The 63734-nt window shown below is 34.8% G+C and overlaps 3 protein-coding genes across 3 annotated transcripts; 1 reads left to right on the top strand and 2 right to left on the bottom strand.

Annotated features, from left to right (window-relative positions):
* Positions 1 to 35907: 35907 nt before the first annotated feature.
* LOC107629672 (protein BPS1, chloroplastic) lies at positions 35908 to 37450 on the top strand. Its single transcript, XM_016332511.2, has one exon. The coding sequence runs from the start codon at positions 36310 to 36312 to the stop codon at positions 37315 to 37317; it is 1008 nt and encodes a 335-aa protein (XP_016187997.2). The 5' UTR covers positions 35908 to 36309; the 3' UTR covers positions 37318 to 37450.
* Positions 37451 to 40181: 2731 nt separating this feature from the next.
* Positions 40182 to 43523, bottom strand: AGL15 (AGAMOUS-like 15). Its single transcript, XM_016332510.3, has 8 exons — positions 42927 to 43523; positions 42082 to 42157; positions 41785 to 41849; positions 41589 to 41688; positions 41422 to 41463; positions 41005 to 41046; positions 40747 to 40922; positions 40182 to 40591 (listed from the first exon to the last, which is right to left on the bottom strand). The coding sequence occupies exons 1-8, from the start codon at positions 43106 to 43108 to the stop codon at positions 40504 to 40506; spliced, it is 771 nt and encodes a 256-aa protein (XP_016187996.1). The 5' UTR covers positions 43109 to 43523; the 3' UTR covers positions 40182 to 40503.
* Positions 43524 to 50028: 6505 nt separating this feature from the next.
* On the bottom strand, positions 50029 to 55207 carry LOC148569873 (uncharacterized). Its single transcript, XM_088508381.1, has 3 exons — positions 55142 to 55207; positions 54312 to 54594; positions 50029 to 50276 (listed from the first exon to the last, which is right to left on the bottom strand). The coding sequence occupies exons 1-3, from the start codon at positions 55205 to 55207 to the stop codon at positions 50029 to 50031; spliced, it is 597 nt and encodes a 198-aa protein (XP_088364507.1).
* Between the last annotated feature and the right edge of the window lie 8527 nt (positions 55208 to 63734).

Genomic DNA, 63734 nt, shown 5'->3' with positions numbered 1-63734 from the left:
GTTACTTCATGATAAAATGTGTAAATTATTGCTAATTTATTTTCATTCTACTTTAGTAAAATCAAAATTGCAATTATAAGTGCATATGACTTAAATTAGTAGCCTATATTAGAGATATCTTCACATTTCATAATAAGCAAGCATTATTCATTTGAACATTAAAAGTTAAAACAGCAATTACTTTAGCAAGGTTTTGCATCAGATCTCATCAGCTCACCATCGAAAAAAATAATGACATCTTATTATTTTAACTGACACAATTTATTAGCGTCCTATTAGAAGAATGAATAATTATTCAACCTAGCTACTGATTCACTGAATCAAAAGTTTAACTGTAGTTCAATCACAATAACCGAATTATAATAAAATAATATATAAAATATAAATAAACACACAAAACATAATTATATTCTAATATAAACCTTAACCTCATTCAAAGTAAAATTTCTACATTAGCCAAAGTGTTACATAATCTCATCCAAATCCGCACAAGTCAAATAACAAAAGAAATATCCAAACAAGATTAATAAGTAGTAGGGGTGGTAAAGCGGGCCGGCCCGTCCCAACCCACCCGCCCCGCCAACTAAAATGGGTTCAAAATGCTAGCCCGCTCCGCTTTATGACGGATTGGCGGGTTGGTGGACTAACCCGCTTCTTTTTTTTTTTTAAATAAAATTCATTAAAATTAACCAAAAAATAATAATTAAAAAATTAAATACAAATAAAAAATAGTCAAATTATAATATAATTTTTTTTTTAATTTTTAACTTCAATAAAATTGTTCAAAATAATATTTGTCAATAGAATCATCTTTATTTTAAAAAATAAGTCACATAATTTGAGCATATATATGAAATTGTAAAATAAAATAAATAAAGTTAATAACTAAAAGAAGAATAAAAACAAAAAATAAAAAAATATTTAAAAATTCTATAATTATTAATTTTATAATAGTAATAACTCTTTTATTTAATAAAAAATAAAAAATAAAAATCTTCAGCCCGACGGACCGGCCCGCCCCGCCCCGCCAAAATCTGCCAATTTGGCGGTGCGGGTTTGGCGGATTTTTTTAATTTGGCGAGTTCCAAATCCTAATCCGATCCGCCTTTTTTAGCGGGTTTAGCGAATCGGCCCGACGGGCTCGACCCGTTTTGCCACCCCTAATAAGTAGGCACTAATTAGTAAGCAAATAAATAACAGTTAGAACAATAAGTAGGCAGTGGTAGGCAAATAAATTCAATAACTACATAGCAAAAAATTTAATAACACCTAACAAAAAATTAGCAAAAGAATTATTAGCAAAAACTGAACAATTATTAGCAAAAAATTTAACAAATCAACAAGAACAATGACAACAACAACAACAATTACTAACAAATCAACAAGAACCATAACAGCAATAACTACGAGAATTGAACAATTATTAGCAAAAAATTAAAGTAATAAAAAACAATAATAACAAATAAATTCAATAACTACAAGAACTGAACATCTATGCAACAATAACATAACAATTAATAAGAAGAATCAACAACAAGAAGAACAATTAACAGAGGCTGAAAGCGATGGCAGATGAGAGGCAGAAGATGATGATATGGCAACGACAGAGCTCGCAGAATGACAGACAAAGGAACTCGTAGCTTCAAGCTCTGAGAGAAGAAGGGGACACACCATTGGAGAGGGCAAAAAGGGCTTAGGGCAAATAGGAGTTAGGATTTTTTATTAAAAAAAAAATAAAAACAAGATGGAATAGGGAGAGGGATGATGGCAACCTACCTGAATGACGGAGGAGAGACACAACTCCGCGGCAGCGGCAGCTCTTCCAACGGTGGCGGAGACAAAGGGAGAAACTCCGTTTGAGGCAACGAAACGCGATACAGGCGACTTGACGCAGACTTTGAAGAAGAATAGAGGTGGGCACCGCTGGTGAAGGGTGGGCAGAGGGGCTGCCGGAGGTAGTTGTAGGGGAGAGAGAAGAGAGAGGGGAGAATGGGAGAGAGAGAGAGAAGAGTGTTCTCGAAAGTGAGAGGAGAAGGCCGCACATTTTTTAATTTAGATCAGGTTTACCGGCGGATAAATTCGACGGTAATGCATTGCGTATGACCAAAACATAGCATTCCATTAATTGAGTTTTACCGGCAGATAAATCCGACATAGCATTCTCAAGTTTTATCTTTCTTCGTTTCATTCAATGAAAAAAGGCATAAATATGAGGATTTAGAAAAAGTGATTGACAGAAAATACAAAGAGAATTAGATTGGAGAAAAACAAAAAATTATGTCAATCTCTTTTGTAATCATTTTCTATTTTGTTTCTTGAACCTAAGAATTTTTGTTGCTAAATTGTGTGAATACTTAGTATTGAGAGTCTAGGCATCTAGGGAGTGAATCTAGCCACATCAAATTTCATTAAAAATTTGGTTTGTCCTGGAAAGGATTAGGAAGAATTCTAGAGAATTGGTGTATGTAAATATTTGTTAAGATAGCGAAAATTCTACCATAATTATTGTGGAGATTGGATATAGGTCACATTACACAAAGTGGTTGAACTAGAATATATGACTCCGTATTTTTTTCTTCTCAGTTATGTTTCTAGTTTGTTCATTATGAGACAAATAAATTATCTCCTGCATAATTACTTTCGCAAACACAACAGAATCTAATTTTGGTTATAAAATTTAAAAAGAATTAAAAACGATTGTAAATTCAACTTCCTTCTCTAGACAATAAAAAATTTTCAAGAGAATCATTGTCCTTTTTTTTTTTTTTTTGTTGCATGAGACTCTATGATTTCTTTCTAAAAAATACTCAATTATCAAAGCTAATTTATAAAAAAAATATATATTATAGACCAATTTTTTTATCAATATTAATAAATTTTTTTTACCAACACTTTATTTTTATATTACTTGAATTAATAATTTAGAGTTTAAGATGAAGAATTTAATTTTTAGTGTTTAGATTAGTCAATATTAATTAAAAATAATAAATTTAATCACTCATGTATCATTAATCATTTATAAATAATTTATCCATTAATTAGAAGCATGTGATATAGGTTTCTTTGACTAAAATGGTGGGGGAAATTAGCAGAAAGCAAATGACAAGAATCATATTAAAAGGTGCAATCACAGCATGAATTGAAACACTTTTGGAAGGTTCCCTTCTTAGCTTTACCTACCGAGCATAATTAACGAAGATTTATTTATGAGAAAGAAGAATATCAACAAAGTATGATTGGTAATTTTGTACATGTTTGCATATCATAAAAAGTACTATAGTATAGTTAATAATTGATAATGATGTTGAAGTATTGTGAGCAGAAATTAATCACAACAGTAGCTAGCTGTAGATACCAAATAATTTAATTAAGGGCATAAATTATAAATTTCCTTGTTCTATTATTTGCGTGTGGGTTCCACTTCTTTTTTGCTTTTTTCTAAGTTTACTAAATTCCCAGAAACACGATTACATTCATTTAAAGTTCTGATTTCTGAATTCTGATACGAAAGGCTTAGGCATTTCAATAAAAATGTAGAAATGAAAAATATTGTAATTCTTTTGTTTTAAATTTTTGGTACACTATACCAAAATTTATAAATTAAAAAAAAAATATTTTTGATTGGATGGAGTAGTTAAATTTATAATTTAACGGCTTATATGCTATTGCAATTTCACGGGTTGTTTCCCTTTTTTTTTTTAATGAGATAGTGCATTATTAAGAACTCTATGTATATCAGAATTTCAAGTTTACCTTGTATATAAAGTAATTAAGTAATTAATAAGAGATAGTATGAGAAACAAAAAGAGAAATTTTATATCATTTTTATATCCACAAATTAGAATATCTATCTACTAAGTTACAGCGGTGAATGATATCTTAGGTAGGGATTATATTCCGTGAGTCACGGGTCTCACAAAGTAGAGTCGTGGTTTGATTAACAAACACTCTATGTATTAAGTATTAACTATTAAGTAAGAGAAAGTATGCCAAAGCAATCTAATGGGTCCCTAATTGGAAAAATTTTAGCACGACAAAAGTTTGACTGCAAAAGTTGAGTTGGAAAAACTTATCGCATTTCATATTCATAACATATCACACAGTCCTTAAAAATGACGTTAGTAAAATGTTAACAAATATCTGACTTCACTTCACTCATGATAGTTTCTTTAAGGAAATAAATTTAAAGGGTGATCTAAATCTAACCAATTTGAATATCAACTATATTACATGTGCATACAAAAATTAATTATTCATATAAAAATATATTAAAATATAAAATATATATTTGTTCATACCCTGACCCAACACTAAGGCTCAGGTCCAAATGAAAGGCTCAACCCAAAGATTGGCCCTCATTCGACACCGACCTTCTCTCGAGAAGTCGAATCTAACAACGACTTGCTCTAAGAAGGTCGGAGGTGAAGATTAGCTGGCAGATAACACTTATTCAAATAAGTAATTGCCTCTAAAATCTCCCAACCCACTTCCAAGAGCCATATCTCAACTTCCCTAAGATAAAGGGACGGTTATCCTCCTTAAAAGGTGGAACTACTCCAACGGTGGTTATTGGTTTACCACTATAAATACACTGACACCCCTCAGGTATCTTTAAGTTCTAATACTCTCTAAACTTGCTTAGACCGTTGCTGACTTAAGCGTCAGAGTGTCTTTGCAGGTACCACCCCCCAATTCTTTCACAAAACACAAGTCGGACAGAGGCTCCCTCCATCAGACGATTGGACCAACCCAACGAGTCTAGTCCATTAATCTCCGGTTACCCATCGTAACATTGGCACCGTTGTCGGGGACCGAGAGATCAACCAGTAATGGTGGACAATTCACCCGAAGATGGCCACACTGCGTCTGATTCTGAGCAAGAGAATATGGACCTCAGGAACAACGACGCGGATATAGCCACCCACCAAGGGGTGACCAACCAGCATAGAGAGGGTACCTCTGGGTTGAAAGACCCAAAGGCAAACTCTTCTGAAGGGCGCGAGTCAGGAAAGGAAGGACAACCCCATGCAGCAGATTTCATGGGATTGTTCCACGGCCACCAAGGGCGCCTGGAGCAGTTGGAGCAAGAACTGGAACGACAAAGAGAGACGGAGAGAAGCCTGAGGAACGAGATAGAGCGACGAAAAGAGATAGAAGAAAAGCTCTTAAGGCTGGAGTATACTCTCAAAGGTCGAAGCTCCCGTAGCGACCGAGAAGATTCTCCCTTGGGAGAAGAAGACCCATTCAGCGAGGACATAATGAGGACAAAAGTCCCAAGAAACTTTAAAAGCCCCGATATGGACCTATATGATGGAACCACTGATCCAAAGCATCATTTAAGCAACTTTAAAAGTTGGATGTACCTGGCCGACGCTTCTGATGCTACTCGCTGCAAGGCTTTCTCGACCACCTTGACGAAAGCAGTGATGAAGTGGTTCGACAGCCTTCCCCCAAGGTCGGTCACTAGCTTCGATGACCTCTCACGAAAGTTCCTGATGCGATTCTCCATCCAAAAGGACAAAGTCAAACACGCACCGAACCTCTTGGGAGTAAAACAGGAGGTCGGAGAACCTTTAAGAGACTACATGGAAAGGTTCAACAAAGCGTGCCTGGAGATTCAAGACCTGCCCACGGAGGCAGTGATTATAGGCCTAGTAAATGGACTTCGAGAAAGTCCCTTCTCCCAGTCCATATCAAAAAGGCACCCGACCTCCCTAAGTGATGTACAAGAGAGAGCTGAAAAGTACATCAACATGGAGGAAAACGCCAGACTGCGAGAACCGAGTTGGCGACCTGGACATTCTCACTCATCAAAAGAGAAAGAAAGAGAGCCCAAGAAAAAAGAGGAAGTCGGCCCCGAAAGGCCTAGGAGATATAACTCCTATACTCCACTAAGAGTTTCCTTAGTTGATGTATACAGGGAAATCTGCCATACTGAAAGGCTACCGCCCCCTAGGCCCATCAAAAATAAAAAGGGGGGAGTCGTGGTGACTACTGTGAGTACCATAAGATATATGGTCACTCGACAAATGACTGTTACGACCTTAAAAATGTGATAGAAAAGCTGGCCAAAGAAGGTCGGCTTGATATATATCTCACGAAAAGGTCGGACCATTAGGGAAAAAGGAAGCGAGATGACGAGGACCGAAGAGATCCACCACCACAGACCCCGGAAAGACATATACATATGATCTCGGGGGGATTCGGTGGAGGCGGCCTCACAAAGTCATCTCGCAAGAGGCACTTGAAGGAAGTCTACCAGGTCGTGGGCGAGGCTCCCGACCTCCCAACCATCTCATTTACCAAAGAAGATGGGCAAGAAATCATTCCTGGACATGATGATCCAGTTGTGATAACTATGATCCTTGTCAACGCCCATCTTTATAGAACCCTAGTAGATCAGGGGAGCTCAGCCGACTTACTTTTCAAATCGGTATTCGATAAGTTGGGGTTAGATGAAAAGGAATTAAGAGCTTACCCTGACACCCTATAAGAGCTCGGGGATACACCAGTAAAACCACTGGGATTCATACCCCTTCACACAACTTTTGGAAAAGGGGGAAAATCCAAAACTCTGAGCATCGACTTCATAGCCGTTGATGTGGGATCAGCCTACAATGCCCTAATCGACAGAACCACTCTAAATTGGCTCGGAGCGGTGGTGTCTACCCCTCACCTTTGCATGAAATTCCCAACACCAGAGGGAATAGCAACCATTAGGAGAGACCAGAAATTAGCAAGAAAATGCTACAATGAAAGCTTGAATCTGAGAAGAAAAGGCAAGGAGGTGCACACAATTGAGCTCGGAGGGGTCAGAGCCAAGGAAAAGTTACGACCACAACCCGGGAAAAAGACTGAGGAGGTACTAATCAAAGAAGAGGAAGGAAAAAACACTAATATAGGAACCAACCTGAAAGAAGAATTGAAGAAGAAGCTTATAAAGCTCCTACAAGAAAATTCCGACCTCTTCGCCTGGAAAGCCTCCGACATGCCAGGGATAGATCCCGAACTCATGTTGTACAAACTGTCAGTTTATCCTGGTTCGCGACCTGTTCAGCAAAGAAGATGGAAGCTCGGACCTGAATGAGCCCAAGTAGTAGAAGAACAAGTCAAAGCCCTCCTAGAAGCTGGGTTCATTAAAGAGGTCAAATATCCGGCGTGGCTGGCCAATGTAGTGCTAGTCAAAAAACAAAACGGCAAGTGGAGGATGTGTGTCGATTACACCGATCTGAACAAAGCGTGTCCCAAAGATGCATATCCACTTCCAAGCATTGATATCCTAGTAGACTCCAGCTCAGGGTATCAGTACTTGTCATTTATGGATGCATACTCGGGATACAATCAAATCCCGATGTACGAGCCGGATCAAGAAAAAACATCATTCATCACGCCTAGGGCAAACTATTGCTATGTGGTAATGCCCTTTGGGCTGAAAAATGCTGGAGCTACATACCAAAGGCTGATGAACAAGGTGTTCGCACCTCACCTTGGGGAATTAATGGAAGTCTACGTAGACGACATGTTAGTAAAAACCAAGGATGAGGCCGACCTCTTGCCTAATCTTTCGCGAGTTTTCAACACCATAAGGATGCATGGGATGAGACTAAATCCTGCAAAATGCACCTTTGCGGTGGAGGCAGAAAAATTTCTAGGATTCATGCTTACACAAAGGGGGATCGAAGCCAACCCCGACAAGTGTAAAGCAGTCCTAGAAATGAAAAGCCCAACTTGTTTAAAAGAAGTTCAACAGCTGAACGGCCGACTCGTTGCCCTCTCCAGGTTTTTGGCAGGATCAGCATTAAGATCCCTGCCACTCTTCTCTCTACTAAGAAAAGGATGCCAGTTCAAATGGACTCCTGAGTGCGAAGAAGCATTCCAGGAATTCAAAAGGCTTTTAAGCCAACCTCCCATTCTTACCCGACCTAAAGTCGGGGAAGAACTCGTCCTGTATTTATCCGTAGCAGACAAAGTTGTAGCATCAGCTCTAATACAAGAAGACGAGGTCGGGCAGCATCCTATATATTTCACCAGCAAAGCCCTACAAGGCCCTGAATTAAGGTATCAAAAACTTGAGAAGTTTGCGTATGCTTTAATAGTAGCCTCTCGGAGGCTACGGCCTTATTTTCAAGCTCATACGATAAAGGTTCAAACGAACCAACCCATGAAGCAAATCCTCCAGAAGACGGATATTGCGGGTAGAATGGTTCAATGAGCAATAGAGCTATCCGAGTTCGACTTAAAGTACGAAACTCAGACGGCAATAAAAGTCCAATGCCTCACCGACTTTGTGGACGAATATGCAAGAGACCAAGAGGAAGCATCCACTACATGGGAGCTATATGTAGATGGATCCTCAAACAAAGTCAAAAGCGGTGCAGGCATAATACTAGTCAATCAAGAGGGAACGCAAATAAAAGTTTCCCTCAAATTTGACTTTCGATCCTCTAACAATCAGGCAAAATATGAAGCCTTGATTGCAGGATTAAATCTGGCAGAAGAAGTCGGTGCAACCAAGGTAGTCGTGTTCAGCGACTCTCAAGTGGTAACCTCCCAAATAAATGGAGAGTATCAGGCTAAAGACCCCAATATGAGGAGGTACTTGGACAAAACCTTGGAGTATCTTAAGTGCTTTGCAGAAACCGAGGTCAAGCATATAACTCGGGATCTCAACAGCAGAGCAGACGCCCTCTCCAAGCTAGCAAGTACCAAACCAGGGGGGAATAATAGAAGTATGATCCAAGAAACTCTCCAAGAACCCTCTGTGACAAAAATAGAAGCCAAGCAAGACGTCCTTGAAGTCTCCGGATTAGACCTCGGATGGATGAACCCTTTAATCGAATACCTAAAATTCGACATCCTGCCCAAAGAGGAAAAATAAGCCAAGAAAATCCGGAGGGAAGCACAAAACTACACTTTGGTGAAAAATATCCTCTATAAAAAGGGGATATCAACACCTTTATTAAAATGCGTCCCAACCTCAAGGACGACAGAAGTCTTAGAAGAGGTCCACAATGGTATCTGCAGAAACCATCTCGGAGCAAGGTCCTTGGCTAGGAAAGTCATTCGGGCTGGATTCTACTGGCCGACCTTGCAGAAAGATGCCACCGAGTTCGTGAAGAAGTGTCAGCCATGCCAAATGCATGCAAAGTTCCATGTCGCTCCCCCTGAGGAGCTCATAAGTATAACCTCTCCATGGCCTTTTGCTAAATGGGGATTGGACCTACTGGGACCCTTTCCCCAAGCGCCTGGATAAGTAAAGTACTTAATAATGGGAGTAGACTACATGAAGTTGATCGAAGTAGAACCATTGGCCACCATTACCGCCCAGAGAAGTCGAAAATTCCTCTACAAGAACATCATTACAAGGTATGGGATACCCCACTCCATCACCACTGATAATGGCACCCAGTTCACCGACTCTACCTTTAAAAACCTGGTAGCCAGCATGAAGATCAAGCATCAGTTCACCTAGGTAGAACATCCACAAGTGAATGAACAAGTCAAGGCAGCCAACAAAGTCATACTGGCAAGGTTGAAGAAAAGATTGCAAGAGGCAAAGGGAGCTTGGGCTGAAGAACTCCCTAAAGTACTATGGGCCTATCGGACTACACCTCAATCTGCCACAGGGAAAACACCCTTCCGACTTGCTTATGGCATAGAAGCCATGATACCAGTTGAAATCAACGAGCAAAGTCCAAGGGTGAGCTTCTACGACAAGGTTGGAAACATACAGGGGCACAAAGAAGAACTTGAGCTACTCCCTGAAGTCCGAGAACAGGCCCAGATAAAGGAGGCAGAATTGAAACAAAGGATGACAAATAGATATAATAAAAAGTCATTCGAAGAAGTTTCACCTCAGACGACTTGGTTTTGATTAGAAATGACATTGGAGTCAACAAATTCGGGGATGGAAAACTTACTGCTAATTGGAAAGGACTATACAAAATTAGTGAGGTCTTAGGAAAGGACTACTATAATATTTTTTACTTAAACGGTACCTAGCTACCTAGGTCGTGGCATGCTTGTAATATGAAAAGGTACTATAGTTAAAAGCAAACTCCGTTTCCTGATGTACTCTTTTTCCGACTTCATGGTTTTGTCCCAAAGAAAGGGTTTTCCTGAAGAGGGTTTTTAACGAGGCATCAAAATGGAGACTAAGGGGCAACACTTTGTCAAATCCCTCAGTAGCAAAAAGTACCTTTGTGAATAAATAAAGATCTTCTTCTCTACATCTCTTTATAAATTCCTTTTACGTTATTACCATCATTTCTACGAAATGCGCCGACTTAAGCTCGACAAAACGTGAAAATTTCATGAATCGACCTAGAAGGTCGTCAGGATAAAACGACGAGGTACAAGTCGGTGTAAAGAGGTTATAAAAGTAGATCATGATAAACTCAGAAATTTATCAACTTACAAGTCGGTAAAATCGAGAAGAATGGAAATGCATCACGAAAATAGCCTAAGTTACAGAAGCTCAATAAAAAACAAAAATTGAGCACAAGAAATACAAAAAGATATAAGAAAATCCATCAAAAATCAAAGGTAGAGGATGTCCCAAGTCTTTGGAAAAATCTAAATAACTTAGACAAAAGACAACCAGCCAAGATAAAAGATTTTCCAAAATAAAAAGATCAAAATGGTTTTTTATGAAAAACCTAGCAAACAAAAAAAAATCATGCAAATGACAATGAAGCTCAACCCCTCATCCAAAAAAGAAAAAATAAATTAAAAGACATTTTTTTGTTTACGGCCATAAAAGGCCAAGAAAATGTCAGCAGCCAACCATCAGTAAACAAAATATAAAATTGTTTCAAAAAACAAGGGGCCCACAAGCTGGGCCCTGAAATAGCTCAATCCAAATAAAAGAAAAATTAAGAGTCACCAGAGGTCGGATCAGCGACAGTCGGATCAGCAGCAAGGAAAGACGGAGTAGATTTTTCAGGAGCTTGAGCAGGATCCTCTGAAGAACTAGGCAGGTAGCCATCTTGGCGCTCCTCACGAGGAGGAGATTCTGTTATCCTCTGCCCATGAGTCTTCAAGTCGGAGTCAGTCTCAGGTCGGAGAGGGTAGACAATGGCCCCATCAACTACAATCTTGTCAGGGTCAAGAGGAGAAAAATCCAAGTCAGGGGCAATGACCCCGACTTGCTCCTTGAAATCCTCCAGGCCTCCTCTGCACCCTCAGCCACTGAATCTTCTAAGTCCTGGAAAGCCTCCCAACATCCTGACAGCTCCTTCTTCAAGTCAAGATTCTCCCCATAAAGCCTGATATAGTTCTACTCCGCCTTCTCCTTAAGGCCATCCGCCATAGCGTACTTCCCCATCAACCTCTTCTCCCTCTCCTAGAGATGGTCCCTTTCCTCCTTCAGCTCGGCGACCTCATCTTTAAGCCTCTTCTCTTCCTCATGATAAAGAAAAATCCTCCCCTCCAATTCCTCAACCTTCTAGGTTGAGCCCAAAGAGCTAAGGGGAGTTTTTTCCAAAATATCAAGGAGTTTCGTGCATACCCCAGCCGCCCGAACACTCCCCTGAACTAAAGTATTAAGATGGTTTCGAACAGAACCATCATCCATATTAATTCGGGTATGAGGATAAATGTGGTTCCGAATGAACTTGGGACCATCAAAATTAGCTTCCCCAGAAAAAGAAGAGCCAGACTCTAAAGTCTTGCGCTTCTTCTTCTCGGGTTCAGGAGGGGGTTGGACGGGGGGAGAAAGAGAAGAGGCAGAAGATACCAATATAGGGCGAGAAGAGGTCCCCAAATTTTGAGGAGGAGGGGGAGGAGGAGGAGGAAGAGTGCCAGCAGCCCTAGCGGCATCAACTCGGGTCCGAGACCTCTTTTTGGCATCTTGTACTTTCTGGTAGGAGGAACTAGAATTCTTCTTCACCATTTCTATCAAAAGAAAAATAAAAAAATCAACCTACAAGTCGGGAATAACAGCTCGAAAGGAGATCAAAGACGGAAGTAGCAAAATCAAGTCGGAAAATAATAGAAAAGCAACAAACAATAAAGCTACCTAACTGAGTCTGTACGAAAGTCGGAAACCCCTGAAGAAACTTTTTTGTATCAAGATAAGGGTCTCTTCCCCAAACTTCTCGGAAGAACCCCACTACAGCTTCCTCCACCTCGTCCAAGTCATCCATGCCATATTTCTCTACAGGAGAGGCCTCTGACCAGTAAAAGGGAAAACGGGGAGAAGAATTTTGATCCAAGAAAAAGGGGTGGTGACCCTCTACGGCTTGAACTTTAAAAAAGAAGTTTTTGAAGTCATGAAAGGATACATCAAAAAGGTTAAAAATTCTCCGACCTTGAATAGCTCGAAAAGACACTCATTGCTGCTTATTGTTTTGCCCACTAAAGGGCTTGGTCATATGAAAAAGATAAAAGAAGTTTTTCAAAGAGGTCGGAAAATTCAGTGCCTGACTGACAAGTTGGTAAATTTTCATGAAGCCCCAAGAATTGGGGTGAAGTTGGGTGGGAGCAATGCAACAGTGAGACAAAACAGCTATCTCAAAATCAAAAAAAGGTAAAAGAACTCCCAGACGAGTAAAAAGGCTTTCATACATAAAAAAGAAATGAGGGTCTGCATCAGAAGCCCTCCCAAAATAAACCCAGTCTTCTGGACCCGGGGCAGTCAATTCATATTTTGGCTCATCCTCATCAAGAACACAGATTCTATGGTGGGTACGAAGATCAGTGATATAATCAGTATCTACAAAGGGTTCCTCCCTAAGGACTGTAACATCCACCCACTGGGAAAGAGACTCTAGAGAAGACATCTTTTTCTAGTAAAAGGGTGACGAAACCTACAAAGAAAAAGGGAAAGGATCAAAAATAGGGTCTCTAAAAGGCCTAAAGCAAGTACTACAATAAACAAAGTCACTAGGCCTACAGTCAGACGCATCGTAAACACTCCCCTAAAACAAAACATGCAAAATAAAAGCATTTCATAAAAGAAGAGAAGGAAAAGAACTGACCTTTACTTCCAGAGAGGATCAGGCGCGACAGCAAGCACTCGAAGAAGGAAGAAGCTTTCTTTTGAACAAAGAGTGTAAGCAAAAAAAGTTTTCAGAAACAAAACAAAGAAAGAGAGGAAAATTATTTATAAACACGCCAAGGGTATAATGGTAAATCCACGCGATCATTAAAGAGATGCGCCGTTACCAATGTTACTGCTCCCCACGTGTAAATACGAAAACCCAAACGGACGCGACTGTTGAGAAATTTTGAATCACGTCGGTTTTGGAAAATCACGTCGGTTCCTCACCATGTCGGCTACAAACTCGAGTCAAAATACTCGAACCCAACTCTTAAAGAAAAGAGATTGTACTCGAGTAGGGGCACTGTTCATACCTTGACCCAACACTAAGGCCCAGGTCCAAATGAAAGGCCCAATCCAAAGATTGGCCCTCATTCGACACCGACCTTCTCTCAAGAAGTCGGATCTAACCACGACTTGCTCTAAGAAGGTCGGAGGTGAAGATTAGCTGGCAGATAACACTTATTCAAATAAGTAATTGCCTCTAAAATCTCTCAACCTACTTCCAAGAGGTATATCTCAACTTCCCTAAGATAAAGGGACGGTTATCCTCTTTAAAAGGTGGAACTACTCCAACAGTGGTTATTGGTTCACCATTATAAATACACTGACACCCCTCAGGTATCTTTAAGTTCCAATACTCTCTAAACTTGCTTAGACCTTTGCTGACTTAAACATCGGAGTGTCTTTGCAGGTACCACCCCCCCTATTCTTTCACAACACACAAGTCGGACAGAGGCTCCCTCCATCAGACGATTGGACTAACCCAACGAATCTAGTCCATTAATCTCCGGTTACTCATCGTAACAATATTTAATATGAATTAAATAACACATGTTTATATAAAAATATATAATGCAATAAATTTTTAATATCCACGTATATTATTTTTTTAATCAACTCAAAAAGTCTTTTTAATGGTTTAGGATTTAGGAACTTTGTTTATGTTCCTCAAGGGCTTATATTTTTGGGCTAACACTCAGCAAAACTGGATGAAGGGAAATAAAGGCCGTTCAAGTATTGGGCTCAACATAAGACCAAAAATATGTCTTGGGCTCACCCCATAAAAGGATTAGGCTTCTTTCCCTGATCCATTGTGAAATCTTCTCTTTGGGTTGCCCTAAATATTAGGCTCTCAAACAAAAACCAAAAAGCGATCTTAGAGAAAACTATAAATTGGAGGTAGCCCCAAATGTTTCAGATTATCCTCGCAATCTCAGTTAAACACTTAATCCTATGTTAATCGCCATCAAATTTTGCAATGATCATTTTTATATTTTGCAATGATCGAATTAGAAAAGATGTTAACATAGTAGTTAAGCAAAATGTAAAAAATCATACACAATTACATACGTTACTTTATTTTTCTATGGAAGAGAATTACGTTACTTTGAAGTTTTAAAAAGAAACTACGTAAACGATGAATAGATTTGTGGTGTTGACTTTTTTACTGTTTTTTAGATTTTTAACTTTGGGTTGTGTTATGTGTGTATATATATAGTGTTGATTCACACAATTTATTTATTATTCTGTGAGCTATAAATTCAAAGTTGAATTCAATTCTAATTTTTTTGTCACACATAACTCGATTTTTATTTTCTTTTTAAAATGCCGTGTTTGAGTCCATGTTGTTAGTAGTTGACTTCATCAACAAGTAACCGCGTATGTCTCAATATAGGAGCTATCGATTTCACAGTTGCACTGCACGTAATGAATAGGTATATAATTGTTATATTGAACTGAACTATACCATTTCTCTTAATTCTCATTATATTCATTATTCCTAAAACTTATTCATCTCTGTTATTTGTATTATTGTATACTCTCTCCGTTTTACAATATCTTATCTATTTGTATCTGTTAAGGTTTAAAATTTCGTATATAATATTTGGTAACATTTTTATACGAAGTTAATAGTTAAAAATTATAAAATGAAAATTTAGTTGAACTTATTAAATTATTTAACTATTCTTAAGTATTAATTTTATGTGAAGATAGTTTCATAAGAATTTCCTTCATAATATTTAGATTTTTTATTTTTAAAATTTATCTAAAGAAAAATAATAAATGTACTATTAATTACATTAGTTGAAATCTGTCTTTTGAAATTATGACAATATCTCTATTAGAAATTATTTTTAATATTCGAAAATGTTTAGTAACCAAAGAAAATCAGTCAAAAACAACTATAACTTACCTTATTTAGCATTCATTAATTGTTGCGATAATTAATTAATGCTAAATAAGGCTGGCTGATTTTTTTTTGTCTACCTAACATTACCCTTAATATTAAGGTAGAGATAGTGTTTTATTTGAATATTGACATTTAAAGTGTATTATATTATTGTGGAAATATTCAACACGTCTCCTACATATTTTACTATTTTAGCACAGTCTCTGTGTGTTGGCTGGAATGTTGCCACATGTTCAATACGTTCCTACGTGTTGCAACATGCCCCCACTTATTGTAATACGCCTCTAAGTGTTGACTTTTCACCTACAAAATCCACATATTTTTAATTACACCCAATAATTTCATTTTAAACAAAAATACCAATATTTTTTTCATTTAAAAAAAATTAGTCTAATTCTGTCTGTTGACATATTTTTATAGGGTTTATTTAATATGTGCTCTAAAGACCCATAATAAACTAATCATTAATAAAAAATTTTAAATATTTTTATTTAATAAATATAAAATAAATATATTAAAAATTTAAATTTTTTATATTTTTTAATTAAAACTTTTTTAATTTGTAACATGTACCTTAAAGGCACATATTTTTTATAAATAATTAGTACATGTATTTGTGTCTTGCACAAAATAATATATAAAATATGTAAAATATTTTTTTTAAAAAAATCAAATAAAAATATACATACTAATTTTTGTTATAAAAATTTTGAAAAAGACAAATCAGTCCTGATATTTTTTTCGCAAACATTTTTGTCTTTGACCATTAAAAAATATTTTTAAGTCACTGACGTCCTTAAAAAGTTGGACGTATCAGTCCCTCGTCTAAATGCCTCTATTAGACCCAACGGAAAAGTCTGACATGCCGTAATGCTTGTCTCTCGTACGCGTGGGTTACAGGTACGCGTCGCCTGCCAGACTTCCCTCCCACTCGTTCGCGTGACACACGCACGCGTCGCCATGAATTCTCTCATTCACCAAAAATTCTCCACTTTGCATACTTTTTTTTTTCCATTTTTTCAAGTCATTCTTGCCTTCAAAACTTTAAATCACTCAAACAAATATATCAAGACATCGAATGAGAGAAAAGTAAATTAAATTTTGCAATTTAGAGTGTGTTTGGCTTAGCATTTGAAGCATCAAACGTAAGTTTAGTTTTTTTTTTAAGTTTCACTTTTTAGTTTGACTATTTTTCTTCTTCTTCTGGACGTAAACGTGATTCTAGTCGTCAACCCAAGTTTAGCCAAATCTAAAAATGATAGCTTTTGCGTTTACATTTTCACGTTAGATTGAAATTTACTTTCTATCTCCCAATTTTGTCCTTCATTGTTCATATGATTAATTTTGTTACTTTTTTTTATAATATTTTTTTCTAGTAGTCTCTCTTGGATATTATTATTCTTTATAGAATTTTTTTATATAATTTTTTACCTATTATTTTTTTATATAAAATAATTATAGTAAAATTATAGCATACTAAAAAAGAGTACTAAGAGTACTAAAAATATCTATATAAAAATATCATAAAAAACTTTTAGATTTATTTCCATCGCTATCAAGATAAATATTTAATTTTTATTATTTTTAGTACTCTCTTTTATAATTGTAATTCTCGTGTACTATAATCATAAACATTGGATTCCAAAATAATATTAAGAATAAGATTATTGAGAGTATTGGAATAAGAGTACGATGTAAAAGAATACTAAATTAATATTTTGATGTCAAAACTTGCAATGCAAGGCTATGGTGATGTAAAAAATAAAAAAGAAAAAAAAAAGCCTACAAAAAATGTTACTAACAATGATTTTAACTTTGAGAGCAGTTTCATCGTTGTAACTTTATTTAATCATGTAGAGGCGGTGTCATTTTTACTTTTGATTTAAAGTTTTAAAGGCAAGAATGACTTGAAAGAAATGAAAAAAAAAGCATGCAAAGTGAAGATTTAATAAAGTGACGAGATTTTGCTGAATTCATGGCGACGCGTACGCGTGACAAGTATTACGGGAGCCATGTCAGATTTTTCTGTGTGACAGAGGCATTTGGACGGAGGGACTGATCCGTCCAACTTTTAAGGACGTCAGGGACTTCAAAGTATTTTTCAATGATCAGGGACAAAAATGTCCGCAGAAATGTATTTGTCTTTTTCTCTAAAAATTTTATAAAATTAATTAAATTTAAAAATTACTAATTTTTTATTCTTATCATTATTAATAATCTAAATAAAATAGCATCCTAAAATTTATTTTATTATCTATTTTAAAATAATTATAAATATTTTATTTTTTAATTATTCTTTATTTTTATTTATTATTTTTTTAATCAATTATATTAATGTACAAATAACTTAAATTAAATACGATCATACTTTTAGTCATATTCTAAATTAATAAATAAGAGAGAATAACTTAGTAAAATTAGCTATATATAAGAGTAATAAATAGTGTGAATTTGATCATGTTGTAATTTTTCAATTTTTATAATAACTTGAATACATTTTAATAAGTTTTTAATCCAAATCTATTATCTATTATCTACTTAATATACTAAAACTGGGTTTTCCCCTAGCTAATAAGAGTGACGTGTCACTTTTTCGTGAGTCCGTTTTCCCTCCAAAACGAATAAAATTTTTCATCTATTCTAAATTATTTATTATAATTATATTATTATATTATATTTAATATTTAATGAATAATATATAATTATACTAATTTAAGAACATATCTTCATTATAATTATATCAAATCAATATTTAATGCACTATTAAACTACTTATCAATTATAATGCCTAATTACTGTACATAATAACAAATTGCCTTAATAGTAATTAATTTACATATTTATTTTTGTTTTACTAAGGTCTATAAATAGTGTTTTTCTATCATACATACATCTAAATTTGAGAGTCAGCTCATAATTTTATATTTAGTATTTTTTTTACTACTTCATAGAATAAGAATGTATTCTTCATTTTTTATTGAAGTTGATCCTTTTAAGGTACAATTTATAATTTTTTATAATATTTTTCATATACTCATTCTATTATATTATTCTTTTAATAATTTATTAATTGTTGTTACTCTAAGTTGTTCTTATCGTCTAATGTTCCAGTTCAATTGTCTTTTACCACAATCGTTTACAATGCATCACATCTATAAAATACCTCATCAAGTTGTCTTCACTAATTCGGATTCCAACTACATAGATGTAAGCGTTCAAAGAAGGGGCAATAATCTCTACTTTACCGAATAATTGTTGGATCTACTCACCTATTATGACCAACCTAATGGAATGTGGTTAAAGGAGGATGAGTAAATTATTATAATTTTAATTATTCGATTAAAATTGTAATATCAGTTGTGATATTTTAATTATTAATGCATTATTAAACTACTTATCAATAATTTTAATTATCTAACATTTGTAATTTATTTTTATAATTAAAATAATTAAAATTAAGTAGATCGTTATTAAACTACTTATCAATAATTTTAATTATCTAACATTTATAATTTACTCATCCTCCTTTTTTATCAAATTATTATAATTGTTTGGTTGCATAATTTCTCATTAGATTCACCATCCTAAATTGGTCAATTTGGTTCAAATTCAGATTTTATTTTTCTTTTTGTTTTTTTTTTAATTGCTCTTACTGCAGCAAGTGTCCTCAGATTTTTATTGTGAGCTGCAAGATGAATGTCCAAACTCTCAATACTTTTGTCATCCTTTTCGTTGTGTTTTTAACTCTATTGAGGTACTATTAATTTTAAATTTGTACAAATTTTAAATGTTGATACTTACGATATTATTTCAGTTGGTTGTCGTTACGAGAATAACTTTATACTATACATGACTAAAGACTAGAATAGATTCAATATTGTTTAAGTAATTTTGGTTTTAATATTAGTATTTGATTAAATTATAATTAAAGAATTTTAAATTATTGCCTCAATTTATATATTATGATTATTTTTCGTGGATGTACTATTTTTAAATAATTTAATAATTAATAAAATAAAGTAGTGTCAAGTATATTATTTAAGTTTATTTTTATTCTTTATTTCTTTATTGGTATTTTCATTATATTTGACAAAAAAAACTCTACCTAAATATATAGTTTTCGTTGTCCTAAGCACAATTTAGTTGCCAATAAAAACCGATTTTATCTATAAAAAATAATGAAACATGTATCTTTTGATATTATATTAATATAGTAAGTAGACATTATGATATAATAATATCTTTAATTGCATTATAATTGTCTCATAAATAATATATGATTATATTATTTTAGAAAAAAATTTTCATTATAATTATATCAAATCAATATTTAATTATGATAAAATATGTTAATTATAATTATATCATAAAATTATAATAATTACGATAGTTATGTTATATATTTTAATCATTTATGTAAGTAAATAAACTAGAAAACAATCAAATCAAATCATGACGGTAAATAAATAATATAGAATATTATTATATATTTAATTGCATTATAATTAGCTCATGAATAATATATGATTATATTATTTTAGAAAAATATTATTATTATAATTATATCAAATCAATATTTAATATATTATTTAAATCTAACTTTTATATAATAATAATATTATATATATTTATATATCACTTTTTTAAACTCATTCTTACAAATATATATTGACATATAATTAATATAGATAACATATATACTTAATAAATATCTTTATTAAATTAATTATAATGATTAATACAAGATAATCTCATAAGTATAACCTAATTATAGCAAGAATTTTTAAAAAAATAATTGACTACTAATTTGAATATAATTGATATAGTTAAATTGATACAACTTATAAGATTGAGAATATGTAGTAATTATAGCAATTATTATATCAATTATAATAATCATTCACGTGACTTCATATACAGTAATTTTTGAATTATAATTGTCACATAATTACTGTTGAATATTATTTAATTTTAGATGTTTTATAGGTAATATTCATTATCACATGAATTATCATCATTATTCAATAATAATAATAATAATTTCGAATTTATATAATTGATAAAATTTTAATTCTCATTCGTATGTAATAATTTTATTAGTATGTATTCACAGTTTTAGTCAATATATAATAATAATATTATTATTATATGGACATCAAATTAATTAGTTAACAAATTGAATTTAGCTTATGGAGTTTTATTTTCTACTCAAATTTTTAATCATTAGTGATTTTATTTTTTATATTTACAGTAAATTTTGACTATAAAAAAAATTAGTATTGATTGTTTCCTATTTTATTTATTTACAGTCATAATTAAATTTGATATAATTATAGTAAGTCTCTATAATTATAATAATATAAAACTGCTTCATATATAACAATAATATTATACATATTTATATATCTCCACTTTTATCTCTTTTTTCGAAATTTTGACATATTATTAATATAGATAAAATATAATATTAAACTGCTTTGTTATACATATATATATAAAGTTATAAAATAACCCGTATAATTTATACGTATGGCATAATACGTATGTAAAAAAAAAATTCCATACTTTTTGTTAACCACTGTTTTGTTATACGAAATTGATTGAAATTATATAATTTCTATTTATATAATTTTTTTCTATTAGTAACAATTAGTATCTGCATTAAAAATTCATACAGTTTGTAATTAGTTTATATATATATATATATATATATATATATATATATATATATATATATATATATACTAAAATTGGGTTTTCTTTCAACTAATGAAAATGAGGTGTCGATTCCTCGTGAATCTATTTTCCTGCCAAAAATAATACACTATTTTCTCTTCTAAGTTTATTTTATAAAAATATCTTTATTATAATTATATTATAATTAGCATTTAAGCAATAATACATAATTATACTAATTTAAGAAAATATCTTTATTATAGTTATATGAAATCAATATTTAATACATTATTAAACTACTTATTATCAATCGAAAATATTTTTGATCATTTTAATTATATTGATAATAATAATGATAATAATAATATAATATGATAATTATATGATAATGGCATCGGCCATTAATAACCAATTTATATTTCTCTAAATAAATTTATTTTATAAAAATATTTTTATTATAATTATATTACAATATTATAATAAATATTTAATAAATAATGTATAATTACACTAATTTAAGAAAATATCTTTATTATCTATCTATTCTATTCTATTCTATTATATAAAAATAGAATTTTTACATTTAATGATGGAACTGATGTGGCATGCTCTTGAGGTGTTTTCAAATCTATTTCATTTAATTCGTCAAAGCAAATCAATTATAATTAATTAATTATATCAATTAATTAATTTGATTAGCCATTCAAATCTCACCATTTATTATAATTTATATAAATTAATTAATTATAATCAATATTCAATGCGTTATTAAACTACGTATCAATTATCGATATTTTTAATCATTCTAATTATATCAATTGATATAGTTCTAATCCGCATTTAAGTATAATAATTTTATTAGAAGATAGTTGATGCACATATTAATAGTGACCTATTTAATTTGATATCAATTAGTGGATAATAATAATAATAATAATAATAAGATCTACATAGTACATGCATTATATTTTAAAAAAGGTAAAATATATTTAAAAAAAGAATAGGATATCAATAATTAATTGTGATTAATATCAACATCAATAATTAATTCTTATAATTATTTTTGTACGACTAAAAGTTACGTATAGTGTTTTTTTTATGTAGAATAAAAAAAGTTTGTGATTCATAATATTTTCATAAAGTTTTATTGTATGGATACAAGATTAATTAGATAGCAAATTGAATTTTAATTAATATATTTTATTTTTTGTTCATATTTTTTCATTAATTATCTTACTTTTTATATTTACAGTAAATATTGAATGCAAAAAGAAAAAAATAATATTGAATGTTATCTATTTTATTTATCTAGAGTCATAATTAAATTTGATATAATTATAGCAAGTATCTAGAATTAATAATAACATGATACTACAATTTTAAGTTGTATAATATAATAAAAAAAATGTATCAATTTATGTATGCTTCCTATTAGAACCGTCAAAATGGGTTAAACTCATCGGACCAACCCGTTTACCCATTTAAATTGGCGGACTTTGCCTCTAAAATTAAACCCGTTTAAATTTCGGGCTAGCCTGTGTGCTAAATGGGTGGCCCGTTTATTTTTTTTTTACATTTTTTTCAAAAAAATTAGTACTTTTAGTTGATATTTCTCTCGATTCGACCTGAAAATCAGACCTATCAACTAAAAAAAATATTATTTTTAAAGATTTTTGACCTAAAAGTGGTATTTTTTGTCAAAATATTTTTCAAAAAATAAAATTAAATGATAAACGGGCTGGCCCATTTAATCCATTGGACTGACCATAAACGGTCCGGGCTAGAAATTAAAATTCTGGCCTGCGAATAAAGTGGGCTTAAACGGGTTAGCCCATTTAACCCATTGGCTTAATGGGCTGGGCCTAAATGGACCGGACTAGCCCGTTTGACAGCCCTACTTCCTATATAGCAATGATATTATATATATTTATATATCTCCTCTTTTAGCTCTTTCTAAAAATATTGGCATATAATTAATGTAGATAACATATATATTGAGTAAGTATCTCTATTGAATTAATCATAAAGGTTAATAAAATATAATGAAATAAATTTCACCTAATTGTAGTAAGTATTTCCATTGAAGATATTTGCTAATTATTACCGTGTATAATTAGTGTATATATATATAGAGAGAAGGAGTAATAGTGAATTGTTACAATTATTTAATTTATCATTTAGAAAATTCGTACTTCGGACATAAATTTTCTTCTGTTTATTATTTTTCATACCTAAGGGCTACTAATTACGATTCTATCAACAGTGTTACCTATGGTACGGTAGATTATGTAATGAAAAGGTTTGAAAAATAAAGGCAAGAATTATAAGGTTATGGAAAGTCCCATACAAATTTGACAAGAACAAGACGACTTACGTAGAAATGGTTCTCATGGATGATAAGATAAGTTGATTATTTTTCATGATTCTTTCAAGTGATGCTAGGTCCAGCTTATAAATATTTTTTGTTTATATTTTTAATTTATTTGACAAGTAAACCTTCGCACGAATAAAAAAAAGTACGATTTTATAGATTTATAAGTGTTAATAGTCTTTATATTTAATTTGTTTAATAGTGTGATAATATAGCTAATATATTTGTTGGTGGATTTAACTATTATAACTATATTATTTATGATCACATTCAGTATATATGTGTGATTTATTGAAGAAAGTACATTATTAAAATCGATTAATAACTATTTTAGAATTAATCCAATTAACACTGAATTAAAAAAAGAACAAACAATGCATAACATGTTACTTTTTTATTAATCAAATTATTATAATTCAAATTAATTTTAAAAGAATAATTTAAAATTATAATTTCAATCTTCTCACGTGCATGGCACGGGTGATTATACTTGTTTATTTCTAATTTTACAACCAAAATGTGCCAAATGTCACTTTCTTATTGTAATTGGAATCAAATTTTTCCCTCCAAAATTAGGTAGAATTCTTCACTCCTCCATACTAATTCTACAACTAAAATGTGCCACATGTCATTCCCTCATTGCAATTGAAATCAAATATTTTCCTCCAAAATTAAAGAGTTCTCCCCTCCTCCTTCTTCCTTTCTCTATCTCTCTCATTCCTTCAACCACTCTATCTATTTTATATATCATTATCAATTATCAATATCAATGACTAATTACTAATTTGACAATCAAAATGTGCAACATAACATTCTTTAATTACATTAAAATTAAAATTGAAATATACATATATTATGTATCATATATTACTATCTAATTTAATAATCAAATGTGTCACATGACACTCTCTTATTGAAATTGAGAAAATATTTTTCTCCAAAACTAATAAACCCCCTTCCTAAATTCTCTCATCTATCTCTCTCCATTTTTCTATTTCTCTCTACCATTTTCACTCTATATATAATTTATATTTTATATTAGTAATTTGACAAATCAAAATATGTCATCCGATATTTTCTTATTACAATTAAAATAATTTTTTTTCTAAAATTAACAAACTCTCACTCTCATTTTTCATCTTTATCTTTCTCTCTCTTTTCTCTCATTCTCTATTTTTTTCTAATTTTTTGTTTTACAGAAAATAAAATTAACAAAATAATATAATTCAAATAAAAATTAGACCTTTTTGTTATTTAACTTTTTATCTAGAAAGACTTTGGTTTTCTTAATTAGAGACTTTTGTCAACCTACGATTTTTTATTTTTTTTATAAAAATAGTTTAATTTTATAATTTTTTTGTGTCATGCATAATTTATACTGTTAGAATAAAATAGACTATAATTTTAAAAAAATTATATTTCCGTAATATTGTTACGAATAAAAATACTAATAAATATTTAAAACTTAAAAGTAGATAATAAACTAAAATTAGACCGAGTATATATAATATAATTATATATAATATGGCACTGCTTATCCACCCTGTGGAATACTCATTATTGCATACACTCTAGCAAACGGTGTCATTCATCATGTTTTTTGTTCCCTTCCTAAAAGCAATTCTTCAATCAATGACGTAAGCGCTTACAATATTTAACAAGTGATTTTATATTGGAATTTCTACATCTTAATCTTAATGTCTTAAAATTACGGTACAACACATTTTGCCATAGTATATTTTAGATTAGATTAGAAGAGATTAATCCGTTAGTTGACTTCTAGAATTGTAATAAATTTTAAATTTAATAACCAATATATATACATGGGTACAGATTCAAAAATATTATTATGAGACTAATAATATATATAATATTAAATTAAAATAAAATTTATGTAAATAAATTATATAATGTAAGATACATTATAAAAATATATTGATGATAAAAAATATATTTAAAAGTATAAAAAATATGTGTATTTTTTATTAATGAAATAGTATAAATCGATTTTTTATATTGTAAAATTTATCGATAATAAAATTTATGTCAAATTTTTTAATAATTTTTTAATGTAAATCAAAAGACAATTAGCAAGAACTTCATCTTTTATTTTGTTTCTGAGTCTATTCGGTTTTCATAATATTTATAGTTGAAACATAACTCAAAAATTGTGCACAAATTACTTAATTCAACATGATTAGAAACATTAAGTTTATAATATTGAATTTGCATTCTAATGTAAAATGTTCGGTAGGTCGGGTACCGGACGGTTCGGGTTGATACTTCGGTTGGTGAGAGGGAGATCGCCTGGTTCCGGGCTACTGGGTTGGAGAGGGTGTGTACGATTTCCCGAGCACTTCGTGTGGAGAGGGGGTGTCACCTACAAGGACACTCCGACACTCTAGTCAGTGAAATGTGCAGGCGAATAAGGATTGAGTGGCATGTGACGTACCTTGGGGGAAGGGTAGGTCCTTCCCCATATATACCGTGTCAGAGGTGGGCCCTGCAGGGACAGGCCCACCTTCTTCTAGGCCTCCTTTGCACAGCCGTGGCGAAGTTGTCAGAGACGCGTGTCCGGGTTGGCAGCTGGGCGTCTCATTCCTAATCGTTCGGGTCGGGTGTTGCCCGGGTCGGGCCGGCCCGTAAACTGTTTGGGCCAGGCCGTAACAGTGCCCCCGACGCGCCAGCAACGACCGTGAGAATCGTTGGTGGCGTGTCATCTTCTCTTTCGCGCATTGTCGTCAGGTCGGCCGTCCGTGGGGTGCACGTGCCTCTTGCGCGCGTGTCCGTTCGTTGCTGGAACGACCACTTGTCGCCTCGTTCTTCGCGCGGAGCATTAAATGCTCATAATGGGCTGGAAAATCTTGTGGGTAAAGACTATTCTGCCCCCAGGTCTTTCGTGCTTCCTGGGTGGCAGTTTTGAACAGTTTTTGTTTTGATCTTTCCCTTTACACTCTTGCTCCTACTATCTCCCTATTATCTCCTTCTTCTTCTCCCAGAAAATCTCAGAGTCTCGTTCTAGTATCCTTGTGCATCTTTCCTTCTTCCTTCTCAGTTTTTGCAACCGATTCAGGTAATCTTTGATCCTTTTTTTCTTTTTTCTGCTCCATCGTCGTATGCATGTTGCTTGCATTTGCTCCATGTTCTTGCTGTTTTAATTTGACCTCTGTTGCTAAATGGCTTTCTAATGCCAAGTAGATGCGTTAGGGGAGGGGTACCATTCTTAGGGTAGGCTTTTAGGTAGTTTGCATGATAGATAACTTTAGCCATGCTTGATCTTAGATGTTGAGTAGGATGGACATAGTTTCTGGGTTTTTCCCAGACTCCCGACCTCATAGACTAATGGAGTGGTACCCCCACTGTAGGTATGCCTCGCGTCGTTTTCCGGGCTACTCCTTCCGCCGTGAACTACGACCCTACGCCTGGGTGACCTCCGATGTGAAGGACTCGCCGAATCAGATGGATCTGGAGGAGTTGACGGAATTTCGGCAAGCCGAGTATCTGTGCGGGGGGACAGACGAGGAGGCCAATTATGACATCTTCGTTCCTGCCTCCCACGAGCAGTTGTATGAGATTAATCTTCCCTCCCCCCGGGTTGCCGACTGGATTTGGTTTTACAAGGCCATGTTCACCCAGGTGGGCGTTCGCATACCGTTTTTCGATTTCCAGATGTCGCTTCTTAATCGGATATCCGTATCGCCGTCGCAGCTTCATTCGAACAGCTGGGCTTCAATCCGCTGTTTCGAGATGGTTTGTGAATATCTCGAGCTGTCGGTGTCGGTGGATGTCTTTCTCTTCTTCTTCACCCTTACCAACCCCACCAAGCAGGGGAAAGCGAAAAAAGGGTTCCTGTCTTTCCGATCTGCCCAAGGTCGGAGGATATTTGGTCTGTTCGAGGACTCCTATCATGGGTTCAAGGACAAGTATTTTAAGGTTCATCCCGTCAAAGGTCGCCATCCTTTTTGGTTGTCGCTAGAGGGAGAGCGCCTCATCCCGACGTATTGGAGCTTCGGGGCGGGGTCTAACACCTTCATCAAGGTGACCTACAAGGGGATGTCCCCTGTAAATAAAAGGATTGCCGATGTGCTGCTCACAGTTTTTGGAAAAAACCCTATGAACCCCCACCTTCTTATGGGTGACCGGGAGGTCGCTAAGAATTATATTTGTGAGCTGTTTTGCCTCGTACTTTTGTATTGTTTATCATCTTATTTGTCTTTTGCCGACTTTACGACTGACGCATTTGTTTGTCTATTGTAGTGGAGATGTCTACTTCAGTGACCGGTCTTGAGGGCCTAGTTAAGACCTTTTTGGAGGATAGTGACGAGGAAAAAGCCGACGAGAAGGTCACCGGGAAGTCTGGGGACCTTACTGATGAAAAGAAGGCTGCTGTGACTTCTCCTCGGGACACCGAGACGTCCGACAAGAACTCTGTCGGGGAGCGAACTTCTCCTGTTCTTGATGAGACGGCCGTTGTTGATGAGGCGGCTGTTGTTGGGCACTCGTCCCCTTCTCGTCAAGAGGATGATGACTTGAAGCTCATCCCCACTCCTAAGAGGCGAAGAGCATCCTCCAGCCCGGAAGGAACCCTTACCGTGATGGAGAGGAATTTTGACGCTGCCGCCTTCCTTGACTCCCAGCTGATCCCTGGCACGGAGGACCACTTTCATGGCACCGAATTGGCGGGCCAAGCGAGGTGGATGTATCGTACTCTGCTCTGTGGAGCTGTGATAGCTTGGAAAGCCGAGTTCGAGTTGTCGGGGATGCAGGCGCTTCGAAGGAAACTTGAGTCTTCTGTCAAGGCGAACAACGATTTCAAAGTTCAAGTCGAGTCGCTCCAGGGGCAGCTGTCCGAGGCAGGGGAGAAGCTCAAGGCTGCTGAGGAGAAAGTTGCCTCTGTTGAGGAGAAGTTGAAAGCCTCCGATGAGACTGTGTCCCATTTGGTCGAGCGGGAGATGACTCTTGAGAGCCAGTTGAATGCCGGGCAGGGTCGGGTGGCGGCCTTGGAGAAGGAACGTGACCAGGCGATTTCGTCGGCTAGAGCTGCTCAAGCCGAGGTCGAAGAGCTTAAGAGGAAGCACAAGGCGACTAAAGAGCAAGGAAGGAACGCGATCTTCATGACTGAGGAGGCTCTTAAGGCTCTGGTGAAGGTCGTAGTTCCGGACTTCGACACGTCGGCAATCGGGGTCTTTAAAACGATTCAGGACGGCAAGATTGTTGATGTGCCCCGAAAGTGAACTCTTGTGTTTTTGTATGGTTTTGTAAAATACTTTGTTGCAACTAACAAGACCTTTGTTACTCTTTAACGGTCGCCTGGTCGGCTTCTATTTATCGCCTTTATCTTGTTTGTTTAGTAGTTTATGTTTTGTTACCGTTTTTCTGGTGTGGACCTATTGCTTGTGTCCGTTTTTCCGTTTACGTTGGTAACATGGTCGAAACCGTCTTGGTCATGTTATCGCGGCCGTTAGTTATGGCTATGATCTGACTGGCTTCCGGGGTGATCAGTCCCGGGTTTTCGTTGAAGAACGCGATTGTGTAGGATACGTATTGGGGAATAGTAGGTGGAAGAATTCAGACAAGTAAAAATTAGTCGTTAGCTAAACAAATTCGTGAACATGATAGGTATTTGATAAAAGTAAGTCATTAGGAATTAACATTTGGATAAAGTAAACATCTATGTAGCTCTTCAAGCCACTTGGCCGGCGTGCCCGAGCTATGAATAGAACCTCCTCAGGTTACCTGCATTCCACGTTCTCGGGATTTCTTTGCCGTCGAGTCTTTCCAGTTTGTAGGCGCCTTTGCCAAGCACTTCTTTGATTCCGTAAGGGCCTTCCCAGTTTGCCGCCAGCTTTCCTTCTCCTGGTGTTAGTGGCCCGACATCGTTGCGTCGCAGGACGAGGTCTCTTTCCTCAAATTCTCTTCTGAGGACCTTGGTACTGTAGCGTAGGGCTATTCTTTGTTTCAGCGCTACTTCTGACAAGTGGTCCATCCTTCTGACCTCGTCTACTAGGTCTTTGTCCACCGCTTCTTCTACTCCTGCGAGGAGTAACCACGGGCTCGGATCGCCGATTTCCACGGGTATCACCGCCTCTACCCCGTACGTTAAACGGAAAGGGGTTTTTCCCCGTGGAGCTTTGCTCGGTTGTTCGATAGGACCAGAGGACCGAGGCGAGCTCGTCGGCCCATGAGCCGTTTTTGCTGTCTAGACGCTTCTTGAGACCTAGTAAGATGATCTTATTTACAGACTCCACTTGTCCGTTTGTTTGGGGGTGTTTGACCGAGGATAATTTCTGTTTTATCCCCAAACCGGCGAGAAACTCTGCGAACTTCTTGTCAGTGAACTGCGTCCCATTATCCGAAATGACGATCTCCGGGATTCCGAAACGGGTTATCACCTGCCTCCACATGAACTTCCTACAATTAGATGAGGATATGCTGGCCAGCGGCTCAGCCTCTATCCATTTGATGTAGTAGTCGATGGCAACTATGAGGTACTTGACCTGCCCCAGGCCAACTGGGAAAGGTCCCAAGAGGTCGACTCCCCACTGTGCGAAAGGTCGGGTGGACGTCAATAGGCTCAGCTCGGAAGCTGGCGCTTTGTGGAAGTTGGCGTTTTGTTGGCACTTCGCGCATCTTTTCATGAACTCCCTGGAGTCATTCATCATTGTTGGCCAGTAGTATCCAGCTCGGATGAGCTTCCTTGCTAGGGCTTTGCCCCCGATATGATGGCCGCAGCATCCCTCGTGGACTTCTCTGATTACGTAGTCCATCTGGTCGGGATGAAGGCACTTCAGCAAAGGTTGGCTGAGTCCCTTTTTGAATAGCTGGTCCTATATGACCGTATATTTGGCGGCCTCCCTTCTTACCGTTTTGGCTTCCTTCTCGTCCTGAGGGAGTTTGCCATTTTCCAAGAAATCGGTGATGGGGTCCATCCAAGAGGGGCTCATCTTGGTCAGGTGTAGAGCAACTGCGGGCTCCCTCGTGACGCCTTGGATGAGGGAGCGGTTGCTGATTCCAGGTTTCGTGCTCGCCAGCTTGGATAGGAGGTCTGCTCGTGTGTTCTTTTTCCTTGGGACGTGTTGGACCATGACCTCCTCAAATTGTTTGATAAGCTCTTTAACCCTTTCTAAGTACTTTTGCAGCAGCGAGTCTCTGGCTTGGTAGCTCCCATTTACTTGCGCGGTGACGACCTACTAGTCGTTGCATACTTCTAACCTTGTGGCCCCGACTTCCCGAGCTAGAACCAAGCCCCCCAGAAGGGCTTCGTATTCTGCTTGGTTGTTTGATATGGGAAACTCGAACTTAACTGACTGTTCGTAAATGACTCCGGCCAGACTTTCTAGGATGATCCCGGCGCCCCCGGACATCTGGTTGGAAGCTCCGTCCACGTGGAGCTTCCAACGTGTGCTCGTGTCCTCGGTTCCGGTTACTTCCACCAAGAAGTCCGTCATTGCTTGTGCCTTAATTGCGTTTCGGGGTTCGTAGCTCAGATCATATTGGGACAGCTCGATGGCCCAGGTTATCATCCTCCCCGCCAGATCAGGTTTTTGGAGCACCTGGCGGATTCCCTGGTCCGTTCTCACGACCACCTGGTGACCCTGGAAGTATTGTCGTAGCCTGCGGGAGGAGGTCAGGAGCGCTATTGCCAATTTCTCCAGCTTGCTGTACCTAAGCTCTGCCCCTTGCAGCGCCCTACTCACGAAGTAGATCGGTTGTTGGGCCTTTCCTTCTTCTCATACCAGCACCGCAGCAAGCTCTGCTTCTGTTATGGCTAAGTATAAGTAGAGTGGTTCTCCGGCTCTGGGTTTCCCGAGCACAGGGGGCGCTGCTAGGATTTCCTTGAAGTGGTTGAACGCCTCCTCGCACGCAGGTGTCCATTCAAACGCTATTCCTTTCTTCATCAAGTTGAAGAAGGGTAGGGCCTTCGCTGCCGCTGCACCAAGGAATCTGGACAACGCGGTGAGCCTTCCCGCCAGCCGCTGAACATCTTTGATGCAACCCGGACTTCTCATCTGGAGTATCGCCTGGCACTTTTCGGGGTTAGCTTCCACTCCCCTTTGGGTTATCATGAACCCCAGGAATTTTCCGGCCTCCATGGCAAAGACGCACTTAAGCGGGTTGAGCCTCATGCCGTGTTGTCGGAGGGACGTGAACACGTTTTCCAGGTCGCTTAGGAGGTCATCGGGTCGGGCAGTCTTCGCAAGGACATCGTCCACGTAGACTTCCACCATTTTGCCGATAAGGTCGCTGAATATTTTGTTCATTAGCCTCTGGTACGTCGCCCCCGCGTTTTTCAGTCCGAAGGGCATCACTTTGTAGTAGTAAGTCTCTCCTGGCGTTATGAACGCCATTTTATCCTCGTCTGGCCGGTGCATCGGTATCTAGTTGTAGCCGGAGTAGGTGTCCATGAAGCTCAGATACCAGTACCCCGCGGCCGCGTCAACGAGTGCATCAATGTTGGGGAGGGGATAGCAGTCCTTGGGACACGCCTTGTTGAGATCAGAATAGTCTACACACATCCTCCATCTCCCATTGTGCTTTTTTACCAGGACCACGTTTGACAACCTGGTAGAATAGTCTAGTTTCCGGATAAACCCTGCTTCAAGGAGGCTGGCCGTTTGTCTGGCCACTTCCTCTGCCCTTTCCTGAGACATTTTTCTTCTTCTTTGGGCCACTGGTTTGGCTTCCGGCCTAATGGCTAGGCGGTGTGACATGAGCCCGGGGTCTATCTCTGGCATATCGGCAGGTGTCCAGGCAAACAGATCGCCATTGGCTCTGATCATTTCCATCAAAGGTTCTTTCAACTCATGGGGGAGGTTCCTATTTACGAACGTGAACTTTTCCTCCGAGTTCCCGACCCTAAACTTTTCCAGGTCCCCTTCGGGTTCGGGTCTGGGTTTGTCGTCAATTCTGGCATCCAAGTCGGCGAGGAATACTCCCGATGCCTCTTTAGACTTCCTTCTCAACGAGAGACTGGCGTTGTCGCAAGCGACTGCCGTTTCCAGGTCTCCCCTCACAGACCCTACTGACTCTTCTTCAGTTATGAACTTCATTACCAACATCCTCGTGCTGATGACCCCTCCTAGGTCGTTGATGGTCTTTCTCCCCAAGATGATGTTGTAAGCGGTGGAATCTCGTAGGATCACGAACTCGGCCATTATCGTTCTTCTCCCTTGGCCTTGTTTCAATGAGGTCGGCAGGGTGATTATGCCATCCGACTTGATGAAATGGTCGCCGAGACCCACAACGCCGTGCTGGTGAGTCTGTAGGTCGGCGTCCCTCAAGCCCAAAGCGTCGAACACATTGCAGAACATGATGTTCGAGTCTGCCCCCGTATCTACCAGGATTCGCTTGATGAGGCCGGTTCCTACTTTAGCCATTATGACCATGTGAGGGTTTTCTCCGGCTTCGTCAAACCACTGATCCTCCGGTCCGAACGAAATGGGTGGGAGTTTCATGGTGTTTCGCACGGATGAGGAGACCGCGATGACTTTGGCATCCTTCTTGTGTGCCGACTTCGACCTAGGCGCCGCGTTTCTCGCTGTTACCACGTTTACTATGGTGAGGCCATGATCATTCTCTTCAGGCTCTTGGCGTCGCTTCGTTGCTCGTGTTCCGTCTTCGTTTTCATGGTCGCGGTTCCATCTCCTCAGCTCCCTTATGAGGTGGGAGAACTCAGCTAGCTTTCCGTCTCTAATTGCCTGCTCCAGCGCGTCTTTCAAGTCAAAACAGTCCTGAGTCTTGTGTCCGTAGCCCTTGTGATAGTCACAGTAGAGGCTCCGGTTCCCCCCTGTTCGCTCCTTCAGTGGTCGGGGCTTCGATAGGATCCCCTTCTCGGCTATTTGTTGGTATACTTCCACGATCGGGGCGGCGAGGGGAGTGTAGTTGGTGAACTTTCCGATGCGAGGGAACAGCCTGGGATTTTTACTCGGACCGCCGTCTCTGGCGTGTTCCTTCTACCTTTCTCCGCTTTGGTGGTGTCAGTTTTGACTGTAGGAGGGTTATCGTTTATTGGCAGTCACGACCTGGCTGACTTCTTCGTCATTAATGTACTCTCTGGCTACGCATTGGATCTCCTGCATCGTCCATACCGGCTTTGTCGTGAGGTGCTTTCTGAAGTCTTCGTTTAGGAGACTGTTCGTCAGGCATAGACTGGCGACTGAGTCGGTCAGTCCGTCGATCTCTAGGCACTCGTCGTTAAAATGATCTAGATATTTTCTAGTTGGTTCTCCGAACCTTTGCGTTACCCCAAGCAGGTTGATTGGGTGCTTCGCTTTGGCTATCCTGGTAGTGAATTGGGCTAGGAAGGTGTGGCTTATATCCGAGAACTTGGCCACCGAGCCCTGCGGGAGGTTGTTAAACCACTGTATCGCAGGTCCCGCGAGGGTGACCGGGAAAGCGCGGCATCTTACCTCGTCCCCTACTCCTTCTAGGTTCATCCTGGCCTCGAAGGCCGTAAGGTGCTCCTGTGGGTCTTGCGTTCCGTCGTACCTCATGTCCGTTGGCTTGTCAAAGTGCTTTGGCAGCCGGACTTCGAGGATGGAACGGTGGAAAGGGGTCGCACCTACTATGACTGGCCCACTTGTTCGCCGTGTTCTCCTTTCGTCGTCTTCCCGGCGACCATCCTCCCGGTCGCGATTAGCGACGGTGCGGTCTGTGGCACGCCGCCTCCTGTTCCTTACGTATATGAGGGGGTCGTGGCGCCTCCTTACGCGCACTTCCTCCCTGAGGCTCTCAGATTCAGATCTTGGGCTAGACACGCGTCGGGAGCGGCTTCTCGGGGGAGAGCGGGAGTCGTCTGATTCGGGCATTTGTTATCGATGCTCCCGAGCTGCCAGCCGGCGTTTTAGGTCTTGCATTCTATGACACAGTTCCTGCATTATCCTGGCGCTGTTGTCGCCGGTTCCCCCGAAAGGGCGTCTTTCAAGGGACCATGTCGTTCGTCGAGGAGGGGACCTTGTGCGTTCCTCGGAGGACGGCACAACGGGTTTCCCTCTCTGCTCGGCTTCTCGCCCTGCTCCTCCAGGGCCTTGTATTACTTCCATTCAGATGTTCCAGTCCCCACAGACGACGCCAATGTTCGATAGGTCGGGTACCGGACGGTTCGGGTTGATACTTCGGTTGGTGGGAGGGAGATCGCCTGGTTCCGGGCTACTGGGTTGGAGAGGGTGTGTACGATTTCCCGAGCACTTCGTGTGGAGAGGGGGGGGTGTCACCTGCAAGGACACTCCGACGCTCTAGTCAGTGAAATGTGCAGGCGAATAAGGGTTGAGTGGCATGTGACGTACCTTGGGGGAAGGGTAGGTCCTTCCCCATATATACCGTGTCAGAGGTGGGCCCTGTAGGGACAGGCCCACCTTCTTCTAGGCCTCCCTTGCACAGCCGTAGCGAAGCTGTCAGGGACGCGTGTCCGGGTCGGCAGTTGGGCGTTTCATTCCTGATCGTTTGGTCGGGTGTTACCCGGGTCGGGCCGACCCGTAAACTGTTTAGGCCAGGCCGTAACATAAAATTTTTCTGATTACTAAATTTGATTGAATAAAACTGTTTTACTATTTTACTTACTTTTTAAATATTAAATATCATTAATATTTGAACTGTACTTTTATTTATACTAAATTAAATATTAAATATATTTTTCAAATAAAAAATAAATTATATAATATATAATAATTTTATATACTTAATCATTTATTATTATAAATTTTTTTTTAAAATCTGGGAGGACCATGGCTTCACTTACTCTTTTTAAGTCCGTCCCTGTATATATTTATAAAACTACGTTATAAAATTAAATAAGAATGAAGTGAAACATACTATAAAAAATATTTCGTATCTCATAAAAACACAAGTTCGAATCTTACCATCGATATAATATTCGTTCTTGTAAGTGATGTATTATAACATCTTTAATATTCAGTTTTTAATTTTAATTCAATTTTATTTTGGATCTCATAAAATATTATATTAGTATCATAAAATAGGAGAATTAGTCTTGAATCAGCCTAAAAACAAAAAACTAAGAATGATGTTACCAAAACAAATACAATGATAAAAAATACAACGTTGCTTGTGATGTAAACCAGACAAAAAGAAAAGGAAAAAAAGAGTGAGACATATAATATAACATGTGAGAACCAAAACGTTATTGTAGTGACCCTCATATACTGCCACTGAAGCTTCTGCTTCAAGGGAAGTCCCTATTTCCAATTGGCAACTCTAAAAGTAAAAGCAATAACCAACCACAGTGACAATTTGAGCCTGTTTGGGAAGTTTTAAAAGTAATTTTTTTTGAGTTTTTGATTTATGAAAAGTAGTAGTATTAATATCTGGTGTAATTTTTAAAATTAAATTGCACCTTTTTAAGAAGCTATTTAAGAGTTTATAAAGAAGTTAAAAAAAATAATTTCTCTCGTAATACTACTACTTTTTATCATATTTCTATAAAGTAAACACTTTTAAAATTAAAAATTCAAATATAAAATAATTTATTTAAAAACTACTTTTAATATAGTCATTTATTGTTTAAGCTATTTTTTCAAAAATAGCTTAATTAAGCTGATTCCTCAAACTGGACCAAAGTACGATTACCCATATAAATAGACAAATATACCCTCCCTAGGTATTCTGAACTTGGTATATTGATCAAAGTAATTGCATAGGGCCCTTTTTTCCACAACATAACTTATATCATAAACCAACCTCTATTAACCAAAAATGTAGGTCAGATCAGATGAACCTATTTGACCACCGCAAAAATGGGTGCCCATAGTTTTTTTTTTTTCCTTAATCTCTATGGGAAAAGAAAACACCAATTGTGTGTTTTGATCATATCCGCAACCTAGTTGCATTCCAATACTAATCTACTCTCTTTTGCTCTTTTTTTGAGATCAAAAACCAAACTTTATCGGCTCAACTTTCCAACCAATAAGTCATCTACAACCAAACTTTCAAAGCCTTTTACTTTTTTTTAATAGTTCTAATTCTCAACTCACCCCAACAAAGTTATTTGTATTGTGTTCTAAGTTGTCAATGGTACTCTTGGAACATACCTTTGCAAAACTCTACAACAAGCTGGAGAATCATCACAACCACAACCACCATCAAAATCAGACCAACCATGATCATTATAACCAACCTGAGAAGTTCTTAGCTTCCTTGCATGCTTTTAGATCCGAGGTTTCCAGATTCATAGGACATTTATCACTTGATGTGTTGAAACCAGGAGGAGGACCGTCATCATCAGAGATCTTGTTCTTGTCCTTGACATGGATTGAGAAGTGTTTTGGGATCTTACCCTTCACAAACAAGGCTTTTGCAAATCTTCTTGTGGATATAGATTACCCTTTAAGTACATGGGAGGTTGGTTCCATTGAAGGGTATCTCAGCTACAGTTTGTGTTTGTTGGAGATTTTCAATTCAATTTCTTCATCACTTTCTCATCTTGCACAATCAAGGCTTTCTCTTGTTCATCGTTTATCAGTTTTAGAAGATTCTTCACTTCCATCTTCTATGGCAACAAAGCATCTGAAACCAATTGAGCCATGTTGTTCCAATTTCAATGTCAATTTTGCCAACGAATTGAGCAAAGAAAGTGATCAAGGAAGGATTTTTAGTGGCAAAGAATGGGTTGTTAGTGAAGCTTTGAAGGAAATGAAGAGTCTTGGCTTTTGGGTATGTGGGATTTTGTTGTCTGGTTTGTGTAGTAATAATAAGCCATATATGGAGTTAAGAGAAATTTTAGGTGGCTTTGATGGTTCTTTGGTTGTGACACTTGATTCCAAGATCAATGAACAAATAATGGAGAAAATTCCTGTGTTGAAGGAGGTGAAGGAGATCAATGATTCTGTTGCTCAAGTTCTTCTTGATGATTCAGATGTTGCTGCCAAGGAAATGCAAACAAAGCTGCAAGTGTTGGAGAATCTATGTGATGTTGTAAGAACTATGGTGGATGATATGTTCAACAAGGTAATGACACAGAGAACTGAATTAATAGATTGTCTTAGATTGAAGAAAGGACCCAAAAATTCTGTTGTTTGATTGATTGATTTGATTTCCTGTGTATAGACTTATAGTTTCATAGGGTCTTTTAAGTTTTGTAATGTTTTCAAAGTGTATGATCTTAATTTAACAAGTAATGTAAATACTAAAGATTTCATTGCATTATAGAACACTAATGTAGCCAAGGTGTTGTTCTTGTGTATAACTTATTTATATTTATACATGTCTCTGATGTGAGAGTTTCAAAATTGGATCTTTCACTTTACAAATTGAGCAGAAATCAGAAACAACTCATTCTTACAAAGCTTTTGTTCATCATTTGAGCTAATAAGCAGGATTTAAAGAAATCCCGGGTAAAATGGAAATAAAGAAAATGGGTAACAAATTTTTTTTTGTCTTCTCATATTTCTTAAAAATAACCTCAACAAAAAATTGGTTCTTAGAAATGTCTATTCTACGGCTTTTTTATATAATTAAATATTTAAAAAACATTAATTCCAGGAATACGCATAGATTTCTGAAATACGCATCGCCAACTCAAGGCGGTCGCCCACGAAATGGAGGCGACAGCAGCAGGGTCCAACTCACCTGCGGCGGACACGAAATGGGGGGACAGCCATTTAGTGTCTGCCATCCACGAAATGGGAAAACCAGGGGCGGCGGTCATGAATTGGTGCACTTCATGTGTACTGCCCACGAATTGGGAGCATAATTTGCCTATATAAACGCCCAGCCTAAATTTTTAAAAGAATATGAGATTTCAATAACATAACTCTGCAAACAACACATTAGTTGAATCAATCAAAGTATGATCATCAAGCTTACACAATACTTTCATCTATCAGATTTTTGGAAAAGATGGCAGGTACCGTAAAGTTTTTCAAGATAAGTCAAGGGGGGGAATTCGTATTTACATGTACTTGTTTGGATCCTGAAAATCAGGTATTTATTTCTGTGTATTTGGTTATTTTTCTTATATTGCTTCCATTAATTGTGACTTCATTATGTTGAGTGGGTTTTAGTACTTTATTCCCTGCAAATAATCCTACTTAAATTAAACATATTCAGTTATCAAAATATTGATGAGTGAAGAGACTACATGTAAACATTAGGAATATATTACATTTGTTCTATCTTCTACTAGAATATTATTTGACATTTTAGCATTTGGAAAACTTGAAATTGTCACTGGGAAGAATTGGAGGCCAACCAATGGTGAGGAAACAGAGGGGAAAAAAACGCACCCCATTTCTAATAGTTGAGGAAGGACCTTCTGAAGATAGTGAGCAGGACTAGACCAAGCTTTAACTCTAAGATTGACAATGTTACTTATGTTATTATTGAACCTCTGAAGTATGTCACTTGGGAGCTCTCTTACCACATGCACACGATTTCCAAGTGTTTCTATGAAGAAATCTTCATCAAAAATGTCACCAAAGTTGCTGCCAGACATCAAAAGAAAAATATCAACACATAAACAAGTTCAGAAGTATTCATATGGACTAGAAAATAACTGCCATTAACTTGGATTACATAACATGATAAACAAAATATCTATGAGAACTTTTATGTAATTATTTATAGAATTAAAATCTACGTAAACGTGTTCCAGATATGTGGCACATAACTGAGATTGCAGTATTGCACTTTAGATGTGTTAATTATGCACAGCCAGGGATTGATTTTCTCTTTTCTTCTTTTTTAGTAAGAAAAACAAATCGTCAAGAAGAAGATAGTAGACATATAATGACACAAGGTGTAAAATCATCCAATCAAAAAGTGTTTCTTTAAATGCTGTAGGATATCCCTTGGTGACCAATGTGTTAAGACTTTCAATTCAACATTTGTGGTAGAAGCTTTGCATATGTAGTAATATTGTAATAAGTTTACATAACGTCCAAAGTTAAGAATATTAAAATGGATTGCCTTAAGAATGAATGGTACGACAACTCATTTCGGTACAAGAAGTTTGTCTACTTATACAATTTTCTACATGACCAAGGTCAATTAATTATTTCATCTTAAGTATGTGTTTTAATGGTTTTCACAGTTACTTTTATATGGGAAGAGTACACCAATTTATAGATAGATATGAAATACAGGGAACGAAGGTCAAGGATGCTCTAACTAATACTTAGTCTCATAAAGGATTCAGATGTGAAAGATTTTCCATTACTAAAGGTTGGTTTTGTTTGGATAGTTCCTTCCAAGGCAAACATTTTTCAATCCTCAAATTTGAAGTCCATGTCAATGATTTTATTTAAAGGGCAATCAAAGAACAAGATGATCTTCCATCTACCCTATGTCACCAGTATTATTTGCAAGTTAAAGGTAGACATATAGGAAGCAGAATGAGAAAACATGGAAAATTATCAAACTAGATTCGCGGACGCTAGAAACGAAGCTCCCCAATTCTTGGTCGCCGCCAGTTAATTGGCCCATTTCGCGGCCGGTGGGCTAGACATGCCCCACTTCGTCCCCTCCATTTCGCGGGCGCGCCGAGGGTGAGTTGAGGGGCAACTCCATTTCATGGGCGACGCCCTTGAGTTGGCGAGACAAAATTCTAATCCGTGCGTATTCCTGGAATTAATGTTTTTTAAATATAATTATATAAAAAAGTCTCAATTCTACTAACATGAGAATAAATTTATAATATCTTTAAAATATTTTCAAATATTTTTAAATGAAGTTAAAAACTATATACTTTCAAGGTCCTAAAATCTCAAAAGATCAATAAATTTTTCCCCTTGTTTAACAAGTAAGATGATATTTAAGTGGGAGATAAATAATTTCTTCTTGACATAGACAATATTGAAATCAAAGGTTGAATGACTGAGGCATATTCTAGATTAAAGTAAAAGGACACCAAAACATCAAGATGAATATGCAACAACAGAAAAATAGACTAAGAATCCTTTTGATTTTTGTAGATAACTAAAGCATGGTTCATAATAACTTAAAACTTTCCCCAATCCCCAAGCCTGTTTACCCCAAAATGAGGTAGAACTGATGAAATCTGAATCTGAAGCTTGCCAAAATCTAAAAAAAGAGCCAAATTCTACATTATATGATTTGATCTTGGGGGGGATTCACCTAGGATCCTACTTTTTTTCCACTTATCTGATCTACACTGAAACTGCACAAACTATAACTGCACTAAATTAGTTTCAACTTTCAAGTTCTTCTACTTTTCCTTGTTGCAAGAAAGATAAGTCAGAACTGGGATCAGAGTAGAGCAACTTGGCTTTCTGACTCATTCGAAAATGTTTCTCTCTCGGTTGCCTTCCTCTTGTGATTAACATCACTTGGCAACCTGAAAAACAAGAATCAAATATTAGATTAGAATCTACATAACATGTAGGTACATGAACATAAAGAATAATGGACTTTGTATGCAGCAAAAATCATAGAATAGCATGATTCTTATGCAGCTTAGTTGTGAATTCGGAGGTCGAATACAGGTCGTACCCTAAATGCAATGCGGTGTCCGAATCTCCTCTCTCGTTTTCACAGTTACTTGCCAAGCTGGTACACTTAACAACACCATTATCTACATAAACATTCTTTCTTTCCACATGGGGGTAGTGAAGATAAGACGGGACTACACGTTCTGTTACCGGGAAAAGACAACGAAGCTCCTCAATCTGTAAGAGATGACAGTATTAGTATTCAAAGTACAAAGGCAAGGATTCCGGAAGCATGTCAATAACGCGAATAAACACTTGCCTGTCTTCTCAAAGTTTCATTCTCCAACATAGCTCTCTGTTCCTGTAAAGAATAAACCAAACAAATATCAGAACAAAGTTATTGTCAATCCTAAAATAGACAAAGATTTCAACTTTATCTACAAATTTCTAGTCGCTACAAGCAAGTTCTTTGCTTTCTACATTGAGGACAAGAATAATCGCAACAAATATGGAAAGGAAAGGTATAACATAATATGTTTATTATTGACTTAATCATATGTAGATTTAGGAAATACTGACTTCCTTTAAATAAAACAGTGAACTGAATAGAAAAAGTATGGCTTGTAAATCATATGTAAATGACTAGTCGAGTAAAACATAATTTTATGGTTGTCGCACGCATCACCACTCAACGAAGCAAGTAGGCTTTAGAGAGTTTTTTCAAGTTTCAAAATACCTGAACCCTAGACTGCTCCAGTTGATCCATAAGTAATTCCTCCTGAAAGAGTAAACAAAATTAAGACTTTGAACAGTGATAGTATATTACGAGGTAAAATGATATTCTGCTTATGAACTTTGCTGAGGAAAGGCGAAGGAACAAAGATAACATGAAATGTGACACACCTTCCTCTCCTTGACCGCCAACAACCCTTGGTTAAGTTGCTGCTCTAGATGTTGCAGTTCTTTTATACTCAATCCTGTCATGTCCTTACCCAGTAGCCATCTATAGTCACAGGCGGAAAATATTCATCGAGAGATAACGCTTGTAGCAGAAGACGATGAGGTAATAAATAGAAATGTAAAGGTTTAAAACACATACAGTTGCTTTCTTTCTAGCTTTGCAATTTCATCTTTAAGAGCCTCCACCATCTTAGAATCTTCCTTCTGAAGAAAAAGATTTGTTATTAGTAACAAAAATACAAAAATTAAACTAAGACAAGTACCAAATGGAAGGAAGATTAGAACAGCAGCTATAATACAGACATGTCATTTTTTATTACTACTACCAATGAACCATTGCTTTGGTTGATGGTTCTGCAACTAAGAAGAATAATCTTATAGACTACAAACTGAAGATTAAATTTTATTCTACTAAAAGGGTATTATAACAGAGTACCTCTGCTTTACATTCAACTATAGCCACCTCTGAAGAATCGGTGCATTTGTTGTATCTTGAAAGTGTTCTTTTCATTCTGTGAATTGGGATCACAATTTAGAAGAATAAATGCATTTAGTGGGAAATGAACGGTCCCCACATTTCAAACTCACTTAAGTCAATTGAATCACAGAATAAAGCAAAGCAAAAAAGGCTTGAAAAAAAAACAAAGTTGTTTCATCTTAATGATTGAATAATGTATATCATGCATCTATCTCATAATCTCATTCATCAAGTAATCATAAATATCATAATTCAACAAAGTAACCTTTGCAATAGCATGCAAATGCAATGCATTAAACTGAGCAAGTTGTGTAAAACACCTTGACTTAAAAGGATTAACCAGCAAGAAACAAATGGACTTACAAACCCAACTCAGAATAATATCTTCCTATAGAGAAAGTGAAGATAGGATTATAAAGAAATAACCAAACTGAAAGGGAGGTTTAACTTAATAATCAGCTAAAAAGAAATCACTTTCACACACACAAAATAAATAAATAAATAAAATTAATTGAAACAAGCATATATGAAATAAAAAATAAATCACCACATCAAAATAAGGAAAGCAAATAAATTCAGCGATAACAAGACCAATCCTGTACCAGTCAAACCATCAGAATTAGAACCAAATTTTCACATGCAAAAATTGATAAACATGATAAATAAGAAATCTGAGGCAACAAAATAAAAAGACTAACCTTACAAATAAAATTTAAAAAAAAAAAAAGTAACTCATACAATCAAAAGTAACATGCAAGCATGTTAAACCATAGAAACACCTTAAAAGTGACATAGATACATACCCAGAACTGGAAAACTCAAAAAGCTTCCCTGTATTAGAGAAGATGATGACAGCCACCTCAGCATCGCAGAGAATAGCGAGTTCCTGAGCTTTCTTAAGAAGACCGGTTCTCCTTTTGGAGAATGTAACTTGTCTGCTGTTAGCATTCTCAATCCTTTTGATTTCAATCTTACCCCTACCCATCTCCTTTTTTTCTTCTTTTATACCCAAAATAAGCTTATCAAAGCCCAAAAACGCAAACTTGATGGAAAAAAAATATGGGAACAAAGAAAATTGATGAAACCCAGTTGGAATTTTAATCCAAACACCTTTGTTTCTCAAACAGAAGCTCTGGGTATATGTAAAGGTGCTTCCTTTTTTTATTTTCTAAACTCTCTAAATCCTAAGCTTTAACACCCCAAACCTGGTTTTTGAAGGGTTTTCTTTTTCTTTTTCTTTTTTTGTTTTTGTTTTTCAATGTTTGTTTCTGCTTGGGGAAAGGGAGAGTGCTAAATTTGGTGGAGAAGATAAAGAGGTGAGAGAGGGTTTTACCCCAAAATGGCCAGTGCCTGGAAACGGCAACTTTGCATGGCTATTGTATGTATTTAGAGTTGTGCATGACTCTTCTTTTTTGCCACATTTAGTGTGTTTTTGCTGCCATTGGCCTCTCTTCTGGGTCCCACCATTTTCCATTTTTTTCTCACCTTAACTCATTTTTTAAACACTCTATTTGAATTTGAACCTTTTCTTTTAAATTAAATTAGTCAAATGTTTACTATTGAATTTCAACTTTGATCTTAACATTTACAAATGTTTTGCATCTTGACTGATGACTATAGAAAGTTGTTTTCCCACTTTTAGAATGCAAAATTGGATTGGATGTGCATAAGATTTTTTGTTAAGAGTGTGAGAAGAAAAGTTAAAATTGAATTCTTAAAAGAACTTAATTTTAATAGATTGACCATATTTTTATGTACTCGTTTAATTAAATTCGTTTTTTTATGATTATTTAGTTAATTAATTTAAAAAATTGTTATTTTTTATAAATATAATTTTTAAAAATGTTCATATTCAAATTTATTCAAATAAAATCATTTATTCAATTTAATTCAAATTGAAAACCAATCAAAATCGCATTAATTTAAATTATATTAAATTTTACTTTTGAAAAAATGCATAAATGGTATCGAATTTTGTATCTACTTATAAAAAATAAACCAATCCAATTTAAATTATAAAATATGATATAGTATTATTAATTTTTTATTCAATTTAAATTTACATATAATATATTTAATTTGTTACATTTTTTGTCTTATTTTTGTATTATTTTTATTTAGTGAATATTTTTTATTATAAAAAATATAGATTTATTTATTTGTTTATTGATTAAAAAGTTAAATTAGTCAAATTTTTAGTATTGAATTTCAACTTTCATCTTTTACCATTAACAAATGTTTTGCAAAATTGGATGTCTATCATATTTCTTTTAAAACATTATTAGTGTAAACAATTTTATGTGATGTGATTAAATGATTGTTAAAACATTAGTTATAATGTGACAAAATTAAAATTGAATTCTTAAAAGAACTTAATTTTGATAGCTTGGCCATGTAAGATATTTTTATGTAAATATCTAATTAAATTTAATTATTTACATAATTATTCAAGCGACAAATTTAAAAATAGTTCTTTTGTTAATTTAAAAGGTCATATAATTATCTAAATGTGTAAAATATACTTAAATTAAACATTATAGAAATTAAAATTTGTTTTAAACTCCAATTAAGTGAAATGATGAGATACAAAATACTCAAAATTTAAAATTAATACACTAATATTTCTTAACCTTTAATATTATATTATTATACTTATAATAGTTACCGGCATTTGTTTCGAGGTTAAAAATATATTTTATAAAATTATATTTTCAAGAATATATATTATTTAAAAAAATTGTTTAATTATTATATGAATTGTTGAAAATTTTTTTAAATATTTATAAAAATAAATTATGAGTATATTTGTTTTATTCTATATATCTTCATAAATAAAATTTTAATTTCCAAAATATTTCTGTACCAATAAAAGGATAAACCCTCTGACAAGAAATATACTAATCATGGTAGTCATTGTATATGTTAATTTTTATTTTCTCAACATGAAAATATCAAATACTCATTTTTTAGGATAAAATAAAAGTGATAAATATTAAGTGGCCAACATTTTTTGTATTTATCTTATATTTAAGTTAATACTAACCAATTCTTCATTTTTTTACCTAAAAATATTGGTCTCTACTCTCTAGCATTTTTTATAATATCACATGTTGCCAATAAACTTTTTAAAAAGTAATATATTTTTTATGTACAGTTTTTACGAATAAATTAAAATTTCTTTTAGTCACCAAAAAAAAATTAAAATTTCTTGAAATAATAACCCATTTATATTTTTGGTAAAATTTGGCACTATTTTTTTAAACTCATACCTGTAGAAACATGACATAAGTATTTCTAAAAGACTACAAGAGAGTAATTTAAAATGATGACAAATTATTTATCTATTTATTTATTTATTTTTAATATTATCACAGAGTCGTTACAACTTACAATAATTTTATGTCATTTTAAGTATCAAAAATATTATTTATATATTAAAATTAATTATTATATATTTATATATAAATAAATATATTATTTAATTTATTTTTAATATATTTAATATTTTAATATATATTTTATATTAATAATTAATTTTAATAACTAATTTTAGTATACACATAACATAAAACATAAGATGTTTACGAATTTAGAGTTTTTCTCTTTTATATGATAGCTTGTTTCCATTTTAATCTTCTGAGTTAATTATATATACCATTTTTTGTGTAGTACTTATTCTTTCTTTTCCTGATCCTGATTTTATCATCTTACCACATATGGAAGTCTATTCCACCTACTTTTGGTATTAGCCATTACCTAATTCAGGGAAAAGACAGTGGCATTATGAACACTTTGCTTTTTTGGGGAGTATAAGGTAGAGAGGTTCCTTTAATCTTTCTCATGTTAGTATTAAGGTTTTCAAAAAGGTGGGTCCCACTTGGAGTCTTCACACTTTTCCTCATGAAAATAGTAGTCTTGGTTTGGCTTTGGCTAAGTGCTTGACTATAAATACTTTTCCTAAAAGGAGCAAGAAAATAGAACTAGGAGAATGGAGAATGTGAAAGAATTAGAGGTAAAGTTCCATATTTAGAGAGAGTCATTGCAATTGGACTAGTGTTGTTGCGGTGCTTATTGTTTTTATTTTAATATAAAATTGGGATTTTGGAATATTTGGTTTCCAAAATTGGTTTATAGATGTGGCAAAAGTGAAGTAAATGAATGGGAGGGAAGTTGCCTTTTGGTGATTGTCCTTTTGCTTAATGTTAGAGGCAGAGGGCAGAGCGCATGGTTCTATCGCTTTCTTTCAACTTTAAAGTCGATGACTTCTATGTTGTGTGGACTTTCTGACTATTCCACACTATTTTTTTTCCTCAAAAAGAAACATTCAAGATGTGTGGAGTAGATAGTGAAACATATATATAGCTGAACTTTATCTCTATTTTTTTAAAATAATATGTAATTTATTTTTTATGATAGGTTAACTTCTAATTGAATAATATTTTAATTTAATTATTAATAATTTGAATTATTTTAATTTAATTAAAATTAATATCTTATGCATAATAAAATTATTTTATAATTAAATTATTATTTAAAATGAGTAATTATATAATTTCTAAAAAAAATAACTATGCCCTTTTTTTTCCTAATCATTCCACCCGGAAAAAAAATTTAATTCTTCAATATTATTATTTAAAAGGTGAGATAAATAAATAAATGAGTGACCCGCATTTTATTCCTCAATGGCTCTCTCTATCATGAATTGAACTTCTAAAATTTTTTGTTATTATTTAAAACAAGTGATTATTTGACCATACTCTTACAGTGAAGTAAAAGTCATGAAAAAGATGGTGTACTTTAACCATTAGATTACAAGGAAGAACAAATAAGTTTTTTCTTTTCTTTGTGTCATGGAAATTTTTTTTTAAGAAAATGTGAGTTTTGTTTATTAATATTTTTAAAAATTATACAATGACTCATTTTAAATTATAACTTAATTACAAGTTAATTTTATTATGGTTAAATTATTTAAATATAGTTAGTAATTAGATTAAGATATTATCTAATTAGAAATTGACATGTCATATATATAAAGAGTAAATTATATATTATTTTAGAGAAGGTGGGACGAAAATTATCATATATATAGAGATCATTCTAATATAAGTATGTTTTGATGACTACTATAACTATGGTATTTTAAAAAGTATTGCTAAAATTAAAGTAATATTTTTTATTGTTAAAGAATATTTTTTAAAAAGTATTGTTTAAAAATAGCGTTATTAAAATATAAAAATTTTAATAACACTTGTATAGTCACCATAGCACAGTGTCATATTATAATTCACCTATATCTATCTATCTATCTATATATATATATATATATATATATATATATATAAATTCAATAAAATATTAAATCAATAATTTGTTTATATATACAAATATAATATGATACACTTCATTTTTTGTTGATGTAATTCTGTAAATAAATTATTCTATAACATGTTTTCTTCTCATGTATTATAATTTTTTGTCATGGTTTTTTTGTTGGAATCAATTTCCTTCCCAAAAGAGTATACAACATATATATACATCCCAAATTTTTCTATGAAAATTTGAACAGTGATTTATTTGACTTTTTAGTCCATTTAGTCAAACAATTATTAGAAAATAATATATCTTTTATAAGTATGAGGGCATGTTATTGGAAATAAGTCATTCTCTCTGATACTTGGATGATGCAATCTAGTTTCTTTGATTATTTTCTTTTTCTTTGAAAGTTTTTCTGTCGTTTAATATGGTTGCATGCAGGGGCGGAGCTTAGTTAAGATAAAGGGGCCATGATCTCCCAATTTTTTATAAAAAAATTAGCAGTGTTTCTGCAAAAAATAAAAAATAGTTTGGTTGGCTTAAATATTTTGCTTTCATTGCACAATAATTTTTAATTTTAAACATAAAAAACATGTTGGATTGTGATTTGTTGACTTTCATAACACATCAAAATTAAAAGATAAAATCAAATCAAATAAACAAGCTATCTAACAAAAAAACATAAACATAAAAAAAAGTCATCTAACAATCAAATCAAATAAAATAACTTATTTAACAAAAAATATAAGAATAAAAAAAAATATAATCTAAAAAAATAAAAGATAAAAATCATTATAAAAAACATGCTGCTTTGCTAGCAGCTTCTCTATTCGCATCTCGCAGCTCTCTATTCAACAAGCAATACTCCTTCTACCTTTGAGTTCAAATATAAAGAAATATGTATTTTTTATTCAATTAATTTAATATTATTTTATATTTTACTGTTTATTTGATTTAATTTTTATATGATTAATAATATTTAAAATATTCAATAAGTTTTGATATTATTTTATTTGTATAAATTGATAAAAAAATTTCAAAAAATATTACAAATTTTAATGTTTATTCTTTTAACTTTTTTTTTTACATATTTTACAGGATATATATTCAGATTTTTATATAAAATAATAATAAAAAAATTAAAGAATTGATGCATTTTTAGGAGGAACGCTAATATTTAAGAAGGAGAGTACTATTATAAATTATTTTCTATTTTTTATTTGTAGAATTATGTATTTATTATTTTATTAGTAACAAACTTAAAAAATAATCATATTTATAAAATTTTGGCCCTTCAAAATTTTGTTTCAAGCTCCGCCACTGGTTGCATGTGACTTTTGATGGTTTCCAATTTTTTTATATAAAATGTATTCTGTGAGTAATTATTTAATTTATTTAAGTGAATATTCATATCATGATGAAACATACATAATAGATATATTTTTAAAAGAATAGCAAATACTTATCATTTTGAGCTTGTTTGGGTGAGTTTCTAAAAAAAAGATTTTTTTTTTTTGAGTTATTTTTTTGTAAAAGATCTTATGGAAAAGTAAAAGTAATTTTATGTTTGAGTATCTCATGCAAAAAACTCTTTTTATCTATCAATTATGTTTGGGTATAACGATATAAAAGTACTTTTTTGTTTATAAATATCTTTTTTTTAAGAAAAAAATATCTTTTAAAAAAAGTAAATTACAGCTTCTAAAAAAAGATATTTTTTTTTTATTTTTCTAGTACTTTTACTTTTACTACTAGAAATTTATCAAACACGTTAAAAAATAAAAAAACTTGTTTTTATTGAAAAAAGATCCTTTTTTTATTAAAATAAGGGCAATTTACGTTGGTAAATTGTTTCAGTTTCAATATTATGCAAATGCATTGTTTCCAAATCCAATACGCAAATACATTGATTCACATATCTATATAAACCGCTACAACCAGCCACGGTTTACGTGTTAAAAGGGTAATACATAAACCGCTACAAGTAACAGCGGTTTACGTGTGTGCGTGTGTGAGGGTAAACCGCTATAGGCTATAGCGGTTTACGTGTAGTTGGCTGAATGGGGCTGCCTATATAAACCATGGAGGGGCCAAATGTGGAGAGGTAGAGTGTTATTCACAAATGGAGGGGGAGGATAGTTTTGTGGCTCTGGTTCACTGCTATGGAAAAATCCAAAAGAGCAAAAGGCATGGTGTAAAATTCACAGATAGAGAACCGCTTAGTATTTTTATCCGATCGTCGAATACGTTGGCAGAGATTAAGCTAAGCATATTACGGAAGCTCGGTACCTGTGGGACGAAGTAGGTAAAAAAGTTATTTTACAAGATTCCCATTGCCGTTGTGTCAACTGGTGTGAGATATGAGACCTTCGTGATCGGGTCGGATGAAGACCTGCAGGTCTTGTTTCACTGCAGGCGTAGTTTTCCGAAGGTGAGGATACCTGAGCTGCTTGCGAAATTGGAAGATGGTGTGGATAGCTCTGGGACATCGGCACCGAATCCTCAGTCGACCACAGCCGGTGGTGCATCGACATCGATGCCTGTGGTAGCAGCGGCAGTTCTGATTCTTGAGCCCGAACATACTGGGGCTGTTCATGCATATGTTGCTCCTGTTGTGCCTGATTTTGAATGTGATGCCGGACCGGATCGAGTTGAGAATGCACTGTGTGACGATGATTCGGATGAGGAGCCTGTCGATATTAGTGGGGACAGTGATGATGATATTCCAAGAGTTACACGTTCAACCCATGGAGGTTCCGGTTCTGGAACACAAGAGTACCCTCCCCACCTCTCTTCTTTGAACTTGGAAGCCATCGGCCAACACCAGAATGTAGATGCAACATTCGATGGGTAGGGGATGCATGATGGGACACCTCTGATTGAATTTCAGATTGGCCAATCGTTCCAAAGTAAAGAGGAAGCCGTGTTGAGTGTAAAAGATTATAGTATTCAGCGTGGAGTTGAGTACAAGGTAATGGAGTCCGACAATCTGAAATACCAAGGGAGATGCAAGGAGTTTGGTAACGAGTGCACGTGGTTGATTCGGATAGTCATGCGGAAAAGGAAGAGCACATGGGAAGTTAGGAGGTACAACGGTTCGCACACGTGTATGGCCACATCGATATCAAGCGACCACAAGCAACTTGATTATCATGTCATCTGTGCGAGAATCTTTCCATTGGTTAGAGCTGATGCGTCGATGTCGATTAAGGTGTTGCAAGAGGCAACGGAGGTGACATATGGATTCAGGCCTAGTTATCGGAAGGTGTGGTTGGCGAAGCAGAAGGCAGTAGCGCATATATATGGCGATTGGGAGGAGTCATATGCGGATCTGCCTCGATGGATCCTTGGGGTCACATCCACGATGGAAGGTTCCGTTGCTCTGCTGAAGACCTCCCCGGTTAGAGTGGGTGACCAAGTTGATGAAGATAGAGTCTATTTTCATCGGATGTTTTGGACATTTCCTCCGTGTATTGAGGCATTTCGCCACTGTAAGCCGCTCGTAAGTATCGACGGAACACACCTCTATGGCAAGTATGGCGGGACATTATTGTTGGCGATCGCTCAGGATGGTAACTCGAATATTTTTCCTGTTGTGTTTGCACTCGTGGAGGGGGAAAATGCAGAGTCTTGGTCATACTTTCTTTCGAATCTTAGAAGACATGTAACTCCACAGCAAGGTATTCTCGTGATCTCTGATAGACACAACGGCATCAAGGCTGCACTAGAGTCCCCCGATAGTGGTTGGTAACCTCCCCATGCTTATCGGGCATTTTGTATTCGGCATGTTGCTGCAAATTTTGCCCTCACTTTCAAGGGACAGGATGCGAGGAGGTGGCTGGTAAATGCCGTGTCTGCGAAGACGGAAGCAGAATTCGACCATTGGTTTGATATAATGAGGACAGAGAATCCAGCCATGTGCGATTGGGCAAACAGAATGGAGTATGAGAGGTGGACACAGCACAAGGATGGGGGGAGAAGATATGGTCACATGACGACCAATATTTCTGAGTGTGTGAACTCTGTCTTGAAGGGCACAAGAAACCTACCAGTGATGTCTCTGGTTAAGTCGACATATCTCCGGCTGGCGGAGTTGTTTGTTGTCCGGGGGCACACGGCAGAGGCACAGTTAGGGTCCGGGCAGCGGTTTTCACAGGCACTAGTTAAGGCCATTGAGCGTAACCTAAAGGATTTGAGGTGCTTCACCGTGACTGTGTTCGATAGACATCACCTTGACTATACAGTGGCTAAGACGACTCTCACGGGAAAATTCTCTCTGGGTAGCTATCGGGTTTCTCTAAGGGATCGCACCTGTGATTGTGGATACTTCCAGGCGCTGCACTATCCCTGTTGCCATGCCCTCGCATGTTGTGCGCAGTCACCTTGTATTCCAGAGGGGCTTTGGCCCCCATATGATGGGCCAACTGTGATCCCCGACCCGGGCATGAGAAGGGCAAGAGAAGGACGACCACGGTCCACCCGCATCCGCAACAACATGGACGAAGCTGACACCGGCCGACCTAAGAGGTGTGGCCTGTGCAGGCAGCCCGGTCATACTCGAAGGGGTTGCCCTCAACGAGGTTCTACTAGCGGCATCTAGATTTATCATGATTTAGTTCGTTTGTGTTAGTTTACGCGTCATTTTGCCAGTTTTGAGTTTAGTCTTCGTTATTACAAATGTGTCTGTTTGTATTAGTGATGAGTTCTAAGTCTTGTTGGTTTAAGTGTTAATGTTAATTCAAGTAGTTATTTATCACTTTTCTAGATTTATCATGGTTTATTTCCATCATACTTCTACGATCAATAAACATAAAATCCATAAACATAAACATAAAGTAAAAAAAAAAAACCAAAATAATAGTCATCCAACGAGAATAAACATAAAGTCCGTAACCGGAACATAAACCACATAACGAAAAAAAAAATACAACACATGGTGCTAATCATCGCGATCATCCCGGGCTGCATCATGAAAGTCACCAAGGAGATGAGATCCTGTCACACAACGAGTGGGACGCCTGACTAGAGTCGGTCGGGCCGCCTCCTGTCCAATGTCATCAACTGGATGGTCTAACCCAAACGCGGACTGGGGGGTGCCCCCCATGGTGAACCAAGTATCCAATGGGCTACCTGCAGGCTCGTTAAGATCCACCACATACTGACCCTGATAATCAGGTGGCTGGGAATGCATCTCTGTCATATGTGGCTGGTAAGCTGCGGTCTCGACCTGCACCTCCGGCATCTGCGGCTGGTAAGACTGGGCATCAAACTGCACATGGGACGTGCCAGCATCATCCCTAATCATCGCAGCAAACTCTGCATAAAACTCTGAACTCACCAGCTGATCATCTAAATCCATAGTCATCGTCGACGTCTGAGGCTGGGCATACATGTGAGAGTTGGGCTTTGGCATCGGAGAGTAAGATCTGCTGGTGAATGTCTCCCCTCCAGCCTCAGTCGCTGCGGTCCCACTAACTCCACCATCGACCTGCGTGGGATCCGCAGTTCTCCCACGTCTGGCACTAGCCCGACGAACACGGTGATCGCCCCCATCTCTACTCTCTCCGCCTGCATCATCCTCCTGCATCGCATCATGTAACCATCGCCACTCTCGACCGGTGTCCCTAGTACCAACACGATGGCGTCTCTCAACACGGCGGTTATCCGGCATATCAGGTAGCTGTGATCTGCGTGGGACCTGGGACGACCCTCTCTGAAATGCCTCTGGAGGTATCTGGGTGCCTCTGGGATCCGCGAATGCTGCCCCTGGGCTAAGGAACCGCTGAGCCTCGCGGTACCACCAATCTAAGTAATTAGCAGAGGGGCCGGGATCTGCCACTCGCTCAATGGAAATGACTGCATCAAGTCTGTTCCCCCAGTGTAAATGCCAGACCTGATAGTAATGAGGGAACCACCTATCCCCTCCCCTCCCGTCCTTAGCATGCAGCCAGTCTACGTTCAAATCCACCTCTGGGATATGCTGTACTCCACCCAGCTGTGGAACAACCCTGTCAACCTGATGCCACTCGATGACCGCAAAGTATATCAAAGTAGTCACCGCTCGCCATATGCGACTATGCTCCTCTGTAAGTATCTCTGGATGGATAACGGCAAGTACATCAAGCGTAGAGTAGGGCTCCCATACAATCTGAAAATTCAGAACTCATCAGACATTACCACAACAAGTATATATCTAGTCACGACTAGAGAGCAAACCAAAAACGAAACTCTAACTGGTATAAAACTTACATCACAAGCGGTCAATCGATCCAATGCAAGCCGATAACTTATGACCCTCTGTTCCTTGCCATCGTTAGGAGGTAAGTAGGTAGACCACCTAAATTTAAGTCATATGAGACACAAACTTAAAAAACCGCCCATGAAATTTTTAAGCATTAAAAAAACATAACCCATACCTGGATGCCAGCGGGAAAGAGAAAACCTCAAACCCAGACGGCCTCAAAGACGGAAACCGCCAGAATATCCAACTCTGTAGCAACTGGAGCGGACCCACAAGGTTAGTCACATTTCTGTTCGCTACCCGACACATGCATCGGTACAACCATGCCAAAGCGGCCGACCCCCAGCTATACCTCCCATGTCATCAAGGTTTGCCACAAATGGCAACCACCGTATATGTACCCGGTTCGCACTCTTGTCCCCAAATAACTGAGTCGATAATAGCATCATGATGTAGGCCCGTGCGTAGATGCGGACAGTGTCCTCGCTCGCATCTGGTGGTAGCACCCTAAACCTCTCGTGGAACTATGTAAAGTGTACTGTCATCTGCTTGACCTTATTCGGTGGAGGCCGCTCACCGAATAGGTCCTCAAACCACTCCCAAGCTGGTCGGCCACCCTCCATGTATTTCTCAAACTCACCAAGGTAACCACTCACAGCCTCCCCATCCACAGGCAGCCCTAGCTGAAATGCCACGTCTTGCAATGTCACTGTGCACTCTCCGAAAGGCATATGGAATGTGTGCGTCTCAGGACGCCACCTCTCAACGAACGCACTAACCAATGGCTCATCCAACCAGAACCATTGGCTGTTTAGCCTGGCCAAATGGTACAATCCATCCCTCTCTAAATACGGGATGATCCTTTCATGCATGGGCATATTCTGTTGCCGTCTCACACTGTATATACACCTAGTGGGCTGCACAGAACAGCAAAGAAATACAAAGTCCAATTAAATTCTCCTATCCATAAAAAAATTTCCCTATCTAACTGGATACAAATATCTTAAACCATCAACAAATGATGAACCATCAACAAATTCTCCTATCTAAAAAAATTTTTCCCTAATCACGATAGTAAAAATAACAACACACATACTTGAATAAATAACAGCCAGAAATATAAAAATATTATAAAGCTTTAAAATTAAAAATTTCATATCATACAAATACACTAACCAAACTAAAATAATTCACTAACGTCAACTGTCTCTTTCCCTAAACTAAACCAACACCATGTAGAATAACATTCATTGAAGGGGTTTGAAATTAAGCTAAGTAGTCATATTTATAACTTAACAAGAAAAACTCAAAATACTAAACCAAACCCATTAAACTAACATCCTAGCATGCGAAGCCTAATTTCAAACTAGAGGGAATAATCTATAAATTCTAGTTTGTCTACCTTACATACCATTTTTCTGACTAACATATGCAAAGCCTAGAAAAAAATAATTATTAACTAACCTCGTCACCAATAGAACCGGCAATATACACAACACCGTTCAGTTGGTACAAGGTCCTGTCTGCCATGATAACTCACCGGAAGTCGCCGTTGAGATACCTCGGACCCGCTCTCAACTTGCTCTGACCTCTCTCTAGAATTTTCTCTCTCTAAAAAACTTCACAACACCTCTAAATGAATAATCCGCGGCTACCACCACGCTTTATATACACAGCACACTACACGTAAACCGCTATAGCCTATAGCGGTTTACCCTCACACACGCACACACGTAAACCGCTGCTACTTGTAGCGGTTTATGTATTACCCTTTTAACACGTAAACCACGGCTGGTTGTAGCGGTTTATGCACACTTGTAAACCGCTACTGTCAGTAGCGGTTTATATAGATATGTGAATCAATGTATTTGCGTATTGGATTTGAAAACAATGCATTTGCGTAATATTCAAGGTGAAACAATTTAACATAAATTGCCCTTAAAATAATGACGCTCAAACAAACACTTTAACTACTAAACACACTTTTTTTATGTTTAAAAAAAATATATGAAAAAAATACGATAAATAATTTTATATCTATAAATAAAGAATTAATAACTAAATTAGTTATTATATATATATATATATACGTCAAATAAAGTATACATTAAAATATATATATATATATATATATATATATATATATATATATATATATATATAGTTGAATCATTTGTACAACTATATTACAGATATGCGAAATTAATCAATAAAATATATATTAAAAATATATAAAATAACATGTATATTATAACGATTTACATTTTTTAAAATATAAATATAAATAAGTTATAATCTATGAAGCACGAATTTTCCTATGGTGTCGGCGTATTTGTGTCGGATACGAATCCGACACCAACACTTGACGGATACTTCACATGAGCGTATCGGTGGCGTGTCTTCTTGCGGTGCAGAATTTTGGTGAAGCTGTCATGAATCCGAACGAGTCCGATCCGATTTTGTGGTTTTATGGCCCAATTAACCGATTTTTTTTAATTTTAAAATATTTTAAAATAAAAACAAATCAAAATTTAAATTTAAAAAAAATTTGGTATATGTTCATACTAATCTCTGACTTTTATCTAGAATGAGTGAAGATTATAAAAAAGGAGATACCAGCATGTGGGACGTCAGAGTTGATAACAACAGTCCAAATCTGAGTGAGGTTTCGTATTTATCTTTAGATGAACCAAACATAGAAGCTGTGGTATTTGCGGATGATGGATTTGGAGGAGAAGAAATTGATACATTTTCTGTTAGTGAGATGGCAAGAGTAGATTAAAATTTTTTATTTTTTTTAATAATTGCATAATTTTGAGACTTTTTTATGCAACTATATTTCCTCTTATATTTACAATATGATATTTTATTAATTTAATATATTATTTAAATTTTAATTCACAATGTATCCTAAACATGTCGTATCCAATTTTTTATAAAAAGAACGTATCGGCGTATCCGTATTGTGTCGTGTCCGTATCGCGTGTCGTATCGGTGCTTCCTAAGTTATAATTTATTTTATAAATTGGAGTCTCTTATTTTTAGAAACTAATTTATTAAAAATAATTAAATTAATTTATAACTATTAAAATTTAAATTAATTATAATTTATTTTATTATTTTAAACTATTTATTTAAAATTATTTTAATAAATAAAATTAAACTTATTATTATTATTAATGTTAAAAAAAAAAAGAAGTGGCCGAAGCCCTAGAAGAAACAAAGAAAGATTTGTTACATTTATACATAATATGGGTGTGTTTGGGAAACCCGTTGGAAGGGAAGAAACACGTTTAAATTTTTTGAAAGTTTCAACTTTTGGTTTGGCAAATTTTTTTCTCATGAACACAGAAGTGATTCTGTTGCCAAAACCAGCGTTTACAAGAAGCAACTATTTTTAGCTTCTGCGTTTTCTTAACGGGCTTTTAGCCATAGATACTAACCTTTTATTTACTTTTTACCAACTTTATCCTTTGTATATGTTATTGTATTATTTATAAAATTCTTGTTATTTCTATTTATATGAGCTCTAATTTTCTATTATTTATTATTTTTATTTTTTTTAACTATTTGTTTGACATTATACACTTTTATAATCGTGATTTTTGTGTATTATGTTTGTTATTATCTTTTTATAATATGATTTATTAATTCTATTAAGTAAAGTAAATTAAATAAAAAAATTAACTGTAAATAATAATAATAGTAAAAAATTATAACATACTAAAAAAAGAGTACTAAAAATACTAAAAATATATTATATAAAAAGATCATTAAGAACTTTTAGATTTGTTTCAATCACTATAAAGTAAATATTTAATTTTTTTTTATTATTTTCAGTACTATCTTTTATAATTGTAATTCTCCTATACTATATTTTAGTGTAATTTTTTATAATATAGATTATGATTCCATTAAAAAAGATAAATTAAATAAAAAATTAATCATATATAATAATAAAATCATAAACGTTGGATTTCAAATTAATATTAAGAATAAGATTATTGAGAGTACTAGAATAAGAGTACGATGTAAAAAAATACTAAAGTAACATTTAATACTTAAAAAATGTAACATATTTGATTAAATATTCTTTTATATATATATATATATCTAAAATATATAATTTTTATTTTTATTTAAAAAAATATTTTGTTAATTTTTATATGTTATTTTTATTTTAGTAAGTAAATATTAATTTTATTATAAAATTAACTAATAAAATCTATTTAAATATCTAAATTAAAACAATAGGATAATATAAAAAAAATCTAAGTTGATGTCCATTTTAGTAATTTTTTATTTAAAAGTGATTTTGAATGGTATAAACCAAACAACATTTATTTTACTATAATCTATTTTGATACAAAAATTACCAAACATAAATCACTTTAACACAAACCTACTTTTGACCAAAATCAAGTTTGCAAAATCAATTTTATGCAAACTTCCGTTTGCAAACTGTAATCCAAACACACACTATATCTATTCACTTATAATAATTTATTATTATTAGTGGCGGAACTTGAAACAAAATTTTGAGGGCCAGATAGAAGATAATTGTCATGATGCTTTTGATATGGACTCCATTTAAGATAAGTTCGTCTAACCTCATCTCTCTGATTTGGGTGATATTGCCAAATTTAAAGCCGTTTTCCAAGGTCTCCTTCCAAAGAATTAAGGTCAAACTAATCAGATGCAAGTCTTTAAACTTTTGAAGATTATATCTTACTTTTTTCGTGATTCATTAAAGTAGAAAAACTATCTACAGGTGTTAATATTATAAAAGTTATATGTTCTACTTCTTGAACATTAGTCTTCCTCTTAAAAAATGTATCAATTTTTTTATTTTTTATGATTATTTTATATAAAAATTTAAATATATATTCTATAAAATATATAAAAAAAAAGTTAGAAGGATAAATATTAAAATTTATAATATTTATTAAATTTTTTTATCAATTTATACAAATACAATAATATAATACTTATTAAATATTTTAATATTTTTTATCATATAAAAAATTAAATTAAATAAACAGTAAAATATAAAATAATATTAAATTACATAAATAAAAAATACCTAATTTTTTTATATTTAAACTCAAAAATAGAATGAGTGTTGCTTATTGAATAGAGAGTTGCGAAATACGAATACACTCATTTCAGTCCAAATCTAATTTTTTTTAAATGTTTAAAATTAAAAATTATTGTGTAATAAAAACAAGAAATAAAGATTAAATTTTAATATTTTAAGTTATAGTAAAGTATTTGAGCTAATTGAACTATTTTTTATTTTTAAAAAAAATATTACTAATTTTTTTAATAAAAATTTGGAGGAGCCCCGCCTCTTATTATCATCATTATAGAGGAATGTGGTTTGTAACCCCTTAATACCTATAACCATCCCGTTATAATCTTGAAACGTGGCTTTAATGCAATATGTATATATCCAACCTTGACACCTAACGCAACCTTAACCACCACAAATCACTATTATCCTTAATCTTCTTCGTTTCTTTTCATTTATGACCGAAACCATAAGAAAATGAAAGAAAAGCCGTGAGAGAAAGAGATTGAGAAAGCATGGAACCTCTGAACTTCTGGCTTTGATTTCTTGTGATTAGTAACTTTAATAAAAAATTTAATTCGATAAAAGTGTTTGTATTTTCTTTTTTTATACGTTGGCATTATTTTTGTTCGGTAAAAATTAACAGTGATGTAGCTCCTCTTCTTCTTGAGTTCGGCCAATTGGAGTTCTAAGAGGCACAGACAACTTCTGACGTTTTCTTTTTCAACAGGTCGGTCAAAAAACTTCTCTAAAATTGTCGTTGATTCTGATTTCGTACGAAAGTAAGGGATTTCATGTTGAAATTAATTGTTTTAATTTATAAATGCCATAGAAATCTAGTGGATATTTACAAATAATTTATGATTGTTTGGAATGACTGAATGTAATGAATATGTAGTTGATTTCTTAATTGTTTAGGAATGTTGAAAATTCTGATTGTTGAGTTGGAAAGTTGGTTTGATTTGTTGGTATTGAACTGATATTTGAAAATGATTTCTGATTTTGGAAATGTTTGAAAAGAGGTTGATAATGGTTCGGTTGGGACCCGAAAAGGGTGGCAAAGTTCGAGTTTTAGGAGAGATGCTGTCGAAATTTTATTATGAAACTTAAGACTTTGTTTGAAATATTTAGAAAAAGGTTGGACTTGAGAAATTGTATTATTTGGCTTTTGATTTATTGAAAAAGACTTTATGTTTTGAGTTTGATTGTCGTCCTCCCTAAAGTCTCGAGACCCTGCCGTGAGATTTATTTAGTAAATGATTCTTTTAAAGAGGTTTAAATGTGAAATGGTTTTGAATTTGAGTTGGAAAAATCATAGTTAAGAAAGAACTGGTTTTTGTATGAAAGAAGAACTTATTGTAAGTAAAGTGGTTTCGGAGGTTTGGAAAGGTTATAAAGAGAGGTGTTGGTTTAAAATAAAATGACTTGAATCCAGTTTATTAAGTAAAGGGACCTCTGCCATAGAAGAGCAGAGAGCAGTGACTGAAAGGATATTGAGTGTTGTTGGGCCTTAGTGCCAAGTGTCTAGTGAGGACGGCGATACGTAACGCTCACTTGACACAATAGAGACGGCTCAGTGAAGACGGTGATACGTAATGCTCACTGGAGGCCGTGGGCTTTATGTGTGAATGATTGTGCGGGGATACCCGTGTGTATGAAATGGCTTCCAGGAGAAAGTGGCACATGGTTCAGCTGGAGAATCAGCGCCTGCAAGTCCTTGCAGAGATCATGTTCGGCATACTTCAGCTGGAGAATCAGCGCCTGCAAGAAGTAGAAACTTACAGAGGTTATGCCGCTGGAATGCCTTATCTGATTTGCGAGTTGGATTGCGTCGGGTGTGGGTCGAAACCGACAAATGAGCTCATTACCTACTATAGGACTAGACATGCATCATCATTATTTGCACATTTGCATTTGATTATGTTTGCTTATCTTGTCTCTCTGTGATTGTACTGTTTGTCTTATTGCTATTTGTTTGTGTATTGATCTGTTTCCTGTGCTATTAGTCTGTGTATTGAGGTGACTGAGAAGTGAGGTTGTGATTGAGATTTGTCTTAAGTTCGAAAATTTAAAGAAGGTAATTAATTCTATAAAGTAATAGTAAAAAGTATTTTCAAAAGGTTTGATAAAAATATAATTTTATTGAGTAAAGTTAATTATTTGCATTTTATTTCATTACTCTTACAGCATTCCCATTCCCTACTGAGAACGCGTGGTTTGTTCTCACCCCAAAATCTTCCACCCTTTCAATGACACAAGTTCGAAAATTCAGTTTGAAGCTACGGACGATTATTAGTCTTATTTGAGTTAAGTTTATGTGTTGAGTCGCTTTCCTAGAATTCCCTCGCCTTTGTTAGTTAAGATTTTATTTTATACAGAGGGATAGAAGTTGTATTTGAGTTTCATTTGAATTCTTTTGTATGATATTTATTATTCTTACTAACTATGTAATTAGTATTGCTTGGAGATCTTTGACATATGATTTTAATTAATAGAAACAAAACTTTTCGGCTTTTTCTTAAAAATTGAAACGCAAAATCGAACTAAAGGGTCAATATTAAATAGTAAATAAGGAAAACAGATTAGTAACGCCTTACTTTACTTTTGGTATGATCATGACGTACTAAAAATTAGGATGTTACATATATTTATACATAAATACATAACAACTACTGATTTAATAATTAATTTTTAATATATATTATTTTTTAAAAATAAAAAAAGAGAGAAGATAAATTTTGTTCAAGAAACTTTACTATATATAAATTAAATTTGCACGGTGTAATTTGTTGAGTTGCTTTGCAAGTGAAATCACTTAGTGATCTGTATATTAATAAAAAAAAGTATAGGTAGATAATGAGAATATTAAATAATGTGAATAATGAATATGTTCAATTCAATATATATGCTGATGATTATGTTTATTATTTTTAATTGGATAGTTATTTCTTTTTATTCGATTTACTCATAATCAGTTAATAATAATTGGATGTTCAATTCACTAGATGTGCAAATAGTTATCCTAATGTTAAGATTTAGGAGATAATTTAAAAGTAGCGTATTTTTTTACTTTATTGAATCAATTGTAAAATCTATTATTCACATTATTTACAAAAATTATTGTCTATCTAATAAAATTGTATATTAATACGGATGTGCTTCATAAATAATTTAGCCAAACAATGACTAAACAATTACTTTTTTTTATGTACTTATTTGACTTACTCCTTCATATATTATATTAGGGATGTTTGCGGTGCGATTTGGATTAATTTTGAGTAAAAAATTCATCTGATTCAAACATTTATTTTATTTGCGGTGCAGTTTGAATTGGATGTGTATTTTTCTTTAAATCCGATCCGATCTGATACGATCCAATTTCAAACGGTTTGGATTGGATTGGATTTGTGGTTTTATAAATTAAAATTAAATACATATAACAAGTCTCAAAATCAAATTTTAAATAATCAATAATGACATAACAAGTCTTAACAATATTTTAAAAAGCCAACAATAACATAACAATAAAAATAAAATTATAAGTTAGTTAAAATAAATAAATAACATTTTAAACATAAAATATTTATCAAATAATAATAATACATAAATAATATAAAAAATTAAACATGTTAAAAGTATAATTATAAATATAATAATAAAATAATAATATTATAGCACATTGTACGGTTTGGATTGGATTGGATCGGTTATGAAAAGTAAATATGAAATCCGATCCGATCTAGCAATTTGCAAAAAACAGAATCCAATCAAATCCGAATTAGTGCAGTTTGGATCGATTTAGATCTGAACACCCCTGCATTATACCACTTGAATATATATTTTTTTTCTATTTTATTTCTTATCGGTAGTTATTAATATCCATTGTTATTTTTAGTAACACGTTTAACCAAAAATTAAAAAATAGGCAGGACATTGGATTTATTCAAATATTTGTTTTAGTTTTTTCTCAAACAAATAAGCCAAATTTAAGTTAAATGGGTTTTAATTCAACTAAAATATAGCTTTCCAAATCCGTCTTTGAAATTATTTGCATCAAGTAAGTATGATGATTATCTATCTATAATTCTATATGTAATACTTAGCTTTATATCTATCTTCCTGGCTTTAAAAAGTTAAAATAAAATTGGCCGACACATGTAAATAAGATGGAAAGATATTACATGTCTTTGTTGTGCTTATCTGCCAAGCTACACGGAAAAAATTCTGCTAGGCAGTTTTGCAATCCAATCCTGCTTCATTCTCTTTCATTATTGTTTGGTCCACCATGCAAGTGGACTTAGCTAGGGAAACTCTACTTTAATATATAAATAATATAAAGAAATTAATGGTAAAGAGAATGTAGCCAGCTGCTTGTGACTTGTGAGATTTGTCTCTTCGCACATATATTTTCAGCTTTATGAGCGATTATACTCTTAAGTAATTTTGATTAACAATTCTGGATCTAGACAGAAATTTTTATATATATATATATATAAAGAATTTTAATATATACTAATAATGTGAAAATACTCACTTAATTACGTCGATTTTTTTTGTATGATCATTTACATAGTTAATATAAAAAGATAATTATTTTTATTTATATAATATTATGTAATTAAATGTACATATAAAATTATTTTTTATTCATATTAAAATTAAATTTATAAAAAAATATTATTCATTAGTAAAGAGTATGAAATATATAGTAGACTCTTAATGTTTTCAAGAAGAGAAAGAGATGGACTTTCCTAAACAATTTACAAAAGAGACTGTCATCTAATAATACAATAATTCTGAAGAGCGGAGTAACGAATAAAACAAAATAAAAATAATGAACTTTTTTAATTAAATAAGAAAACCAAATACCAGGAACTCAAAAAAATCTTAAGATGGATTGGTTTGAATTTTTTCTATTTTTAATTTTATTATTTTATACTTTTAAAATTTTATATAAAAAAAATCTTTTTTATACCTTATTTTCTC

The sequence above is a fragment of the Arachis ipaensis genome, chromosome B3 (genome assembly GCF_059453495.1).
Source record: "Arachis ipaensis isolate K30076 ecotype BB chromosome B3, ASM5945349v1, whole genome shotgun sequence".
NCBI classification, from domain to species: Eukaryota; Viridiplantae; Streptophyta; class Magnoliopsida; order Fabales; family Fabaceae; genus Arachis; species Arachis ipaensis.
Note: the sequence above shows the minus strand (reverse complement) of the source record. Positions and strands in the feature narration are given on the sequence as shown.

Coding starts and splice junctions, on each gene's coding strand:
- LOC148569873 (XM_088508381.1), bottom strand. CDS start 55,207: ATGGCAGACAGGACCTTGTACCAACTGAACGGTGTTGTGTATATTGCC. Junction 54,595..55,141: donor CCGGTTCTATTGGTGACGAG/GTTAGTTAATAA, acceptor TGTTCTGTGCAG/CCCACTAGGTGTATATACAG. Junction 50,277..54,311: donor GAGTGGTTACCTTGGTGAGT/TTGAGAAATACA, acceptor ACCCATCGAATG/TTGCATCTACATTCTGGTGT.
- AGL15 (XM_016332510.3), bottom strand. CDS start 43,108: ATGGGTAGGGGTAAGATTGAAATCAAAAGGATTGAGAATGCTAACAGC. Junction 42,158..42,926: donor TTTGAGTTTTCCAGTTCTGG/GTATGTATCTAT, acceptor CCCAATTCACAG/AATGAAAAGAACACTTTCAA. Junction 40,923..41,004: donor ATGAAACTTTGAGAAGACAG/GCAAGTGTTTAT, acceptor CATCTCTTACAG/ATTGAGGAGCTTCGTTGTCT.
- LOC107629672 (XM_016332511.2), top strand. CDS start 36,310: ATGGTACTCTTGGAACATACCTTTGCAAAACTCTACAACAAGCTGGAG.